The following is a 72,089-nucleotide window of genomic DNA, read 5'->3' as shown; positions in this document are numbered from 1 at the left end:
CGTTGGATCAAAATTGAAACGAAGAAAGACTTGAAATCAAAAACTTGGAAGACTTCAAAAAAAAATTGTAAGATTAGTTATAATGTTTGGATATTTTGGTGAAATATTTATATTTTTATAATTTACTAAAATTAAATTTTTTTGTTAGTTAAATTGATAAATATTTAGTAAATTTATTTTTGTATATGTTGGAATTAAAAATTAATTTTTTAGATATTGTTAAAAAAATAATAAAATTATGTTAGTAAATGTTTAATATTATTGTGATGTTAAAATTGATGTTATATTTTTTGTGAATGTTTATTTTATATATGTAGAATATATATACAAAATATTAATTTTTTTGTCATATAGAATGATGTAAAATGTAGTAGTATGTTTGTATGTTTTAATAATAATTTTATTTATTTATTTATATAAATAAGTATAATTGTAATTGTTTATTGATATTGTATTTTTTTTTTTTTTACAAATGTAGGATGAGTGAGATTATTGTTATTGTATATTGGAATGAAAAATTTGTTGTTGGAAATGAAGGTGTGACATTTGAAGGTAACAAAAAAATGATATAGATAAGAAGAGGGATAAGTTTTATGAATTTTAAAAAAAGGATTCATGACAAGTTGAATCTTAGTAATAATCATTTCATATCTAGAATAATTTCTCGTTTTATGGTTGATTCAAGCGTTAAACAATACACTGCATTGAATATATGTGATGATGAAGATATTGATTGTATGATTAGTACGTATCAACAACAAAATATTACAATTATTATTAAATTATATGTGGATATTGCATTTGGTGAGAGTTTAAGAGTTGGCTCAAATATGTTGGACTTAAGCTTATCAATGTCACCGCCTAATCTTATGGACATGGTCAATATAAATGATACATAAGGTATAAATTAAATTATTATTATGAATATTGATTTATTTTTATCGACAAAACATATTAAATAAGTGTATGTATTTTGAAGGATATGCAAATTTATACAATTATGAAGATGAAGATGAAGATGAGGATGAGGATGAAGATGAAGAAGTCAGTAGTGATGGTGATGATGATGTTGATGAATGATATATTCCGTTAGACAGCTCATCAGATACAGACGTGAATGATGATTTTGATTCAAACTTAAATTTACGACAAGAAAATATCGGAAGTATTGTTAGTTAAACAGTATATTGATAAAATTATATAATTTTATAATAATGAATAATGGATGTTTGTTTATATACAAGTGTAGGTGAAATACTTTTATAGAATACAAGTTCATACTACAATTATATTAATTGGGAACACCCAGACCAAGAAATTGAAGCTGAAGAAATTAGTGAAGATATTTCATGGGTTATTGGAGATCCCTTACATGTAGGTTTATTATTTGAGTCCAAAGATGAAGTTAAAAATGCCTTAAAACAGCATGCAATGAAAATACATCAGAGTTATTTTGTTGTTGAATCAAAACTAATAAAATTGCATGTGAGGTGTTTAAATCATAACAATGGTTGTCCATGGAGAATAAGAGCATCATTGCTTAAAAAATCAACAAAATGGAAAATAATAAGGTGTAGGGGTAAACTTACATGTCTCAACCCGACAATATCTCAAGACCATACCAAACTGGATTCAGATTTGATTTGTTCATGCATCATTGGTAAGTTTTTATTATATTTATGAAAGTTTCCATAACATCATATATCATGAAGCCTTATGAGATATAAAGTTACTTACCTATTATATTGTGTTTTGTATATGTATGGTTAATCTTGAACCATCATTGCCTATAAGTCTAATTCAAGAAAGGATGACAACTCAATTTGGATAAAAAAATTTATACAAAATTAGAGTTTTTGAACGATTGTTTTGGTGTTTTAAAAAAATCAATGCAAGGAAGCATTCAACTTTTGCAAACTGATTATTCACGTGGATGAAACTTTTTTGTATGGTAAGTATCATCACACATTGTTGATTGCAATAACACAAGATAGGAATAATTGTGTACTACCACTAGCATTTGCTATAGTTGAAGGAGAGACTCTGTCAACGTGGGAATGATTTTTGGCAATGATCTATGTGCACGTAACAACAAAGACAGGAATATGTTTAATATCTAATAGGCATCAAAGCATCATAAGTGTTGTTTCAAACCCACATATCAAATAGCAACCTCCTAATGCATATCATGTTTATTGCATTCGTCATATTGTGAGCAATTTCAATCATAGATTCAAGAACATTGAATTGAAAAAACAGCTAACAAAATTAGGTAACATAATTTAACCATACCAATTGTGTTCCTCTTTTCATATATTTAATTTATATGTTTTATAATGACTTCTTGTACATTGCAGCATATATATCTTCGAAGGTTGTATTCGAAGAAAACTTTAGAAGATTTCGCAATGAATAACCAGAAGTACAAAGGTGAATTAATAACATATCAAAGGAAAAATGGACATTGAGTCACGTGACCACGAATTTGTCAAAGGCAATTAACAAGGTGTTGAAGGGGGCAAGAAACTTACCTATAACCGCTCTGGTAAAATGCATTTATGGACAAATGGTTAAATATTTTGTGAAGCGTGGAGAGGATGCAATGAATGACCTCAATGCTGTTAAGAGGTTTTGTTCAAAACTGATGCTAAAAATGCAAAAAAAAAATTAATAGGAAGCTTCTTCACATCAAGTTAGACGATATGATATAGAAAGAATAAGATTTGAAGTTGAAGAAGCCTTTAATTCTATCACACAAAGGGGTGGTAACAAATGGACAGTTGTTTTGTGCAGAAGATATTGTGAATGTGGAAAATTTCAAGCATATTGATTTCTATGCTCACATGTGATTGCAGCTTGTGCATCGGTAAGTATTGTCTTTTGGCAATATGTTGATTTTGTTTACTGTGTGTAAAATGTCGTCAATGCCTACTCATCACAATGGTTTTCCTTGGGACATGAGAGTAATATTGTTACACGCTATAAGTGGAAGTTAGTTCCTGACGAGGCAAGAATCAGAGGTAAGGGAAGACCTAAATCAACTTGTATTAGAAATGAAATGGATTGGGTTGAGTCACAAAGTAGACAAAGATGTAGTAATTGTCATCAAATTGGTTACAATGTACGTCATTGTCATACTCATCCACCTAATGAGTAGTGTAGAAGATATTATGTATGAAGTCGTAATATGTTTTTTTTTTTTGCTAATTTGTTCACTATCTAAATTCTTCTTTCTTTGTTTATATGCAAAAATAGTTAATTAAGGTAAGGGCATTGTAATAATCACTAAAGTAGTAAATTACATATATGCAAGTACTTAAGGTTTAAAAGATATAAATATAAATATGTCTTATATTACATGTGCAAAATGTACAAGTAATAAATCAAGTTCTATCCTCGTCCCGCTCGTGGTGTTGATGTGGGGTCAATATGCACTCTCTAGGCTGATCTCTCACTCCACGATGTGGGTTACAACGCACCTCTGGAGGTGGAACATCTAACACTGCTTCAAAGTCAGCATTTAAATCTATTCCATGACTATATGAGGTATCATATGAGGTTCCACTGACAAAATCTGTTGCAGGTGATGAAGGTGGGGTCATGAATGGTGATGAACATGGGATATAACACTTTGTGCTAATGAATGGTGATTAAGGGATCTATGGCAGATTTTGGGTGGCCTGAGATGAGTGAAAATATGTAGGTGGCCTGACATGCTATGTGTGGAAAGGAAATTGCGACGAAACATAAAACTCTCCATCAGGACGCTTAGGTATGGGAGGAAGAGACCACTTTGTCGCTTGTACCTCTGTGCGTGTACGCTGTAATCCCCTACCTTCCTTACGATCCCTAGGTTGACCCACATCTATAACTAGATCCTCAGTATTGCCACTCTATATGGGAGGCTCGGATGAAGAAATAGGCTTCATAATGCGGTCCAGATCATTCTTCAAAACTATCATTGGCTGACACAAATCTCGCATCTCATCAAAGGTGAATGAATCATGGCCATCAGTCATCAAGTAGTGAGCTCTCTCAAGACCATCACCCTATAATATCAATAAAAAAATATCTCGAAAACAGAATCCTGTGTTTATGTACGCTTTATTATACTTACAAGTAGTGATGAGACAGCTGTGTCCCTTGTTATCCAACGTCTAGTGTGAGCTCTATATCATCGCATATACTCAGAGTTGGAACTTAGTAAACCAATCTGGGGGTCATTTGTCATGACCCAATCTCTCCTTCTCTCCCAAATGTCTAAGACATCCTTAAGCTTCTCTTGCCAATTCTCTGATGTCTTCCCTCTCAGTGTCAAGTCATGTAGTGCATCTGGCTGGTATGGGCCATGAGGTATGTGTTGAACCATGCCAAATTTATGCATGACTCGATCTGGTTGGTGCCACTCACACCTGAAAACATATAAGAGGCACTACAACTCTCCACAAATCCATTCCCTCACGACATATAGGCGACAACGAATGAATCAACTCAACAGAATATAGTTGCCAAATTATCTACAAATATGACAAAAATTTCATATGCCAAAGCCAATCAATGGTTACCTCTTCACAACTAAGAATGTCAAATTTATATCTATAATACGAAACGTCTCTCCTCTCCTTTCTATTCCTTTGGTTTGCCAACCACCCGCATAATTTTACATATAATGTTAATATTAAAGGTATGTTAATTAAAATTGAACAAATAAATGTTTACAATTACTTGGTAGCATATGAAAGATGGCTTCTGCACAAGGGGGTTACAAGGAGCTAAAATCAGAAACCTATCCCATGCCCAAACAAGTAATGCAACTAATCCACCTAAACCATGTCGATCAATGTTGGTGGCCATGCACAACTCTCTATACAAAACTTTCAATACTGCAGACCCCCAACTATATTAACCAGTGACAGCAAAATCTTCTAGTAGAGGTAAGTACCTGACTAAGACTCTGCTGCTTGCTAGAGTGGTCGCTCAACATAAAACTTCCAATCAACCGTAACATGTAGGCCCTAGCAAATCGGGTGATATGTAAAGGACTCTGTGCATGCATCGCAACATGGGTAAAATGTTGGTCTAACCAACTCATATTCAAGAAGCTACCAACAAAAGCATCACGTTCTGGTCAAATCCCTAAGCTCTCCTCAACCATGTCAGCATAATTACCTCTAATAGGTGTCATACAGGGTTTTTATAGTTCTCTTCTAAATAGTAGTTGTGAGTTTAATTTTTGTGTGTGTGGTAATTTATTTTATGTGTATTTTCTATAAGACTACATATTATAAAATGTGCAATAAAACGAGTATGATAATTAACATATTTTAATGCTTGAGTTGTGAAATTGTTGCATAAAAAGTTATTCTATTAAATTATACTAATTATTCAAGTTAACTGAAATAATTAATAACATGAGTGTATAATTAATTATTACACATGATTGTAATAAGATGAGAAAAATATTCTAGCCATTTACTGTCAAAAAAACTAAACTAAAACTGAAGAAAACTCACATTTTATAGCTAAAATGGCATTTTTGTAAATAAGGATGTAACCAGAGGGCAAGCTAGTCCAGTTAGTGTTTAGTTGAGGGACATTTTTGTCCATAATTAGTTAGTTGTCCTATCTTATTTCAGCCAAGCTTTCTTCTTCTCATTAGAAACAAAATCTACGTGAAGAGGGGGAGGAAAAGCTTTTTTTGCACCAAAGTTCACTTGAAATCCAATTTGCTTCTCTTGTTTGTGTGGCTAAAATTGTTGGACAAGAATTCAAACTTCTCAAAGCCTTAAAGAAGGCTTCTCTTGTGGAGGTAAAACCTTAATTTGTTTAGCCCTAAAATTTAAGTTTTCTTGCAAGTTTGGCTGCCATATATGGCTCGAGGTGCTAGAATTTTTAAGTTTATTCTTTTTGTTAAATTTTCAGCTGAAAACTTTAAACTGAGTGGATAATTTGTGGGTAGTGAGGAATGGAATTTTGAGTTTAATTTATGTCTTGTATGAGTTAGAATTTGGTAGATTTTAGGGAGTGGTGGCTGTCCAAGGATTTTGAAATTTTTGAAATTAGAGTGTAGTTGCTGTCTCCAGCTTTGGCCCTCAAATTCGTGCAATTGTGTGGTGATTTAGACCTTTTAAATGACCGATTTATATTTCTGTATCTTCATGAAAGTTGTAGATTTTGATGTTATCTTTCCAATGGCTTTCGAACCACCTAAAAAGGAGTTGTCAAATATGAGATATGCCCGTTTTAGTGAGCAAAGGTCAAGCTGTCAGGACTAGGAAATTATGTTGCGGTTTTTGATATTTTAAGCTAGGAAGGTCTTTTTAGAATTTTATGTCTTCATAAGAATTGTAGTTCATTGTCTTAGCTTTCGTATGACATAAAATGGGAATTGAAAGAATTAGTATAGCTCTCTGAGTGTTAATATCTTTAACAGTTGTTGTGGGAAAATACTTATTTTTTATGGTTCTTAAAGTGTTAAATTCAAAATAGGTTTTATTTTCCTCCGTTTACTAGAAAATATCTCCTAAATAGGAAAAGAATTTTAGGGATAACTAAGGTTTACAATTTTAATGAGATTTTTTTAACGTTATAATTGTACATTTAGGTGACATAGGAGTAGAAAAAATTCACGAGAATAATTTTGGACAACAGCGACTTGGTGATTTTGACCCCATTGAAGTAATAAGGTAAGGAAAGCTTATATAAATTTCAATTCTATTTCATATGTAAATGATTTACTTATATGGATATTATGTAATGAAAATATTGAGATTATTTAATATGTGAATAAATCCTAAGATAGAATTCAAAGATATGTTATAAGTGGAATTCTCTCTTTTATGAATGATATCATAGCTGTTTTAAAATTAAATGTGTTGTGTGAGCTGAGAAAATGATAAATGTTGTGTACTCGTCACTTGGTTGTGAAATATAATTACTATACTGTCTATATTTATGAATATGGTTGTATCGTGTTGAAATGTTAAATTGAAATATCATATAGGTAAACCACAATTTTAGGTAATTAGGTGTGTGATGGTAGAGATCATACTGTGTTGAGCTATATCTGGATTCAGGTACTGGGGTTGGGTTTCACCCAAACCAGACGTTATTTGTAAGTCTTTTTGGTTGAACTGCTGGAACCAATTGGAACTGAGATGCTGAAATTAGACAGGCTGTTTAGGCTATATATATATATATATATATATATATATAATTTGATATTGGTTGGGATTGAATAGAATTCTCTGCTGTATTATGGTTTGAACTATGCTTTATTATATCAATCATTAGGTGGTTTTATTTACATAAGTTCACCCTTGCATTGTTGTTTATGTGGTGTGGGTGTGTACTACGATGATTGTACGAGATACATGAGTAGATTTAACAGGTAATACGGACGCTCCTTAGTTCGGAGATCCAACTATGCTTGGAGAAATGAAGTCATTATTTTGAAAACTTTGTAGCTTTAATGTTTTGTAGTCTAGTTTTGATTTAACCTAGACTATTTAGCTACAAATTCAATCTAGTTGTAAAGTATTTTGTTTTGTAATCTATTTCTGAGTACCTCTTTTTTTTATTAAATTTTGTTGAGTTTCATATTGAGTAAACTATGATGTAAATTGACGTATTGGATAAGCTGTTATATATGCTTGGTTTATTAGTTTTGTTAGAGTTGTTGAGTTGTATGTCAATGATTCTATGATTGGTAATACTAAATGAACTATGTCCTTTGAGAAAATTTTATCTGTATCAATACAAGCTACAAAAAAAAATAATAATAAAATTTTTGTCTCATAGTTGAGGGGACATATTGTCAATTTTTATCTTATTTTATTTTATTTTACTTTAAAAGGTCGTGACAATAGGTGCTATCACAGGTTTTCCATCAATCCGTAAACCTAACAAGATAGATATATCATGTAAAGTGATCGTACACTCACCTGGAGGCATGTGCAAAGTGTACGTCTCTGGCCTCCATATCTCTACTAATGCAGTGATCAACGGGAGGTCTAGTGGAAATTGACATATGTGAGCAATCCCAGTAAATTCTGCAAGCTCTAAATGTGGAAAGATTTCCTCTGGAACATCATCCAAACCAGCTGGTATAAATTGGCTCTTCCTAACCTTCAAAATAGGATAAACTCGACCATCCCAAATATGTTCAGATACATGAATCCTTTGTAAACGCAATAATGAAAGATACTCTGGTTTAGGATGAATGATTCTATTCTGTCTTGAAGATAAAGCCATCTAAAAAAAAATCATTTTTTTAGTACAATATTAATTATAATTTTCATATTTCATGTATAGAAATTACTATTAATTAAGTTATCAAAATAACATGGTAAAAATTTCAAATTTTAACATTAATTATACAAAAAAAAATTAATAACATACATCAACTATAATATAATAATATGTTCTTACATAATCACATTAGTCAAATACAAAATATAATTTTAACAATTTATTGAATTTTAATTATTCACATTCAATTTAAATATTAAGTAATAAAGTTTCTATTTATTCATAATTTAATATTTTTCAAATAATTATACTTTTTTAAAACCAATTTTTAAACCAATTTTTTGTCTTAAATATATGAATGACCTTTATCAATAAAATTTATTTCTAGCTTTTATTTTACCATAATTCATTATTTTAAGTTTACTAAATATTTTTTTCAACTAATAACATAATTCAAATATACTAAATTTTTTATTTTATTGAAAATTTTATTATATATTGAACATTTTTTATTCTAAACTAATTAGTATTAATATAAAAATTTAATTCAATATGTATATTTGTTATTTCATCATAAATTAAATTATATAATTAAATTTTTTTTTTCTAAACTAATTATTATCACTTAAAACATTTAAATTACTATCACTTAAAATATTTAAATTACATAAGTAAATTTGTTATTTAATCATAATTAATTAATACTAATTAAATTATTTATTTTTAAATTTTTTAATCTTAAATATTTACTACTCTAATTTGAATATAAATTAGTATATATTCAATTATTATACATTCAATTTTTTCCTTTTACATTCTTTTTATAATTATCTAAATCTGTTTTTCAATCATAAAAGAATTATCAATTTACATTTTTTATGTTAATTAATATTAAATACGAAATTTTCATTTTCATATTTATATATTTTCTAAATATCATTTGTTATATTATTAATCAACCAATCTTATACAACTATTTTTATTTTTCTATTCTAAATATTATTTAACATTTTATTATTATATTTAATTAATCTAATTTATTTTTATTTGATTTTAAATTTACACCTCAAATTACTATAATAATTTTACATGCAAACTTTTGTTTTTTTTATAAATTAAGATTAATTTTATATATCTATTAAATTACTAAAATAAATTTAAATTTATTTTTAATCTAAACATAATTATCATTATTTTTATAATCAATAAAATATGAATTATAAAAAAATTAAAATACATAAAATAAAAATTAAAATACCTGATACAGTTTTTTTCGGCAAAGCACACTTTTCTGGTGACGAAAGACCTCAGTGACAGTGGTAGTTTATGCAGTGTGTGGCATGTCTTTGGCGACCACCTCTACCTTTCTTCTCCACTGTGGATGACGACAAAACAAGTTGTCAGTTTTATCAATATTCTCAACCATCTAGTCTAAGAACAATGACAATCGGTAATGGAAGCAGACCAAATCACAGATCTGCAACGGATTAAGAACAAAACGACCATGCCCACTCAAAAATTGCTCAAATAAACAAGACAAACTATTGCTGTGTGAAGGAGAAAATGGCAATGACTTCCATTTTCGAACCAGAGAAGGGAGAGGGAGAAGAGGGTTTCACGCAGTGATCGTTCTCTCCATCAACACGTAGACCAATGATAGAATTTTGTCTCTGATTCATATGAAATAGTCTGAAATCACTATTTCATCTTAAATCAGAGACAAAAGTCTCTCATTGGTCCACGTGTCACTGAAGCGGCAAAAAAAAATTCAATTTTTTTCATGTGTCGTATTCTGTAGTATTTTGTCTCTCTTTCGAATTGAATTAATTAAAAAATAAAAAAATTATTTTTGTTTAATTTTTATACGAAACATGTACTGACGTGGCAAATATTAGTTATATTTTTATTTTATTTCATTAATAAGTAATTAAAAAAGCAATCATTAAGTCTCAGAGTTTTGTAATCAAATCATTCTTCTCAAATGATTGTGTAATAAAATTACCAAAATTACTTTTTTAAAATTTTATGTAAAACTCTGAACAATTTACATTAAATAATGACTAAAATAAAAAAAAAATAGACTAAAAGTAAATTTAGTAATTTTACAGGAACCAAAATCATATTTAACTTTCTCTCTCTTTAATACCTACCTCATTATGAATTTTGTTGAGAATGACAATTTTGACATGATTTAACATTAAATTATTTGTTAGTATCCTAATTTATACTGTTATACTAACATGTAACACAACGATAGTATAGATTAATATTTTAATTAATAAAATTTATTATTATATTATATAATTTTGTTAGCATCAATTATACTAATAGTTTAATTTTTATTAAAAATATATACTAATAAAGGATAATCTACAATTAAATTATCAATAAATGATAATTTTTTGTTCGAACTATTAATGAAAGCGTTTTTTTTATTTCCTTTTATCGTCAAAGGATTTTTTTTCCCAGTAGGAGAATTAATCATAAATGTTTTATTCAATAAATTAATCAACATTTTATTCTCTGATATCAATTCTCCAAAATCTTTTTTTTTACAAAAATAATTATAAATAATGTTTAAATATCTGCTCTCTAAACTAAGTGCACCAAAGCTAACTCGAATTACACATTTTGGTATATGATAATGCTCATTTAAAGTGAGAAAAAGTACATTGACTATCACTTTATTAGATTAAAAATATTTTTAACTTTTGTAAAATTATTGAAATTCATTTTTAATTTCTATAATTTTTTTATAGTATCTATTTGACTCAGTGGTTAGAGTATCGCTTTCATACCGAAAGCTCTGCTTTTGCCAGCATGACAGCACGGCGGAGTCAACTGAATGACCAAAGCATCGGTTGCTTCCAAAGTTGGCATCAGTCTCAGACGAGAAAGAAGAAAAAAGAGAATCCGATTTCCGACATTCAAGAGTAGTAAAGCATCAGAAGCAAAAGGATACCTATCGAAGCTCCCTTCTAGGAGAATGTTTTGCTCTTATGCCTCATGGCGACTCGGAACGAGGAGAGTACCCTCTTTCGGCTGTAGATCACTGAACTATGCACTTGCCTTTACTACCTACCCTGGCATTGTGACTACAGATATATAGCCAATAGAAGGAAGTATTCCCAAGCTGGAGAAGTGGGAGAGGAGAGAAATATCAGTGGATCCCCTATCTCCTTCTCGATCAGTTTTCATTAAACTTGACTAACAAAGGTTAATGTCATCGTAGAAGACTTGGGTTGAAGAGTTCGACGCCAAGCTAGACCCTACCTACACCAGGATACTTGCTTCTACTTCATCGTATCATCTGTAGTGGATTAAGTTGTAAATTTTGCTTTAAACTTCCCTTGCAAGTACTACCTATTATCATGCTTGTATCTCTTCCATTCTCTTAAAGTAGCTATGGCTTCAATAAAACAAACATGAATCAGTAAACTTGCAGCTTAATATTGAAGAGTTAAAGGACAAACCAAATAAATGACGAGATCTTGATTGCCGAAAGGGTGAAAGGGGGCATACTCTGGCTTGCCGAGATCAATCATATTTTTGCAGTAGACAACTGACTGCAAATTTTCATCATAGTCACTAACAGACATTTGAAATCTCATCATAATGCCTAAGAAAACTAGAAATGCATGCCAGCTGAACCTGAAGACTACCCACATACCCCATCTTTCTTTCCAGTTAAAGAGGCATTAAACACTGACAAGATAAGAATTTAACTACAGCAGTAGATTAGAAATTGCACAGCGGTAAATACACATGTAAAACGACTACTCTTATAAAAAAATAAAACTTACAAGAAAATAAAGTGATATACAGAAATCAAATAAATTTTAACCTCCCATTTAGCAGGGGCCGCGCGAACGCAGGCCCCCACTGCCACAAATTATGATGTAGGAACTCCTATTTGAGGAGACCTTAGAGAGGCACCCCTCCTATGTGCAATGGAGGTCACCACCCTAGGCCATGGGCCTTATTGATCACCCATTGACCCCATCCAGGTAAGTATGTTACAATGCACCTAGTCAGGTTTAATTTATATGCTAGCTTCTATCCACAATGTTAAGCTCTTTACGATGTGGGACTCATCCAAGCACGCTACATGTTTTCGCGTCATAATCCTTCAACACTCATTCTCGTTGTTTATCTCTTCTTTTATTTTGGTAATGCTCTACGTGTATCCACAAAATTCGATGCATATATAAGCGTACAGTTACAAACTTATTAACAGTTCTTAAAAAAAATAGAATTTCTTCTCCGTATAACAATACCAAATTGCCCCAACAAATGAGTGCAGATACTCCTCACAGAATTATGTTTTAGTGCAAAATCGAATGGAAAGAAGCATCCTGAAGCACAATTGCGAAGTTAAAATCTTTACATGACGTGGAATGTAAATAAACATGTGAGTAACGCCAATATAGGAATGTAAATTCTGCTCAATGGGATTTTGCCTCTGTTCAATTGCTTCTACATTATCATAAACGCGTTCTTGATGGCAGAACAGTTGTTGTGGCTTCGAAACACACTACAATTTGTACTGTAGTCTTTAGCCTGACATAATGAACACATCCTTTCAATGAGTGGTGCAGTTTAGAAATTAGATTTATACACAGAATAGAAAAATAGGAGGACGCTTTTATTTCTGATGCCATTTTGATATTCAACTTAAGTCACGTCCAAAGTTCTTAGATTTGCTTGCAGTGTAAAGTTTAAAATGTTTGGATTCCTGAGCATAAGGCATTAAATAAGTTAAAGGAAAACACACTTATGTATTGCGAACATCAAAATTATGAAGGTTGATTATTTAGTTCGCTCATAGTGGGACGACCTCTGTGTTAGCAATTTTTTGGTCATACATATATATTACATTATTTAAATGTGTTAAGGCCATTATTCCAAAATATTAAAGTGGTTTAATTAATATAAGTTTATGGCTAAGGACATATATGTTATGAAAGGTTAATTGTGTAAATACCATTAGTGATATTATAGTTTGATGAGGGGCCAAATTATAATTATCAATTTTGGGGTAACTTATGGCAGTTACCAATACAGGGTTATGATCTTCATTTGTAGAGCAAGTAACACACGTACAATTACAGTTCTTTTCTCTCTTCATCCCCGTCAGAAGAGAAATTCAAAAGAAAAAAAAAATCTAAGATACTCTACATTTGGAAGATCAAATACCCGTTGTCAATCTCATAACCTTCATTATTGTCAATGGCAAATTCAGGTACGCTTCCACATTCTATTTTCATCATAAATTAGAGTATGGGTTAACAATAAATTCTATAATTGTGCTGTAATTTTCATTTTATATAGATAATAACAAGTGATTAGGCATAATTATTGTTTGATAGAAAACTCCAACAATTGGTATTAGAGCAACCCATACTTAATTTATGTATGATTTTGGAAATTTTAATATTAGGGTTTCAAATTGAGATTTATTGATTTTTTATAATTCTGAGTTGTAATATATGGTGATAATTATTCATCAAATTGCTTTTATGGTTGGCGCATTTGGGTTTTTTGTTCGATATTTAATGTATCGATGTACGTATGATTTGTTGATTTCAATTGAATATGAATTTTCACAAAATCCCTTGCCTAGGAACGTTGCTCTGTCAAGGCAACGAGCTTGACTTTTCATTGGATAATATGACGTATAATTGAATTTTCATTGGATAATATGACATGATTAAATTAGACTTTTGCCAAACCTTTACGTCCTTCGCGCTAGGGTCAGGGGCTTGAATTTTCTATGCATATTGAATTCAAACTTAGGCCGTATTAAATATTTTTCTATGCATTTTATTTTAAGGCATATTTTTTAGCCTATTAAATTTGCATTACAATTTCACTGTTTGATTCTATATGAATATTGTATTAGTTTGTGATTCTATTGATCGCGATGCATGACATTAAGTCATTTCGTTATTGTATTTTATATTTTTTCTTTTTTTGAGGATTTGGTATATTAAGGATTTGGTTACGAATTCAACTTATTGATACTATGTCATGATTGCAAATTCAGTGCAAATTTTTTAGATTTGGTATATCAATATTCAAATTTTGGTTATTGTTTGTATATTTTATACAAAAGTTTAACATTTTAAATGAGCTAATTAAATCAAGAAATCACCAAAGTGACATCTTTTGTGTAGATTATTCATAAGAAATATTAAATGTTAGTGTGTATATTTATCCATGCGAGTATTAATTGGCCTAAAGGAAGATTAATATTTGGCCGGATTGCATGTACATCTGTGATGGTAAACATGTGATAATTATGAGGTTTTGCTTGTGAATGATAAATCAATCCAAAGAGAGGTTTATTGTTTAACATATTTTATTATCAATGTTTGATCATTACAACAAGAGTACCATTAGCAATTAATATTACTGTCCCAAGACTTGATATTGATGATGCACTAGGTATCTTGAGATGGGTTATGCCATTATTTGAACATATTGATGATTAGATTTTATTATTATGTGAGCATAATTGTATTGTTTGCTTTGTTCTTTTCAGTTGTTGCTTCTATATTTGCTAATCTGAATTCGGTTCCTGTTCTTAATGGTACAAATTTTAAGGACTGGAAAGAGAACATGGAAATTGTTCTTGGCTGCATGGATCTAGACCTTGCATTAAGGATTGAGAAACCCTCTTCTCTTATGGATTCTAGTACCTCTGAACAGAGGAAACTTCATGAAAAGTGGGATCATTCAAATCGCATGAGCCTTATGATCATTAAGCATGACATTCCTGAGGTCTTTAGGGGTACTGTTTCAAATGATATAACAAGTGCCAATGAATTCTTTGTTGAAATTGAAAAGCGCTTTGCAAAAAGCGATAAGGCGGAAACAAGTACTCTTCTTTAGAACTTGATCTCCATGAAGTATCAAAGCAAAGAAAATATAAGGGAATACATTATGGGAATGTCAAATATTGCTTCAAAATTAAGGGCACTAAAGCTTGAGCTGTCAGAAGACTTGCTTAATCATTTAGTGCTGATTTCTCTACCTTCACAGTTTAGTCAGTTTAAGATATCTTATAACTGTCAGAAGGAGAAATGGTCTCTTAATGAGCTCATTTCATACTGTATGCAAGAAGAGGAAAGAATGAAGCAAGAAAGGACTGAAAGTGTCCATTTTGTGAGCACCTCTAAAGACAAGGGCAAAAGAAAGATGACTCAAGACTTTAAGAATGAAGCTGTTAAGGGTCCAGCACAAAAGAAACAAAATCAGGGTGACAACTGTTTCTTTTGTAGTAAGTCTGGACATGTAAAGAAGAAATGTACCAAATATCATGCTTGGCGTGCAAGGAAAGGTATGTTTCTTACTTTGATCTGTTATGAGGTCAATTTAGCTTCAGTACCTAGAAACACTTGGTGGTTAGATTCAAGTGCCACTACTAACATCAGTGTTTCAATGCAGGGTTGCCTAAGCTATTGGAAGCCAATTGATTCTGAAAGATGGATATATGTTGGGGATGGCAAATCGGTGGAAGTGGAAGCTATAGGGCATTTTAGATTATTATTATTGTGTACTGGTTTTTATTTGGATTTGAAAGACACTTTTGTTGTACCGTCATTTAGACGAAATTTGGTTTCATTTTCTTATTTGGACAAATCAGGTTATTTCTGTTCATTTGAAAATCGTATGGTTAGGTTGTTTTTTAATTCAGATATTGTTGGAACTGGTTCACTTTTAGCTTATGATAATCTATATTTACTCGATATTGTAGCTTCTTATGGTGGATCATTTAATGCGAAATTGCGCGGTACTAAGATTAAAATTGACAATATTAACTCAGGAGCATTATGGCACAGGCGCCTAGATCACATCTCTAAAAATAGAGTTGAACGACTTGTGTCAAATGGGATCTTGGATTCCATTGACTTCACAGACTTTGATGTTTGTGTTGAATGCGTTAAAGGTAAACAGACCAAATCAAAGAAATTAGGTGCGTATAAAGCTACAGACGTCTTAGAGTTGATACATATAGACATTTGTGGGCCATTTCCTACACCTTCTTAGAATGGTCAGCAATATTTTATATCATTCATAGACGATTACTCTAGATATGCATACCTATTTCTTATACATGAAAAGTCACAATCTCTGGATGTATTCAAAACATTTAAAGCTGAAGTTGAGAATCAACTCAACAAAAGAATCAAAAGTGTCAGATCTGACCGTGGTGGTGAATACTATGGTAGATATGATGGTTTAGGTGAACAACGTCTAGGGCCTTTTGCCAAGTACCTAGAGTAATGTGGAATCGTCCCACAGTACACTATGTCAGGGTCACCTAGCATGAATGGTGTGGCTGAAAGACGAAACAGGACTCTTAAGGATATGGTAAGGAGCATGATCTGTCATTCTACCTTGCCAGAGTCACTCTGGGGGGAGACACTAAAGACTGCAGCTTACATTCTAAATAGAGTGCCAACAAAGGCAGCTGACAAAACGCCTTATGAGCTTTGGACTGGGCAAAAGCCTAGTCTAAAACATTTTCATGTGTGGGGATGTCTAGCTGAGGCAAGGCCTTATAGGCCGAATGGAAAGAAATTGCACTTCCGAACAATGAGCAGCTACTTTATTGGTTATTCTGAAAGATCCAAGGGCTATAAATTTTATGATCCTACACTAAAGACAATTTTTGAGACAGGAACTAGCACGTTCTTTGAGGATATTGAGTTTGGGGGAAGAATAAAGTTAGGGACTTTGTCTTAGAGGAAGAATCAGTAACAATTCCAGAACCAATTCAAACAGTTGCTTTTGATAAAGCAAGTTCGGAACCTCCACAAGACATTGTTATTGAACCCCTTACTTAAAATGATTTGGTTGTTCATGAAGAACAAACTCAAGATCCTCAAGAACCTGTGCATCATGAGCCAATACCTTTGCAGAGATCCACTAGAGATAGAAGAAGTGCTATTCCGGATGATTACATAATATTTCTTCAAGAACATGAGGAAAATAATGGTATGATGGAAGATGATCCAGTCAACTTTCGTCAAGCCATGCAGGATTCCAATTCAGAAAAGTGGATTAAAGCAATGAATGAGGAGTATAAGTCCATGCAAGATAATAAAGTTTGGGAACTTGTCCCATTACCAGAAGGTGTGAAACCTATTGGTTGCAAATGGATATTTAAGACCAAACAGGATTCCAAAGGTAATGTGGAAAGGTATAAGGCTCGTCTTGTGGCGAAGGGCTATACCCAAAAGGAAGATATTAACTTTAAAGAGACTTTCTCTCCAGTTTCATCGAAAGACTCTTTTACGACAATCATGGCTCTTGTTGCACCTTATGATTTAGAGCTCAATCAAATGGATGTCAAGACAACGTTTCTCAATGACAACATTGATGAGATAATTTATATGGTGCAACCAGAAAACTTTGTGTCAGGAGACCCAAAAAATATGGTTTGCAAACTGACAAAATCCATTTATGGACTAAAACAGGCATCTCATCAATGGTACCATAAATTTCATCAAGTTATTCTCTCATTCGGTTTCAAGATGAACCTTGTTGATGATTGTGTGTATCAAAAGTTCAGTGGGAGCAAGTATATTTTCTTGGTCTTATATGTTGATGACATTCTGCTTGCCACTAATGATATAGGCATGTTGTATGAAACCAAGAGATTTCTGTCTGGAAACTTTGAAATGAAAGATCTTGGTGACGCTTCCTTTGTATTAGGAATTCAAATACACCGAAGATCGATCTCGGGGTAGTCTTGGATTATCACAAAGGAACTATATCGAAAAAGTACTTCAAAGATTTGGCATGCAGGAATGTAAAGCAAGGGATACCCCTGTTGCTAAGGGAGACAAGTTCAGTCTCAAACAATACCCAAAAGGAAATTTGAAAATTCAGGAAATGCAAAAGATTCCCTATGCATCAGCTGTAGGAAGTTTGATGGATGCCCAAGTATGTACGCGTCCAGATATAGCATACATAGTTGGAGTATTAGGCATATATTTAAGCAATCCAGGAATGGATCATTGGAAAGCAGCCAAAAGGGTTATCAGGTATTTGAAGAGAACAAAGGATTATATGCTCACATACAAGAGGTCAGACCAGTTGGAGAACACTGGGTATTCTGACTCAAATTTTGCAGGATGCCAAGATAGTTTGAGATCCACTTCAAGTTACATTTTCATTTTGGCTGGTGGTGCGGTTTCTTGGCGCAGTGCCAAGCAAACCCTTACTGCTTCATCCACTATGGCAGCAAAATTTGTAACATGCTATGAGGCATCAAATCATGGAATATGGCTGAGAAATTTTGCCATAAGGCTACAAATTGTGGAAGGAATTGAAAGACCACTTAAGTTATATTGTGACAACAAATCAGTTGTATTGTATTCTAACAATAATAGGAGCTCGTAAAACACATTGACATCAAGTTCGTAGTTGTTAAGGAAAGGGTACAGAGTGGACAGATTTTCATAAAACACTTAAGGACAAACTCTATGACAGCAGATCCTCTTACTAAGGGACTTCCACCCAAGGTCTTTCATGAGCATGTTGCTCATATGGGTGTTTTATAGTTTGAGGAATCTATGGTTTAGTGGGAGTTAGTCACATTTATGTATTTTATGTTCTATGGTTGATTTTATGTATGCATACATTGAATTTTGGATATATTTAGTTATAGATATATATATATGGTTTGTTATTCAGTTATTACACTTTGTAAATTAAGGTTATTAAATGATCTCATTGAGGTAAACTAGGACCAGTTGAAAATAAACGTGTACAGGCCACCTTCACGTAATTTTCATGCTACACATTTCATGATGAGTTTATGTCATTTGGTTCTGTCAGCATTAGTGATCATTGATGAGTTTAAATTGTGATTGATACAATGGAAACTGTTTTGGTTCTATGTGTTGATATAATCAATGGACGAGATTTTTAGAATATGCTCAAGGTACGTAATGGCAATTTTTGAGCTCATAAAGTCTAACACATTTATAAGGACTGTAAGGATATATATGTGACCAGTGGGAGATTGTTAGCAATTTTTTGGTCATACATATATATTACATTATTTAAATGTGTTAGGGCCATTAGTTTATTAGCCAAAATATTAAAGTGGTCTAATTAATATAAGTTTATGGCTAAGGGCATATATGTCATGAAAGGTTAATTGTGTAGATACCATTAGTGATATTATAATTTGATGAAGGGCCAAATTATAATTATCAATTTTGGGGTAACTGATGGCAGTTGCAAATACAGGGGTTATGGTCCCCATTTGTAGAGCAAGTAACACACGTACAATTACAGTTCTTTTCTCTCTTCATCTCCATCAGAAGAGAAACCCAAAAGAAAAAAAAAATCTAAGGTGCTCTATATTTGGAAGATCAAATACCCGTTGTCAATCTCATAACCTTTATTCTTGCCAATGGCGAATTCAGATACGCTTCTGCATTTTATTTTCATCATAAATTAGGGTATGGGTTAACAATAAATTCTATAATTGTGCTGTAATTTTCATTCTATATAGATAATAACAAGTGATTAGGCACAATTATTGTTTGATAGAAATCCCCAACACTCTATTCTAAAATATCATCATGCATGATTGAGTTGTCTGTCTTATGAAGGTTCGATGCATTCGTTTGAGGAAAGTGAACAATGATGTAAATTTGTGTACTTGTGAAGTTTATATTCTATAGGACTCAAAATAAACGAAAAACTTTTATGATGATAGTACCCATCTTTTATCTTCTTTGAATGATAGTACCATGTCGAGAATTTTTAGCCCTTAAACTAGTAGCATTTTGATCTAGGCATTGTATAGTATATTGTCCTACTTTTTCCTTTTAATATAATCATACCTTCTAACTTTTTTTTCTAAAGAAAATTTCTCCGTTTAGAAAACAACATCCTTAATCAAGACATACAACCATGACTAATATCTTTTGTTTTACTTGGGTTTTTTGCCTTTTTGGGTTATTCTGAAAACAAATTATCAAAATAGGGTTGCATGCAAACAAATTCTCGATTTGGGTGGACTGGTGACGTGGCAACAAAATTGTCCAGAACAAGGATGACACACGTGATAACGTGGCTAACTGTGAGAGTGTCATCCTATTAGTAGTTAACACTCATGAGATATCGACACGTGTCGCTCCAAGAACTTGTGTCGTCCATATTTAGGACGATTTTAGTAACGTTTACAACAGAGACGACTTCAGTGTCATTCAACTAAACCTGATTTTAATGTGACTGGTGGATAAAAATTTTGATATATTTTTTTGTCCAAATTTAAATGTGTGTAAATACGAAACCTTCACATAATAACTGTGGAGCTGGAGAATGAATAGCAAGTGTGGAGCTGGACAAGAAATAACAACCAAAGCAATAAGTTTAGATTTTAAGCATTATAAATATATAATTTTTTTATTGGCTATTAAGAATTTTTATTTTGAATAATAATATTTATTTTATATTTGGATAATATTTTAAGTGTTAATGTTGTAATTTAATTTTTGTCTTATATTTGAAAATAAGACAGATAAAATATAATGTTAAAAATTAAATATTTGTAATTACAAATGAATTTTTAAATATAATTTTATTATATTATAAAATAATTTTTAAATAAGCTTGGCTTATTTTTAATGCAAGATGAATAACATTGTTATTATATTATATTAAAATGGTAGAATATATGAAGGAAATGTGAGTATAATTTTTGAAAAGAAGAAAAAGATGATTAAGATAGAACGTGAGATCACACGTGAGATGTTTAAAAGGAAGATCCACACAAAATTGAAATTGTCTAGTTGTCACGTAATTTGTAGATTAATTTTACGAATTTTAGTTGAGACAAATGGTCGATACCATACAACTCTGGATATATGTGACGATGAAGACATAAATTGCATGATAAGTGTGTGTCAATAATCACATCATATGAATGTAGTTGAGATATATGTAAATGTTGAGGTCGGTGAAACATCTTCTGTTGTGGCACGTCTGTCAGAAGTAAATTTATCACCCTCACTCAATCATGGAAGTCATGATGATAATGATTATACAACAAGAGAAGGTAATATGAAGTTGATAATTTTAAATTTCTAAAATTGATGCTGCAAATACTATTAATAATATAAGTTTACAATGTATAATCTACAGATGAAGATGATGAATATGAAGATAAAGAAGATATTTCATTAAATAATTTTTTTGATACTGAGATAGATGATAATTTTAATTCAATGATCAATATGGAGGGTATTGTAAGAGTTAGTTCAACGCAACAACAAGATAAATGTATGATTTTAGATAGTGATTTAAAAAATAGATTTTCATAACTTATATCTATAGTAATATATAAATTGTTAATGGGGTTAAATAACCAATTATAAACAATAACAATTATATTATATAATTTCTAATATAATTTATCTAAAATTTTATTTATTACAAAATACATAAATCAATTTATAAATTATTTAAAAATAAAAATAAATTTTGCACCTCCGCAGCTTCTAATATGGATTTGAACCCTCTTCTTCACGAGCTCCACCCACACACTCCCAAATTGTTCACGTGCACCACAATCTCAAATGTTACATACATGCAATTTCATATTTAAAAACTAAAATATATTCGAAATATTATTTCTTTTACCTTATAATAATTTTTCTTCAAAAATTTGAATACCCTGAGCCAACAATGTGCCCAATACACTATATTTTTTTCTGTCAACCTGAAACCTCTGCGAGATAGAGAAGAAGAAAGGAGAAATGGAAGAAAGGAAGCCCTGCGTCCAAAACGGTCAAAATTCTCTGCCACGTGGACCAATCATAAGAGTGTCGTCCCTGACCCAGCCGACACCCTTGAATTGGCACTAAACCAGCCGACACTGAAGTTGACTCTGAACCAGCCAACTCTTTACGATTTGCACATAAGACTTCTTTCCTTCCCACCCGTCGATGCATTTTGAATTATTTTAATTTTTTTTTCCATTTATTTGGTACAACATGTGTCCCACGTACATAGGGGACGATTTTTCTTTTTGGTGTTGTCTGACTTCCTGGACGATTCTTCTGCCACGTTGCCTCCTCATCCCTAAACTGGGAATTTGTTTGCATGCAACCCTATTTTGATAATTTGTTTTCAGAATAACCTCAAAAGAGCAAAAAAACTGTTTTACTTTATCTTTGAAATATATTTAATTTGGAAGTGTATCTTATTGATTACTACTATGTATTAGCTGACATTGTTATGAATTAGATGATATTTCCTTGTTTCTTAGTGTGTAAATTGTGCTTTTTTCCGAGGTTAAGTGATTTCAAAGTCTTTTGTTATTGGTCTCTCTATGACATACTGTTAATTGAATCATTTATGGGACCCAAGCAAGCAATTGGTGCAGGTACTCCTAAAAAAATTGTGATCTTGCGCTAAGTCGAATGAAAAAATGCATCCTGAACCACAGTTGCACTAACTCTGTAATCGTTGGATCGGAGATCAATTGTTGTTGCGGGGGACAACAGATAATCTGCTAACACCGATCCGGGAATGCAAATTCTGCTTACTCAATTCTGCCTCGGTTTCAATTGCTCCTACCTTCATAAAAAATGTGCTCTTGATGGCAGAACAATTATTGTCTTTGACACGCTACAATTGTATTGTCTCTAGCCTGAAGTAAGTTTCATGCAGATACTATATATAAATATGCATCTTTTCAATGAGTAGTGCAGTTTAGAATTTAGATCCATACACGGAATAGAAACATAGAATACTGCTGAAATAAGACGGAAATTTTATGGTATTCAACTTGTGTCACGATGGGGAAAGTACGAGTTTCCCAGTTAAACGTCACATTTCTTATCCCTAATAGCAGTCGCCCAAAGTGTTGGGATTTGGATGCTGTCTGAAATTTTAGGTGCTTGAATTCTTGAACAGAAAACATAAAACGACGTATTTGTTTTATTGAAACATTCAATCACTTTGCATCATTATACGGAAAAACGAAGTTAAGACTAGAAAACCATAGCCATGAATTGGAGCTCTCTCGACACCTATCAGTCTCCTCGTAATATACTCAATTTGATTGGCTCAGTCAACATCGTCTTCTCAAATATACAAAGTTCTCAAAAACAAAAATGCATGTGAATATCAAACATTACGCTAAAAAATCACATATAAAGGCAAGCACAATTCAACAAAACTAAGTCAGTTGGCGTCACTTTCATTCACAACGAGATTTTAGTGAAGTGTATCTTTTACCTTCAATTTACTCATTAACTGTGGTACTACCAAAAGCCGTCATCTCAGCATTGCCTTGTTCCAATTATTCACGTCCCTTAACGAACCTGTCAACATTGTCATTTTCAACCAAATTCAGAATGCAGCAGGTCTTGAGAAGAGAGAGGAAGGTTTTGCTTGGGTTGAAGTGCTTTCCGCACCATAGGCTACATCTACCAGGAAGCTTGCTTCATCCTGTCATCTCTGGTCAACGGGATTAAGAAACTTTTGTTTTTTCCTTCCCTTCCAAGTATTTCCTATTTTCTTGCTTGTACCTTTTCCATTCTCTTAAAGCAGCAAGGAGGACATGCATTAAAACTGGCAGAAAAAATGGCTGCCAACACAGCAGGAAAATAGACGTACGTGACAATGTGTTATAAAGGTCAAGTTTTGTATAAATTATTAGTATAGATGGCGGAGAAAAGAGTTCAAGGACAAACCGAATAGATAGCGAAACAATGCTCAAACGAATAATAGCTTATGGACATAATTGAAGGATGAAAAAAGGCATCCTCTGCCAGTGATCTTGATTGCCTTGATGATACTGACAACAAAAGAGATTAATCAAATTTTAGCAACAAACAACAGCTGCAAATCTTCATTGAAGTCACAACCAAGCTTTTGGAATTAACATAAAGTCTAGGAATAGCATACTGGCTGAAGCATCATATATTCCAACAGATGCATTACTTTGAGCAAATTTTGCAGCTTCCAGAGAAAACTTCACCTGCTCAGTCAGAGATTAAAAAATAATCAGGACAAAAGAAGGTAATCCACAGCATCTTTTAAGATCAGGACAGAAAATATAAAATTTCTCATGCAAAGTGATTATATACAACAAACAACATCAACCAAGCCTTATCTCACTAGGAAAGTGATTATATGCAACCAACAGAATTATATTAATACAGCTGACAATTAAAGTACTGTGTTTCTGACAAAAATCTGAAGTTAAAATATCATAGACAAATAGATCTTTGCCACAATATGCAAAAGGTTAAAGAAAAATGCATAATTTTTTGTTAAGATGTCCCACATTGGTTAGGAATAGAGCCAAAATACTCCTTATAAGGGTTAGGACAGTCCTCCTCTTATGAGCTAGCTTTTAAAAGTGAGTTAGGCCCAAGTTTTTTAGTGTTAGAAATATGCAAATAAGAAAATATGTAATTATAGTAATGCTGTAATTAGGAAGATGATATGTTGTATTTAAAGAAATAATATTCCTGTAATTACGGTAATTAGGTAACCATAATATCTCTATAATTAATCATTGTATTGCTCTTTTGTTTTATTTTCTCTTAACATGATATCAAAGCCTATTCAGTTTGAATGTTGGACTGCCCACAGATGTCCAATCCTGTTGGGTCCACTCATGCAGATGTCCGGTCTTGCAAATTTCGCGCACCAGATGTCTAGTCTTGAGCGTGAGGAGAGTGTGTTAAGATGTCCCACATTGGTTAGGAATAGAGCCAAAATACTCCTTATAAGGATTAGGGCAGTTCTCCTAAACTAGCTTTTGAGAGTGAGTTAGGCCCAAGTTTTTTAACATTTTTACCTATAATATCATCCAATATAAGTTTAATCACCAACGAGTCAAGAAGCATTTAGTCCAACAAATCACCTGTTTTCCAATCTCATCCATGATAATCATCCTTGGCAATGATTGTACCTGAATGTAATGGAAGTTTGACTAACTTTCATGAAACAATGGCTAGATGAAATTGACACAATTGAAGCAACTTAATTAACAAACATACCAATCTAGAAAGTGATCCAAGTGTTGTAGCACATGAAAGAAGATTAAAGCATATATGCTTTCGTGACAAAACATCCAACTCCCTACACATAATCCCCACAAGAATAATTTCAGGGGTTTAATACTTGCACAAGAAAAGAAAAAAAAACTACATAGCTTAGGCCTCTTAAACACATGCAAAACAGAAATGCAAGGAATTTCTATTTAAAGGATAATTGAATCATAAGATTAAGAGACAGAATGAAATATAGCTTCAAATATATCACATAAATGATGTACTATGCTCAATGTGATAATTTTATATTAGGAATTTTGACTAAACAACGACAAGTCTCAGAAACAAAATCATAAAGGAAAACTTAGGTGCAGTACCATAGGTACCGTTAATGTGGTTCTCTAATCAAAAAAGAAATTTCAGCTCGATAATAAGCATAATAAAATTTGACATTAAAGATGAACACACCTACATGAAAGGTTGACATGCATTAGTAAAGTAAGACTCACCAATAACACTTACGATATTGTAAAGTTTTGTCCAATCATAAATCATATGCCATGTGTCATAATTTTGAACAAAAACAAAGCATGAAATAGCCCAATAACACACAGAGTGAGTGATTGTGTGAAGCCTTTAGTTTAAAATAGAGTAGCACAAAAACCAAAGGTTACATAGAGTGAGTGACTATGCAAAGTTCTTACTTCATAAGAATGAAAATAGAGCAATAGAATAATCAAATAGAGGTGTCCAGTGCTCCTTTAATTCCTTTTCATTTAAGAATTTAATCTTACTAGATGTTTCAATTTCCTTATTAAAATTGGTGAAAGCATAGACAAAAGGAAATAATTAATAAATCACTGAATTGTGTGACTAATATCAGTGATAAGAAATCACACTGAATCAATCAAGTATCACAGTTCAAAGGCATTTGCAATTCATCACATGATGTTAGGTGCTAACTGCCAAATTGTATCAAATCATGCAATTCTAACAACTATGTACAAATACTTCAAAAAACATTATTGCTGGTTTCTTTCTTCTCCGTATGGCATAAAAACTATCTTTTAGAAAATATTTTCTTATTTTGATGAAACAATCTCAACAAAAATAATTTCCTAGTACATTGTTGCAACTAATTTAAGAAGGGGAGATTGCAGAACAATTCAAACATGATATAGGAAAAAGATTTTAGTTGAATATAGCTTCCACAAAAACAATTTCATGTAAGTATATTTTCCAGCTTTAAACATTTGGATAGAAAGTGAAGTGATGCATTTTGTAAGATCTATTGCTTGATTTGTTCATGTTCAATGAGAAAAAGGGAAAATCATTTTCCCATTCTTTACAATTACCAAGGATAAAATTTTCCTATGACTGTTACAGATATGGGAAAGTGTTCTGATTTTTTTTTCCTTTTGTATCAGATAAAGGGAAATGTTTTGGGTAAAAACTAAAAATATTATCCACACAAAACAGCAGAGAATACAGAAGATATCACCGATAAAACTATCTTCTGTAAAATGCAAAGGGACAGTCAATTGCTTACACGTAACAGTAGTATCCCACTTAGGCGTTATAAACCACAATTCTTTTCTTTCCCAAGTCCTTCCAAAATGAAACTTATTCATATTTCTTATTTTTATTTTTATTTATAGCCCATTGAGTCTTGGACTTAAGACAATACACAATCAATTACAAAAGTATTCAATTCAATAAGATTTTCCCTTTCAGCACAAATGCTCACCCAGAAACTTACAAAAATAAATGAAGTTGAAATAAAAAATACGTTAAGTTGAAATATAATGCTCATATACCACTTCTGTTATTGTATTAAACAAAAGTAGCCAGCATCATACTTTCCAAGTTATCTTAATAGACTACAACCAAGAAAATTACTTCATAAAACACGTTTAATTCTCAAGGGTAAAAGAGGAACTATCATTCTTACCACTCTGTGAAACCCTTTTCACTCCCTAGGAGAATGGATGTGCCAGACTCACCAACATAATAATTATCAGACTTCAAACCAAGGAGTTGCCGCAACTGCCCCATGAGAACTTCAAAAAGCTTCTGGAGATCCTGTTTCAGAATAGGCATTATTCAATGTTCAGCAAGAGTATTAATGACAATTTACAACTGTAGGATTACAAGTGCACGTTTAGATTAGCTTATTATGAAGAAATGGTTGCCAATTTTTGCTAGCTTCAGGAGTTTCTTTTTTCACATGATTATTTGCTAAAATTCAGTGATTGCCAAACATGCACTATGTATATATGCAAAAAAAAAATGACATTAAATTTATTTTATAAAAAGACAAAATTGTTTTTCAAAGCTACTCATTATGAAATGCCGCAGAATTTACTTTGAAATTAATCAAGGCTGAAAGTGCAAATGCAATACAAAGTTCCAAAGTACTGTGGTGTATAATAAATGTAAACAAGGAGAAGCAATTATTTTCAATGGTTAGCAAAAAGAGTGTGCCAATCAATTAGTAAAAAACAAACCTGGAGAGAAATCATATGTTTAACTGGATCCTTACTTTCCAAATCTTTTATACAGCTTTGGGGATTCCAGACAACAACACCTCCCCACATCTGCAATATTCAAGAATAGGAGCTTCATAATGTTAACACATTTGACAATATATAAGATTATAATGCAAAATGAATATGTCAGGAAATTTTGTAGGTGAGACGAATAACTGGAGATATAAAGCCATTAGTCTTAGAGATCTCTCCATTTGGAAGCTCCAGTTGAAGAGGACATTCCTTTGCAGATGGTATATACCTGACATAGTAGACAAAGAAGCTTAAAATATAAGCTATCTTACAGCATAACATCAACAAGTCAAAATCAGACACTTGAGAATATGTATATCAGTGAGAGAATGAGTCAGAGAAGTAATTTCATGTTTTCCCCATTTTAATCATAGTTATCAATCTCAGATAGCGGCCAACCCCAAAAATGCTGTGGTGCATGGAAAATCAAAAAGTAAACATATGTAGGATTAAGTTATAGTAATATACACCACAAGTTGCAATACTTTGGACCTTCCACCTGCTGCAACTGAAGTATCCAAGTGCCACTCATTTGAATTCACCTGTTTCAGATAGAACATTCATGTCATTAACATAGTATTATAGTATCGCAGATACAAGAAAAACTGAAAAATTTTGACAAGGGAAAAATAGACAGCAAGGCAGGTTTCCCATAAACAAGGATATAACTTGAACCAAATCTAGAAAGAATTCATATATAACTCAAAGATAAAGAAACTTCTGAATGACCAAAACATCATTATTTTATAAGCTAGACATCATGCAAATATGTCATGTGCTCTGGGTGGAAAGTTCCGTCATCTACCCAATTCAATAAGTTTGAGGGGTTACAAGTTAGAGCCAAATACAATGGTAACTCTATTCAAAATAAACTGTAAATCATGAATCAATGATAATTCAAAGACATAAATAGGACATACAAAGAAAGAAAGATCCTCGGTTGTAAATATGTGGCTGCCATGCTGATCATCCCAGTAAGGATATGAAGACTTTGGGGTGTGGTACAAAACCTGCCAATTAGGAGGAACGATAAATATTCAATCTGATGTATCCAATGAGTCTTGTAGCGGTTACATTTATGAGATTTCACCTGGCTTTCAACAGTGATGTTTGCAATAGGTTGTAAAACCTCAATCACAGGTCGCAGCAAAGTCTCATCAATTTCATGAAAATTCCTACAATAAGATCATCACAAAAACTTCAAAATGATACAATTCAAAAGATAACTAGACTTAACTGGAAAAGATGGATCTACATTATGTGTGTATGAAATTATGTACTAACTCTATTATGCAGAAACAAAACAACACTCCATGAGGACAACATTTGAGCAAAATTCCATTTCTAAATTAACAATTTATACCAATCATATATCCAATCTCGAGGGTCTGCATTGAGCAAACTGAAAGAAAGAACAATCTTCCCATCAGCACCAACAGGCATAAACTCGCTACGAACGGAACCCTCATCGTTCCCACCATTAACAAACACCTTAGCAAAGATCTCAGCCACACGCAACACTGCCTCCTCCTCCAAAACCCGCCCCAAAATCCACGCGTGCCGATACTTGCCCACCACACTCCTCACCTCCTCATCTCTATTCACCACCACAACACTATACGCATTCCCCCCTCCATACCCACTCACCACACTCTTAACTAATTCATCAACGTCTTCGTCATTACCCCTTAATTTCCCGCCAAAATCAACCGCGTTAACTTCACCCGTATCCACCACCACGGAGACGGAGTAATTGCCGCCGCAACCGCCACAATCGCCGCCATTACTTAGCTCCGACATCTTTCTCGTAATCGCTGCTCCGACCTTATCGTGAGAAACCTTAAAATCGAAACCGATGAAAATGGCTCGAAACTGGCATGGGAAGAGCAAGGGTTTCGATTCGATTTGAGAAGAGAAGGAATCAATTCGATCGAATGGGAGCGGGGCACGGTAGATTTCGATGGATTTCCACAGAAGAGGAAAACCTGCTAAGAGAATAATTAAATAAGATGACTGAAGACGAGAAGAGAGTGAACGTGTGAGTGAGTTAGGAAGGGACCTATGATGAATGAGACGAGCACTGTGACGCTTATGAGGAGCCGTTTAACTCCGGGTTTTGTATTTCGAGTCCTTTTAGTGTCGAATTCGGACAACTGAGTTTGGGTGTTTTCTTCTGCGGGTTTTGACGTTGACGGAGAATCGGAGATTTCCGCCATTGTTGATTGAGGTTTTGCGAATTCGAATTCGAAGTCGAAGGAACTTCAAGAGATGCACGAGGGCTCAAAGTTCAGTAGCAATATAAAAATTAACATAAAATTATGTTGACAACTTCTGTCAACTAGCCGTCTTAGCTCAGCCGGTAGAGCGCGTGGCTTTTAACCACGTGGTCGTGGGTTCGATTCCCACAGACGGCGTTTATTTTCTCTTTTATTTTTCTTCAATTGAAGTACTCTCTTGACAAGCAAGAAAATAATATAATTTAAGTCACAAGAAGCAATGTTTTAATGTATTTAAGCATAGTTCAAATTATCCATTTTAGGAAATAATTTCTAAATAATATTATTTTGGTAATTAATTTTAATAATACGTTATTTTATTAAACCAATCAACAAAAGCTGAGTCTATAAAATGCATGTAAAACTATCAGAAAATGTATAAAAAGAAAATATTTCTTCTAATTGTAAAAACTGTTATTTATAAAATCAAATATAGATAAAATAAAAATATCTAGAGTATATTTTATAATGTTATTTATAAAAAATCATAACCAAATCATTAAGTTTTTATTTTTAGAAATATTAATTGATTTTGTTATATTTTAAGAGAGTATATTTTTTTATATATTTTTATTGTCTCAAAATAAAAATAGAAATAAGTTAATACTTTATGGTAAATTTAAAATAAAAATTTGTTGATATTTTAGTTGCACCACTAGAAAGAAAAGTTGCTTAAATTATAAAAAATAATTTGACATAAAAGACCCATATAATAATTATTAAATAAATAATTAAATTTTCATTTATAAATTTAGTGATGAACATAGAAAAATATAATGGAGTAGAATAAAATAAAATAAAGCAAAAAAAGGTATCCCTCCATTATTTGAATCCTTTGTCAAATTGGAGAAAAAAAATAAAGAATAAGATAAAATGAAATTTATTCCATTTTGTCAATCTCTCATGGATAATTTAACAATTCAAACAATGAAATATAATAAAATGTTATCCCATTTTATTTTATTGCAGTATTTACTATCAATTCAAAAACGGTTTAAAAATCTGTAATGGATATTAGGATTAAAGATACCATAACACTTTATTTGATTTTATTTTAAAAAAATAAGAAGGATATTTTTTTCTGTGCATTTGAAATTATAATAAAAAACTACAGAAAAAATTTATATATATATATATATAACCTTTTTAATCTTTGCTATTTTTGGAAAGAAATTGTCTAACATTACAATTTTTTTTATTTATTTCATGTCGTCTTCTTTTTTTTATCTCACTCTTAAATCTAAAGAACCTTTCTATTACATCGTGAGCCAAAATTTGTTGGGTCAAACAGATTATATTTTAATAATTTAAAAATACTACTTATGTTACTATTTTTATTTTTATATCTTTCTTAGGAACATTAATTATTATATAAAAAAATTATTTTTGACATTTTTTTCTTTCTGTCTTATAATTTTTTTTTCCTAAGAGTGTGTGTTTGTGGCAGTGTGACCCTCCACATAAGTGCAATGGAAGTCACCAATCTCAGCTTTGAGCTTTCATGATTGTCCAATGACCTTATTCAAGTAAATATATTTTAACATTGCTAATTAAGTTTGATTTATATAGTCACTTTTGTTAATAATTTTCAAATGCTTACAATGTGGGATTCAATTAGGCACACTACTTTCCAAACTTTTATATCACAATGGTTAAACTCTTTTTTCTTTTTTGTTACTTTTCTCTTGTTTTTATTTGCACCACATATGTAAGTGATCTTATGATTTTATTCACAATTTAATGTTCGACATCATATTATAATTGTTTAAAAGAATTTAAAAAAATGCTTTTACGCATGAGTAATATCAATTGCTCCCACCCAAACAATGAATGCAAGTATTCTTGGCAAAATTATTCTTTTGCATAAATCAAATGAAAATTAAGATGCGATAAACAATTGAATGATATTATCAAGTTCTTCTACTTGAGGAGCTTATAGGAGCACCCCTCCAAAGTGCAATAAAGGTCATCATTCTAGGCTATGGACCTTTTTTTCTTTTCCTTTTATCATACTAAGTAATTTGTAACAATAAAAATAAGTTTGATTTATATATTTGCCATTTTTAATATCATTCAATTGTTGTTTATGAGATACAACTTAGTTATTTCTTCTCTTTTTTTTTCTTCATTATTAGACATTTTGTTAAAGGTAAACGCTAACCAATAATTTTAGAATATTGACAAAGAACCAATAATATATATATATATAGCAAAATCTTCACACACTAATATAAGTATAAGAATTACACTAATATGAGTATAAAAATTCTTATACTTGATTTGAGCCTTTCATTTAACTTACATCTAAAGGGTTATAATTTATTATTTCACTAGCTTAAAAAACTCATTGAATTTTTTAAATTTACACTAGTGTGAGAAGATATTTCTCCTATATATATTTAAAAGCATTGATGCATTTTTACTGTGATTTTTAATGTGATTTAATTAAAAAAATATTTTATTGATTTCACTGTTAAAGGTAAGCACTAACCTATAATTTTCATTAAGTTATAGGTGGCCTCACAGGAAAAATATGAGCTCTCTGAACTCATTCTCGCTTAAGTTGTAACGCCTCGAATTTTGTAAGGATATTATATATATATATATATATATATATATATATATATATATATATATTGCTTCATTCATGTGAATATATGTGTTTTGAATTATGTGGCCGGTTTGGTTTATTTGGAAATTTGGCTAAGTGTGTAATGTGTAACGCCCCGAATTTTGTGATATTAATTATGATTATTTATATAAATCTAAATATATATGTATGTGGGTATTTTGGATATGTGTTGTGGATGTGTGTATATATATGTGTATGCATGACTGGATAGGCTGAAAATAAGCTAAGTGCCTAAGTGCATGGTGTAATTATGGACTGTTTTCGTTATAGTGAGAGGGCCCTATGAAGAAGGACTAGAACTGTCGCCTTCTCGCTGTAGCGACAGTTTGGAGTGCAATTATGGGTACAGTCTCGCTGTAGCGAGATTCTGCAAAAACTAGGGTGCAGTTTCATCTGATATTTTCGCTACAGCGTGAGGGCGTGTCACTGCAGTGAGATCCCCTCGCTGTAGCGAGAATGTCGCGACCAGAAAAGGATTTAAAGGGAGTTAGGTTATCTCTCCCTCTCCCTTTGAAATCCCTTTGATTCTCTCATTCCCAAACCCTATTCCACTAATTAAATTACCTCTGAAGCCATTCGAGAGCTTAATTGAAGGTTGAATCCATATAAAGAACGCTTGGAGGTGAGTTTTAATAGTTATGGTTCCATTTCTTATTCTTTTTCTCTGTTTCTAGGTTTCCTTGGGTTCTCATGGAGTTCTTCCATGTGTTTTAGGCTGAAATCTGTGTGTCCATGTTCGAATCCAAGTGTGGGTCTTCAATCCAAGGTAAGGGGGGACTCTATCCTACTCTTTTGTGCATGAATTGTTGTTATTTTGTTGAATATTGTGTTGTGGCTGAGTTAGAGGGTAGGAATTTGCTGAGAAATGTAATGTGGGTCATGTGCCGTGATATGTGAACATTATGTATGTTGACCCGAAATTGATGGATGTGGATTGTATGTAAATATTGTGTGATAGAATGAGGACATGTACGCTGAGTGTTGTGAATGGGTATGGGCACTTGTGCCGTATATTTGAATGAATATTGTGAAAATGTGGGCCCAAGGGCCGTGTAATATGAACGATAATTGTGGGTTGTGTGTAGTGTGTAAGCATGATTACTGCATGTGTGAATGGAATATATGTGAATGGGCGTGTTAGCGCCGTTGTAATGTGTTGTGAATGGTTCAGCGAATACACTGGGGGTGTGGAAGATGAGGACGGCAGAAAACCTTGGGGAAGAGGGAGTGGTGGTGACACCAATTGCAAAATGGGTGCACCACGGGCTACACATTCTCTTCCTGACTAGACCTCTGACAACTACCTTTATTGAGCGACCTGTGACTGCCCACGTGGTATTCATGAGACGGGAGTAACCGGCGACAATTCATGGTGTAAATTTGTGATCATAGTACTGCAGTGAATGTGGCTGGCGTGCATATGTATGAGTTTATGAATTGTACTTATGGATGTGAAATGCTATTTGTGAATGTAATTGTTTAAAGTATTGGAGAAGTACTGGAGGTGGGACTCTATGTTGACTGTGTGTCTTTGGGTAGTGTAGAGTACTCACCCTTACATTCATTTTTCAGGTAATCAAGACGATCAGCACTGAACTCAATGAAGGGACGGATGGACTGCTATAGGACTTAGATTTTATTTTGAAAATGTTGTAATTGAACTAGTCCTGTAGCAGTTATTTGATATTAATTTATAACCCTTCACTTATTTCGAAATCTTTTATAAAAATTTAGCTATCCGATTTGTGAAATTGTTATTTAATTGAAATTTAAATTAAGGTGTTACAATTTAGTATCAGAGCAGTTCATCCAAACCAGACTAGGGTATTGGGCTGAAGCATCCAAGATAAGTGTTGATTGTTTTGTTTGCCTGAATTATAATGTATAAATTGACCTAATGTGCTAGAATGTGATTGCTGACTTGTTGTAGCTAGATTGAATATGTCTGGTGGAGGTAGAGGTAGAGGTAGAGGAGCTAGAGGCACCAATGACCTCATGGAACGCATGGCTCAGATTCTGGAAGCCATGGTGCACAATCAAGGCGGAGAGCCGGTTGAGTATAGAGGGTTATCTGCCTTCACTAGGCACGATCCTCCAAAGTTTGAGGGTGGATTCAACCCTGAAGGAGCTCAAAGGTGGGTGGCTAATGTGGAGAAGATCTTTAATGCAATGGGGTGCCGTGAGGAGAACAAAGTTGCCTATGCCACCTATTTGTTGTGTGGGGAGGCTGAGGACTGGTGGAGGTTTACTGGAGATGAGACTCTATGTTGACTATGTGTCTTTGGGTAGTGTAGTGTAGTGTACTCACCCTTACATTCATTTTTCAGGTAATCAAGACGATCAGCACCGAACTCAATGAAGGGACGGATTGACTGCTATAGAACTTAGATTTTATTTTGAAAATGTTGTAATTGAACTAGTCCTATAGCAGTTATTTGATATTAATTTGTAACCCTTCACTTATTTCAAAATCTTTTATAAAAATTTGGCTATCCGATTTACAAAATTATTATTTAATTGAAATTAAAATTAAGGTGTTACATAGTGCAGGGGTGTTCTTGCTGTAGAGAGAGGACCCTAGGAGTAGCAAGAGATCTCTCGTTGTAGCGAAAGAGCGACAGTGAGGGATGCATTTCTGGGTGCAATATCGTTGTAGCGAGGGTGTCTCGCTGTAGCGAGATTCTGCAAAAACTAGAATACAATTTCATCTGAGATTTTTGCTATAACGACAAGGGGCGTCGCTACAGCGAGAGTGTGTCGCTGTAGCGAGCGTATCATGATCAAAGGGGTATTTGAAGGGTTTAGGGTTCAAAAAATTCATTTTCCATCCCTCTCTTTGAAATCCTTTCGATTCTCTCTACTCTCAACCCGTTCTTACTGATTAAATTGCCTCCAAAGCCGTTTGAAAGCTATATTGAAGGTTGAAATTGAGTTTGGAACGCTTGGAGATAAGTTTTTAAGCTAGAGTTTAGGGTTTAGGGTTTTGGTTTCTCGTCCATCTCTCTTGTATTCTCGATTTCTCATGGGAATTTCCATGTTTTAGGGATGAAAATCCATGTGGGGAGCTATTCTATTGTGGATTTTGTGAAGGGTCTTCATTCCAAGATAAGGGTAACTTATAATAAAGGCTCTAAGTAAAATAGTCTTTGAGGAACATTAGGATTTTACTAAGTAAATGTTGTTAGGAGTAGTCGGGACATGTTATTTAATGTTTTTGGAATAAGGGATTATGTCAAACCTTAGGATAGATGACCTTATTATTATCACTGAGAAAATATGTATGTTAAGTTGCGCGATTGGACTGAGTCTGGGGTGTCTAACCTCCGGTGTATTGTATTGACTGTGTAATGTGTGAAATGGTTGGTGATTCTGTGATTGGATGAGTGTCATTGATGATTGAGGCATGTTGAGATTGATTGATGATAATTTGTGAAGTATGATATATTTATGCTATTTGATAATTGAGGTATGCCAAATGAGTGAAACCATGTTATCGATACGAGTGTTTGTCTATTATTAAATAAGAAAGGTTTTCTGTGTGATGTGCAATATAATCACGGTGCTACAGTAAACGTGGCTAAGTGTAGTGAGCGCATGTGTGAATAAATTAAATGAAATGCTGGAAAAAAGTGATCATAATACAGGAGTCAGACTGGATGAATGGATGTGATTGCAATACAGATATTGTGATACGACTTACAAGAGTACTCATGAGAAATGTATTGTAATACACCATGCTATGTGGATAAGGCTCGCGTATTATGACACGTGCCCTGTAAAAAGGGTGTGGAAAAGAATGAGAAATGTTGATGGTGAGGTTAGATAGTTACAGAGATACACTGGGGTATAGAGTCCGGAAAAGATTTGAAAAATCTTGAGAAAATGAGAGGGTGAGTGTTAAGTGTAAATAAGTGCACAATGATTTGCTGAAAATGAAAGCATTCACAGGCCACACACTTATTTCTTGACGAGACTCCTAACTATACCTTGCTAGAAGGAGCTGGGTCAGCACATGTGTATCCGTATTACTGCAGCTAACCAGCTACTATCTAAACTGTGAAGTCCTCAAGGGATCCTAGGGGCATTGAATATGAAAGTGTGATATGTATGAATTGGTATAGAAATTGTACAGTCATAATATATGTATTGTAACATATCAGTTGATGTTGTTATGATATATGTGTTGTAATACATCGACATGTGTGATTAGGACACATGTGTTGTGACATATTGATTGACGTGATATAATACATGTATTATGACATGCAGATTAGTAGAAAGATGCATGATTTGAAGTGGTGAACATGATTGATTGTTTGTCCTGTGTATGCTCCTTTATGATGGCAACTTGGATGATTTGAGTGTTATTACTAATTTAATCCATGTTAAGTAATATTCCTAGTACTGTATATACATGTGAGTATTTTGCTTATGTTAAACTAGAGATTTAGTGGGGCGGGACATACTCACCCTTACTAATATTTTCAGGTAATGAAAGTGAAGTGATAAAAGTGCTGGGTCTGTCTTAGGATCATAATCCAAGGGTATTGGAAGGAAGACTGCTCTATAGAGACTATAACCATTATTTTTATCTTAACTGTATTTCATTATGAGTAAATTTGGCAATATTTTAAATGTTGGATTTCAGAATTTATGATTCTTGGGTCAATTTCATTGTAATGAATATTTTAAAGATGTTCTTAGTGAAAATTCTAAATTCATATGGAGTTGAAAATGAACTAAATGATTTGCTAGAAGTAAAGCTAAGTTTTATTTAAATTATTTCAAAGTTTTATCCTTGGAAGCTTGACTGTTTTAGAATTTTATGAAACTTTCACAAAGAAGGAAATATAAAATTCTGTCTTGATTCTATTACTAAATCTATGAATAGAAATAAATTTATTTTCCATCCGCCATAAAAATTTGTTTTTTTGAATAAAGAAAATAAAGGTGTTACACAGGCGAATATGTCTCTCACTTAGGCTAAAATAGCGAAAAATTGAGTAGTTCCATTGTCTAGTTTTCTTGCCCAGACGAGTATAGAGCTGACTTAAGCCAGAATCTTCTTGCTCAAGCGAGATCATGCATATTTGGAAAGGTATTTAAGGGGTCTCAGCACCGAAACTTTCATTTTTCTTCCCAAAACAACCTTCCCTCTCATTTCTCTCTGTTCTCTCACCTTCCACTCCCAGAGTAAACTCTCCCGAACTCTGAAGTTCTTCCAGATCCAAGCTCGAACATTTCAAAAGGTGTTTACTTTGTAATACTTAGAGAGATCTTCATTGTTCGAACAAAACCTCCAATCGGAAGTGTTGTACCTCTCTTTTGGATCTCAAGGAGAATTTGATCTTAAAGACTCATTTCCAAGTAAGGGGAATAAATCTTGAACCTAACTTCTATTATGTGGTTTAGCTTAAAAACTTCAATACCCCTATTTTGAATAATAAAGCCCTCATATTTATTAAGATTTTCGTGTTAAAATGAGATTTTTGGAGTATGAAAATCGATGATCTATTTCTCAAAACACTTAGATAAGATTTTTATAGCAAAAATTATAAGTAACACAAGTTTTTAAGAAAGTTTATGATTTTCATATTGATATCTATGTATAATTATTGTTGGATTACGATAATATAGGATAAAAAGATGCTAAACACCAGGATAGACAATTTTATAAATAGACCGAAAGAGTGTGATCTCCAGCAATGTATCTGTGGTTTAGTTTAATGTATGTTAAACTGCGCAACTGTTTGAGCCCGAGAGTGTCCGACCTTCGGCATATTTTATTAATTTGTATGATGTAAAATAGGTGGATGATTTGTCTGTATTGAAATGGTGTAGTGTAATGAGTGAGTTTACATTTGATAATTGATGATTGTTGAAATTGGTGAATTCATGTTATTATGAAAAATATTTGATTGTCTTGAATGATAATGTTTTATTAGTGAAAGTTGATGAACAGAAGACTGATGTGAATAAGTGTGCATGTAAAATTAAAGGTGTTTATGTTATCAAAGTAAAAAGGGAAATGTTTAGAAATTGAATGTCATATGAAATGCTGAGAAAGTAAGCGTCATTAGAAATGCTAAGACATTGTATAGATAGTTACAAAGATACACTGGGGTATAGAGTCTGAAAAAGATTTGAGAAATTTTAGAGAAATAAGGGTGATTAATATTATTTGTCAAAGGGTGCACAATGATTTACTGAAAGTAAAAACATTCATAGAACAAACACTCATCTCCTGACGAGACTCTTGATTATACCTTTGTTGAAAGGGGTCAAGGGAACACACGTTGTATCTGTGTTGTTCAGGCTAACTTTCTACTATCTATACTTATGTAAGACCTCAAGGGATCCCAGAGGCCATGATTGTGAAGTTGTGAGATGTGTGCTTGTAATAGGTGAGTCATAATAGATTGATTAGTGTAATTATAATATAGATATTGTAATATATTGGCAGATATAATTATAATATATGAATTATAATGTATTAATTAATATGATTATAATGCACACATTATGACACAATGCTCAGTTTTAAAAGGCATGATATGATATGATGTTAGTGTATATTTGAAAGTACTAATGATATGATTGATAATATGTTTGATTTGCTATAATACTTGGTAAAATGATGTATGAATTAATATTATTTCAGTGTACATTATATTATTTAAAAATATAAACTATACGACTGTTTGTTGCTATGAATTTGTAAATGTAACCTTAGTACTAATTTACATTTCCTTTGTTATTTTAATTGATTTATAAAGAAAAGAATTAGTGTGACGGGAATATTCGCCCTTACAAAATATGTTTCCAAGAAATGCTAATTGAAGGAATTAAAGAAAGACTGACCCGTTCTAGGATCATATTTTCAGCGAAGTGGTGAAAGGACTGCTCTGTTAAGATTTAGAGAATTGTAATTTTTTTTTTCTATTTTAAGTTGATTAGGTTGTGTGATTATTTAAATGTTCAAGTTTAAAAATTATGATATTCGATTAATCTTGTTATAAATATTATTTTGATGTATTTATAATATAGGTAATCAGTTATTTTAAGACAACATCATATATATTTTAAACTTATAAGTATGTAACACGAATTAATAGATGGCTCAAAAGGAAATTTTTATTTCACTCCATAAATCCGATAAAATGTGTAACTATTTCTACAAAAGATCCGAAATGTAACTTTGATCTTTTCATTAATTCTTAAATCTATAATTTTTCAAGAGAAATATTTCTTTTATTTTCCTTTTCTCATTATAATCACTCTATAATTTGGAATACAAAATTAAGGATGTTACATTATAGTTGCTGACATCCATCATATGTCATATCACAATGTATATCATAATTCGAAATGTGCTTACTTTATTTTTCACAACATCATCTTCGCATCTTAACTATATCAATTTTAATACATGTATATTACATTTGAACTTGAAGAATTGCATAGACACAATTATATTAATATATATATATATATATATATATATCAGGCTCCGATACAAACTAAGGACGGATTGCGCACAACATTTTAGGAGCTTTTATAAATTTGAATTCTATTAGTTTTTTTAGTACTTATTATTCCTTCTATATTACAAGAATATAATAATGTTAGGAATGAAGTCTCTAATATCATTTGATTTGTCATATTTTTTACTAAAACAAAGAGGTTGTAAAACATTTTGTTTTTACAATTTCTCTTTTTGATAATTTTTATTGTATATGCATTTTAGATACACTTATTGTGGCTAATTTATTTGTTATCTTTTCATAATATTTAGTAAGAATTAATCTTTCTTGCCTACAATTGATATTTGCCCCGAGTCTATTAAAGTTATCATATTAAAATTTTCTTTTTCTATTATGATAGTAATTTCACACCATCATTTATGAGTTGTCATTAATATTAATAATTTCATTTTAAATATTTCTACTCCTTCTTCTTGTTTACCACTTTATTTTTTTAATAGGTTTGTTTTCCTTCTAGTTCTAATAATTTGAATTCTAAAACTTTGGTTTTGTTTTAATTCATTTATTTCTCTTTTTAAATTTTTTATTTTTTCTTGTAAATCTCTAATAGTTATACTTGTACTTGGTTGTTTGAATTTTTCATATACATCTTTCATTTCTATAGGTTCTATTTCTAAGGGCTTTTCTTTGATTAAATCACTTAATTTTTTTATGAATTCATTTCTTAATGAACCATCTTTTAATTCTTCAACTAATGTTATTAAGGCTTGTGTTTAGTCTCTAGATAATACATTTATCTAAGGACTTATACAATCTTTGTAATCACGTAATCCTGATCTTAAATAATAGTTATTATTTTCTTCTTCTGATTCTTGTGAAGTATTATCTAATTGATACATTTCATTTTCTATTATATTCTCCTCATATAAAATTCCATCTTCAAAGTTTATTAATATTGTAGTTAAAACTTATTTTAATTTTTCATTTTCTAAATAATTAATTTTCTTTTCTACTTTACATTGATTAGTTCGCTGTCCATACTTACCACACTTCTAACACGTTCCTTTAAATTTATTATTTTTTTGATAATTTTTATTTTCTTTAGGTTTATTAGTAGTCTGATTATTCTTATAATTCTTTTTATAATTTCTTTATCATAGGTAGAAGTATTTTGAGTTTTTATATTTTTTTAATTTATTTTTTATACCTTCACTAGAAGGCTTATACAGATTATATACCATATTATTCACAAAAAGTTCTTAATTCTTTCCTATCAATTAGATTTTTTCTTCTTATTTGATTTTACAATTTTGTATCATTAGAGACCCTTAACCCTCTATCAACTATCACATTATGTATTTGTCCAAATGTTAAAAGTTTATAATTTATTTTATAATATAGTCTATAATTTAAATAAAATAGATCATAGGTATTATCTACTATATTATCTATGATTTAATAAATATCTTAATTTCTTTTGCTGTGTTTTCATTATATATATATACACACACACACTTTAGCTTCTCCGTAAGAGTTGAACTTAATTGCTTTTATATCTCACCCGCGCCTTGTTTTATAAATTTGTGTTATTTGGGTTTCTGCTCCGACCGGATAAAGATTGCAGCTATCAGTAGGCATGAATAAAATTGAACGACAAGATGCACTCCAGAGCATAATTATAAAGTTGAAATTCATTAAACTTTCTTTTTCTAATTCTTGATAAGTATTTGTCCTGCTAATAATTCTTAATAACCAAAAAGGAAGGAAGAAAGAAACTAGATGGGACAATATTGTTAAGCAACTACTAATAATAAAATGGTGAACTAAATGATAGAGAATTGCAAACTCTATAAACTTGAGCAGAGAGCTATTTGGTCAATATTGCATTTTTTTTAAAAAAGGACTAAAATTTAACTTCCTTTTCTCAAAAAAAGAAAAAGCTGATTTTGAAAAAACTAGGGATGGAAAAAGATCTCACCCCAAAACTTTGTTTACCAAGGTATCTCAAATTTTCCTTAACTCTTGTGTCCGAGTGTTTGAGCCTGAAGATTTTGGTTGTCTTCCAAGAGTCTGTCATATTCAAGTAGTAGATCTGCAGCTTGCTTTTGGAGGGAAGCAACATGTGCTTCAGCAATCTCAACTTTCTGGTCCTTTTCTTCAGTTTCTAAGTTCATCTTTTTCAAACTTTCTGACAGGATTGAAAGTTCTTCCTTAAGTTGTTTTATCTCCTTGGAAGCTTTTTCATCCTTTTCTTTGAGCTGGACAGTTTCTTTTTTAAGGTTTTCCAATTCTTCTTTTGAAGCTCCCACGTTACTCCTTAAATTAACAAGTTTTTGAAGATAATGGTGGATACGATCAATAAGGAATCCAAGGAATAATGTAAAACCTGCAAGACCATATTAATTCATTTAAGATAGGATCATCTAGCTTAAGATATATGCTAATTCTAATGGGCTGTTTAAGGAAACATATTTGCTTTCATTTTCTGTTTTCACTAATAATTACAAAAATTGTCCCATTATTTTCACTTTCTTTCCTTTTAACAATTTTGTAATTATTAGTAAAAACCAAAAACAAAAAAGACTTAAACTAAACAGGCAATAGTCAAGAAAATGGACCTCCTCACAGCATCAATATGAACAAAATCTAGAAAAAAAAAAATAGATAAAAAGATTGGATAGGCATCATTGCTCATTATCCTTAATTACAAAATAAACTTGCTTATTAGAACACAAATGATCACGAAGTAAACTAAAACACCACATCCTCTACCAGATAATAATAAATAAAACGTCACCAAAGAAAATGCAGATACTTTCTTTCAATACATAATCCTATAATATTTGGTCTATAGTTTATACTTCAAATTCTACAAATTTCAAAACCTTTGCTGCCAATGGAGAAAAGCCCTAGTAGTATATAACTTATCCAAATTCTAAGATGAAGTATGACACAAGACCGAATAAATGCCTGATCAGAAGTTCTGAAATTTCTACAACAACTCTATAACTAAAAACACATATTAAAAGCCAATAGACGAAAACCCATGTAATAGTTTTTATTACCATGCACCCAGCACACATTAAAAAGCATTTATTATTATTGATTAAACAATCCTAACTTGTTTTGTCCTGCATGGATATTTCTCCAACATGATGATCATGAGATGAATAAGACTATTAAGTGGCATTTCATTATCATTCAACCAAAACCCATATTAGAGTATTCAACTCTTTATACTGACTTCTTCCACATTATGCTTGCTAACGAGGGGTGGACATTGGTTTGGTCAGGTTCAGGTTTTGAAATTCAAATACAGTTGTTTTCAGTCTTCTCGGGTGGATTAACTCAGTTAATTTGTACTCGGTTTTATGCGAACTTTTGCATTTTGCCGGTCATTCTGGGCAATTTCATAGAAGAGATTTCTACACCGTGAGACTAGAGGGAACAAAAATGTTAGAAGCAAAAAACTGAGAAAAGGGAGATGGGAAATAAAAAATAAGAAAGAAAACGAAAACCAGCTAAGAACAGTTGTAGTGTACACTCATTAGTGGCGATATTGGAGCAACCACCAGAAACGCAAGGATGGAGAAAGAAGATGTAGCAGTGCAAGGAATGAAGAAACCATTACATAATCACAAAGAGAAAGACACACAATCTCAGAAGAGAAATATGCACAGAGACACACAAAAAGATCGAGAGAGGGGACGACAAAGACACACCCATTGGAGGGAGAGTGGAGGAGGACAACTAAAGAGAAAAGACGACAATTGAGCATTGAAACATTTTCTCTCTCTCTCTCTTTCCTTAATTAAGAATAGATGTTTTTTGTATTTGATTTTATCAATTAAATGTTTTTACTATTACTACACCTTTGATCAATGCCTTGAACATGCAACCCATTGCTATCACTGCAGTACTAATGATGTAAGCAGCTACAAAATATTTGCATTACCAAGAAAGGTATTAAATAACTTTCACATCTCGACTCACTCTCCCAAACACTAAATATTTGCATTACCATGAATCTCAACTCTAAAGCACACTCTCCCATATCTGAGGCATAGATAGCACTTCGATCGGTTTGGATAATTTCAGATAAGAATATTACCACCCGAGACAACCCATACAAACCCAAACATTTAACCTATTTGAATCCGAAGCTTCAAACAGTCTTACTAGCACTTTTAGGCTGTCGGTTAGCTTGGTTTGGTCGAGCATTAAATTCTTGCTCGCCCCTATTGCTAACTAGTATCCTTTGGAGCAAATTTGTATTTTCTTAGACATAGCAACTGAAAGATTAAGTAATCACTATATACTATATAAAAATACTGGAATCATGATTATCACATTTTAGAAAGTCTAAGTTGACACGAGAGTAGGAGTCCAAGTATAGTTATCAATCTCAGACAGATAGCAGTGCCTAATGGCCAACACTAAAAATGCATAGCAAGATAGCGCATAATAACAGGATGGCTACTTTTAGAAATTTTATATACAAATTAAATACCTTATACGATGCACATATAAATGCTCAAGATTATTAAAATATTCAAAATTCACGATATATTCACCATTAAAAATAAAAAGTCATGGCAATCAAAACATGCCAGTTAACAAATATAAAAGTTAAAAAAAATACAAGACATTGGGTTGCAGTGTGGATGTTGCACAGGGATTAAAATCCTTTGTCCCCAATTCCTGTCTCCTTCCCTGTCCCTCCAATAAAATTTTGACATATCAATTAAAGTTCCACATCAGCTTTTCACTCAATTTGACATTTGTTAACTTATGTTTCTTCCGTTTTCCTATATTGCCTGATGTTCAATCAAATTGCTCTCTCCCATAAAGTTCATCTCTACATTCCAGTAACGTTGCACAACCAAATCCTAACCTCATGGTGTGTACTTGTTTCTGCTATTTGTTTTATTTACTCCAATCAATTGAATTTTTCGTTTGGGTTCTTGACAAATGGTTCAGTTTGAACGTTTGCATATCTTGGGGGTGTGCTAACAAAAGAAGCACCAACTCTGTGTTTCTTATGACCCTTATGAAATGATTTGGCAGTTTTGAGGCTGGACTGGGAGAATATGTGTGGTGGTAGGGTAGGGGCAGTTTTCTCATGGAGTTTTGTTAGGCTGATGCAAGGAGTACGTGTTGTCCTGAAAAATAATTAAACATGAAGTAACAGAGGTAACGTGTGACGTGGATAAGTTGAATGAGGTGTCAAATTTTAATTGGTTGGACAGGGTTTGGGATAGGAAAATGGGACAGCAGATTTTGATCCATTGCATAGTAGATAGAAGCAAGATAAACGGTGTCCAATTAGGAAATTTTAAATACTGAAAAGGTGGAGAGAAACATCAATATTGTCCCCTAAAAACACCCAAAACAATGCTTCTTTTCAAGAAAAAATGATCTTTTCTAAAAAATTTAACTCTATTCAATTTAAAATCGCTCTGCTATTCAATTTTTGTAGCGGCATGTGGCCGCTCCACTGTAGTACTGCTATAGCCCTTAATAACTAAGAGTGCAATATCAGCTGGGTTTGTGTTAGAAACTGGATCTAAACACCTTAGATTTCGAATAAATCTACTGTTTTATTCCTCAAATAAAGTTTTGCACCAATAAGCAGTAGTGTAGTAGATTCACAAGAAAGACTGAAACTGAAATGATAACACAGGTATTCGAGAGACCCTGCACTCTCCCTCTCTTGCTTCCACTAATTCCCTGTCTCTGCCTAGACAACAGCTGCAATGCAACCGCGGCCACAATGCAACAATAATTTTAAAACCTTGCTTTCAAGACATAGCATACGCAATATCAAGAATCCTTTTAGTTTAGCACTGACCGAAATGCTAAGCAGAAAAATGCATCTAACATAATCAACTTTAAAAACATACAACAAAGGGTACCCATCTTCAACTGAATTCTAGAGAATGGTCAAGCTAAAAGAAAAAATGCACGCAACACTTCTTAGCAACACCAGGAAAAAATCATTGTATCTAAGCATTTAAACGATAAACAATGATGCAAAAGACCATGATACAAGGAGCATGAACGCACCCATGAGTGAAGCTTCAAGCAAGTGAGTTCTCCACAGAACTTGATCCATTGGTGACATAGTTCCAAGCTTAGCACCTTTGTTCTGGATCTTAACAATGCTCATGAGGCTTGAAAGGAGAATCACAGACATGGTACCAGCAATAGTTTTTACCGTAGCTGGACCCTTTCCCATCTTCAGCTGATCCAAACTCTTTATCACAAGATCTCTCAATGGCCCTATCTTTACCAACAAAAGAAATGCCAGAACACCCTCAGCAAAAAGCACCAAGAACAACAACTGAATCATCCTTTTGCTTCCTAAAAATATTTTCCACTTCAATGTAATTGCGAAAAATTCTTTCTTTTGCCAAATGGGTTGTTGTTACTTTCAAGCAGACAAAGTTACCCTTAAACTTAAAAGAGGAACCCTGTTAAGTTCACACTCACACTCACACTCACACAGACCCTTTTATCATTTTGCTGAATATGAAAAAATTGCACAATGAACATGTGCAAACGTAAAACTAATGTGCAGCATAAAAAGCTTGAAACTTTACATGAATTAAATTGCAGGGATAAGCTCAAAATTTCACTTTGCAAGACTGTTAGTGGGTAAAGAAGAGATGGCTCAAGTAGAAAGAGAGAACTTGGGGTAGAAGAGGAGTTTATCAACCCTTTTGTTCTGGTAGACTTGTGCTGATGAAAAAAGTGTCGAGGGTTGTGAACTTGCTTGTCTCTCAACTCCGAAAATGGGTTTGGTATGGAAGGGAATTGAGAAAGACGTGACAATAAAATATATATATATATATATAAAATAAAAAAATAAAAAAATAGGTGACGAATTGAGTCAAGCAAACAAAAAGTACCGCCTGACTAGAAGTGATGTTTGCTGTTTGTGACAGACATGGCAAGTGACAAAGTCAATTTTTTTAAAATTATAAATTTATTTTCCATATTTTATAATTTATACGGAATTTAAATTTGATCTTTATATTAAAAATATAATTTAATTTTTATGCAAATAAAACAATTATTAATATTTATCATTTATAAACAAAGCATCTGTCGATAGTGTTAGATGAAAAAAATTATAAATAAATATAAATGAGAGGAATTAAATATATTTTAAACTATTCAAGGTTAATTACAATTTTGTTCTGTATACTTTAACATATGTGCATTTTTAAGTCTTCTGTCAATTTTATAATTAAAATTTTTATTATATTTTATAAAAATTTATTTTATATTTTATTTAATATTTTATATATTATTTATTTATTTATATAAATTAATAAAATGTCATATTTTTATCTGCATTAATTATTAGGTAAAATTTTAAGTTGACGAGCTTAAATGATTATTTAAAAAATAAGAGAAATTAAAAATAAATAGTTAAATTCGGTATATTATCAATGGACATAGGGCAAGAATATAATTAAGTTTATAATCAATTATATTTTGATTTTTTTATCTTACTATCAATATATTTGTAAATAATAAAAAGTAATTTAAAAATGTTTATTCGCATAAAGAATAAATTATAATTTTTTTCAGAGGCTAAACGAATAAAGATTAAATTTATAATTTAATTTTTTTCTTTTCTCTTTTATATTTTTTTATTTAAAAAAACTTAACAAAATAATTTACATATATAATTTTTTTTAATATTAAATGGGATTAAAAAGTCCAAAACAAACAATAAAGCTAATCCAAAGACTTGAAAGTATAAATATCAAAAGCATCTAAGTTCAAATAAGGATACAAAGAAATATAAGCATGATCTAAAAAGATACAAGACATACTATCCTTAAGATATATTCTAATTAGTTTATAAGTACATCAATCGCCTCAGTACAAATATTAGCAAATCTTAAAAATTGAATAGATTTCAAGATATTTCTAAAAGATTAGATAAAATTGAAAAAAAAAAGAATGAAAACAATTTTGAATACTAAAAAATAAATTAAGAGCATCATTATAATCATTTTTAATCTTAATAGTTTGTATACTCTAATTTAAAACTAATTTGACTCCTTTATATATACCTTATAACTCAACAACTAAAGGAGAACAAAAATTAGGCAAATTGAGAGTTTAGTAATAAATCAACCCTCCATAGGAGACAACACAACTTGAGTAAGAGGAAATTTTGTCAATTCAACTTGAGTTGGCTAGAATTGTGGAGAGTTTGTTTAATCAACATCTAATCCTTAACAAGTCTAGGAAGAACAATTGAATAACCTTTCAAACAAGATAAAATGTAATAATCATAAACAATTATTTTATAGACTAGAATCTTAGGCTAAAAAGAATATTGTTGAAGAGTTAAGGAGTTTCAATCCTTCCATAAATGTAAAATAAAATGCTTCCAAACATGGCTAGCATAAAAACATTCCTAAAGGAGCATAACAGATTCATAAGTCTCACCATATTTGGGAGAAATATTTGAATCAAACATACCTCTTATATTTCATCATTAGTTAACAACTAACCATGTTAAACTTTTCAAAGAAACAAATTAATTTTAGGGGACCAACATTTTCAAATCAAATTAAAATGAGCATTAATAAGAGATTAATTATTCATAAGTTTCGTAATTACATTATAGGCAGATTTAATGAGAAAAATATCATTATTAGACATATTGTAAAAAATAGAATCTTGTCCACCTGTTACAAAAAGGGGTTTAATTTTAGCAATATGATCACATATCTGCATAGGAAGAATACCTGATAATTTATCTTAATTCCAACAACCATTAGAAGCAAAGAGAGTCATCGGAATAACCTTGTCCAATTATCAAGATAGAAATTTAATAAGACCAACTTTTTATAAACTAGTTTTAGTCACTAAAATGTCATTTACAAAAAATAAATGAGAATTTTGGGCCCTTTAAGGCCAAAAGGGAAAGGCACTCCTTCTCTATTTAGAACTTTATTCTTAATTCAATAAGAGGTCTCAGGAAGAAAAAGGTCCCCTTATCTAATGCTTCTAGAAGGCTTAAAAGAGTTAATAAGACTATTTTGCCAATTTGAACTCATAAAAGCAAAAAATATACAATAATAAATAATTTTGACAATATCATAATTTAGACCTATCTTTTGAAGGATATTAATGATAAATTTCTGTCCAAGTTTATCATATACTGAAATTATTTTGTAATCTACTAACGATATATAATAAATTTCTGTCCTTATATCTATCTAAGTTATAATCCTTCTTATCAAGGATAGTTATGTTTAAAGTAGGATCATGAATGATATCTCTTTTAATTCTATCATTCTGTCAGACTTGGTAGGTTTAGCTTTAGTTACCTTATTTAATTTGTTCCTATTTATAGATTATATCATATTTTTCTTAACATCTTTATACATAATTTGAGAATTTGGAGCTTGAACCTTTTCGTTATCCACTATTTGACGACTTATTAATACTTTAGAAGCAAAATTATTTTTTCTGCAAAAGTTCATTTTCAAGATCATAAAGAATGTCAAACTTAGACCTCGATGAGATATTCTTCCTTTTACCACTATTATTAGAGATATACAAAGTTTTAGATGGATCTAACTTCTTTTTAGAAGCCTCTTAACCAACCTCCTTGAACCAAACATTTGTTATTCAAAGGCAAAAAGATTATCTTTACTATTAGATTGAACCCTTTCCCTAGTAAGAACAACCTAAGAGACAAACTCACAATCCATATTTGACATTGGTTACTTAAAATCTGAAATATGAACCTTATTAACCTTAATAATATTATTTTGATTCTATACAAATTTCTTGCCTATGCCTATACTTCATGTAGTCAAAACATATAAGATACAATTTTTTATATTCAATCCTAAGTTCATGACCTAAAACTTTAAAGTTTTGAAAAAAAAGGTAAGGAAAGTATTTAAAGATTACGAGAGAAGAAATGAAAGTTAATAACAAGCACCCAAATTGAGAGAACTTAAAAATGTGGGATAGGAAAGTTTTGGAAGATTTATAAACTCTTCCATCTTATCTAAAAATTCTTAAATAAAGATAATCATCACATAAATCTTCTCATTTCCCTCTTGTTCCTCGCTCCTTCTAAGCGAATAACTAACTCCCAAACAAATCCTGTAACGCCTTATATTTCTTTCCTCAATATATGATAAATTTTCATAAAAATTTATATGGTAAAGTAAATGTTCTTTCAAAAACTCTTTAATGAGAAAGAAACAATGAAATGATATAAGGTTCATATATTTAGAAAAACAAAGATTCTAAAATTTTCATCAGCAACAAAAAGAAATACTAGTTTTACAACTATTTCAAAAGAATGCTATAGAACTGAAAATATTCATTACATAACTCAAAATAACTAAGTCCTATAGTAGTTCTCATCCATCCATGCACTGTGAGCTTGGTACTATTCGTCCTGGTTTCTTGAAAAATGTTGTGTAAGAGTGAGTCTCTACCCTACCACTCATACATAACACATATTCATCACAAATCACATCTTATCACAATTAAAGAAAACATCATGACATTACATATCAAAATGTCATATAAAGCATATTCTCATATCAACACATATTATATTCCACAGATTCACGATTTCTTTTACTTTTATCCGCGCTTACCGCGTCCTGTGGCCACAGTTATCCCCTCTATTCCGAGGTCTTACACATCCATGTAAATAGTCGCCGGATGACCCAATGCAATACGGATACAACACATGCAATAGACAGCCCCTTAGCAAAGGTAATGCTCAGGAATCAAGTCGAGAAATGAGTGTGTGGCCATGTGGTGCTTTCGAACACAATATTCCGTGCACAATCCTGAATGTCACTCACCACCCTGCATTTCCCCAAGATATTCCATATCGTCTCCATCTTCCACTCCCCCAGTGTATCTCTGTAACTATTTATATCATATCCTTTTCCATTTTATACTTTTACAAGTACGTTCACATGTTCACATATGTCATTTCTCATGTTCACACATATTTTTCATTATATTTCTACATACTTTTCATCATATACATCAAACCATGGCATATTCACAATACACATCATTTTTACATGAAACATAATATATTCAAACATGAAACATCCATCTTGTTGTATATTTCATATCACAAAATTATAAAATCATATCAACCATCCTCAATATACCTTATCATGCCCTATTTGAACATAATATCACATTTTCACCATGTATTCATCATAAAATTACACAAACAGCTAATTATTCTCACTTTTCACCGATTATTTCTCATAAAACAAGGATTATTCCACATATAATCACATACATGACAAGATCCATGAGAATACAAGTAATAAACATAACAAAATGATAAAGTAGAGCCCCCCTTACCTCAAAATAGAGCTTTTACAAAGATTTAACCGATGATTTAACTCTAGAACGGAGTTTTTCCTAAGAACATCATGAACATCTATAAGAAGAAGAAGAAGAAGAAAAAGAGAAACAAACGGTAAATCTAACTTTAAACTTAGAGAAACTTACTTAAAATTCTTTAGAACGGACGTAGAATCAAAGATCTGAAGAGAAATCTAAGTTTAGGGGGTTTAGTATGGGAGAAATTGGTGAGATATAGCCTTAGAACCTTTGAGAACCTTGGATAGGAGTGAAGAAATGAAAATTTCATGTGAAACCCGCTATTTATAAAAAAAAATTTGAAGATGTCAGCGTCAATGTGATGTAAGCGATGATGTCAGCGTCAACGTGATGTAAGCGATGATGTCAACATGATGCAAGCGATGATGTCAGCGTGAGATCACCAATGACATAAGCGATGATGTCAGCATGAGGTCGCCAATGACATTAGCATGATGTCACGGATGACATTAGCGTGATGTCACTGTTGACATCAAGGGCTACTGTACATACACGGTTTCTTTTTGCTCACAAAGTACTACAGATTTTTCTCAATGATATACTACAGGCATGACACAAAGCACAGGATGTTACACATCCTATAGGAAAAGAATAATTTTTCCTTAAGTCTAATTAAACACATATCTTAACAAATTTGTCTATTCATGATAAAGAAGAAGGAATGTTTAGTTTTGGCATTTAACCTAAGTAAGTCCTTACTTGTCATAAGAATTTTTTATTATAAAATTCTAAGAGAAGATCAAGAATTTAGAACCAAATAGTAATTTTTCTAAGGTTCTAATTTTTTAGTTTAAACAACAATCTCCATGTTTGAACTAAAAGGCAATTGTAAAGAATCATCTAAATGCCCTAAGAAAACATATAAATGTAGTTTTTCACATTGTCAAATTTAACCTAAAAGCAATTATCATTCACATCTAAAAAATTTAAAGATTCTTGCCCCCTTCCCTCCAAATATTACTTATCTTCTAATTCATACTATTAAAGCTCACAATTTTACCAAAAAGCTTTATGATCAAGGTATATTTTTATGAAGAACACTGTTTTTCATAATCTTCCAAGAGATGTTTAATTGATGACATAATGATTGATCAATATTATTAATTTATTCATATTCATTAGCCTAAAAGGAATATTAAACTCCTCATGACCAATTAGATGATATCTTTATGCTCTAAAACAAGGTTTAGATCTTGAGATGTAAGAAATTTATCTTTATTTGACATATATTCATATTTATAATGGTTAAAAATACCTAGTTTATGTAATACTTTGTAGGAAGATCCTCTTGCATGACTAATGTTGAGTCATCCTCAGATACACCTTTTTCTTGCTTTGTGACAACAAGTTTTTTTTTTTTTTTTACTATTAATGTCTTCCCTGCTTCAAATCTTTCCATACTTCCTATCATCCTTGAGACTCATGCTTCTAGGACAGAAACCTACAGAGACCTACTGGTAAGCCACCATAAAAGAGTAGCAACACAACAAGGATGATAAATCTCAAAAATTGGGGTTTCTCAAGAGAATGGTAAAAGAAAGTTTTTTGGTGTTTTGTAATGCTTTAAAAAAAACTTTTTTATTTTGATTTCCTAATTTTTATTTCTTTCAATAAAATATAAAAACAATATTTATATGAAGATTCAAGATTTGTTGACACTAATTGTCAAATTTAAACACTTACAACACTTAATAACTTTTTATATAATGCAAAATTGATCTATCCAACCGCTGAATCATCTTATATTATCTTCTTAGTCATTTATGTCAAATTTGATATAATTTAGACATTTGTAGAAATATTATCTATGTATTTATATTTTAAATATATTATTGATTGAAATAATATCATGCAAAGAAGTACTTAATTCTATTATTTTTTCATAAATTTTTTTAAAGTTGATCTACTTACTGCAAATGTTTGAATCAACTATCAAATTGATTAGTCTCTCACTCTATAAAAAGGTGTTAAGTAGGATAAATATGCAAGTTTGTCATATATTGTCAACATATTTAACTCCTATATGCACTATGGGAAATACATCTTTAATTTATCAACAAAATTTTATTAAAACAATTACATGTTATTAAAACAATTATACCTACTCTCTTTTTAGTTAAATCTAAATAAAGTTTAATAAATATAATTAAATTTAAAAGAATATAAAAGAAAGATTAAAATATAATAAAATATATAAAAATTAAAATTATTTTTATATTTATATTAAGATAGAAGAATATCATTTTAATATGAAATAAATATTGTTTTATTATAATTAAATATATCAAACAAAAAAATTTGCATGCCTACTTTGATTATGCAAATTGATTATAGTAAAATATTGTTTAGGATAAAGTGTGATATTTTTTTCAGCAATGCAATTAGCATTCTTAGCCCCTCTCCATATCTACTATAGTGTAGCAAAAAATAAGAGAAAATTACTTTATGTAGAGTTATAATCGAGTTGTTGTTATTAAAAAAAATTGCAAATCCTTCTTTCCATATATTTACATGAACTCAATTTTTCTTAGCTATCAGACAGTCTTTGACATAGTGGAGAGTATCATCAGTGTAAGTGTGATATCTAAGCAAATGAGTAAAGACGTCAAGTTTCTATGATGCCTTCAATAATTTGTGGAAAGGGCATCACAACAAATAAGCCAAAATAATAAGACTTTAATTTTTTTCGTACAAGGAAAGCGTTAAATTCACTTCCAACTAATGTACTGGTATGAAGTTCTTCAACCAATAAGGTAGTTAAAACCATGTTTAGCTATATAGCTATTCTCCAAACTACTTGACCAAATAAAGTTGTTCTTAACATGACTATTAATTGATAAGTTAGATTGATGAATGGTTGAAGTAATTGATGTTGGTATCAAAGTGGTAATTTAAGAAAAATTCAACTCTTATTGGGTACAAACATCCTTAACTTGTAGCTCTATATCTAGAATGTTGACATAAGAAGTGTGGTCACATAATTTGTGCAATCTCGACCAATTATGATACCACTAGGAAACTTGTTCATTATCAAGTTGAAAAGTAAACTCATCCCTTATAATATTTTTAAACTTTTTATCGCTTGCCAAGAGTAAGACCTTCCATCTTTATTATGATCTAACAAATTATCTTTCTTTACACATTTTTCTACAAGAAGTTGGATCTAGAGTTTATCTTTTTTGTTCATTATATCACAAACTCTTTACCCAATAAAGTCACATCACATTAACTTCTCTAGTTGTTTTCAGACAAAGCTCACCATTTTGAATTCTACAAGTAACTTATTCTACGGGTAACTTATTTGAGTTCACCAGGTTAATTCCTTTTTATCATTAAACTGAACTAAAGCTTAAATAGATTCAAAATTCATTTATGCACTTGTAAATTTCTCTTAATTAAGCAAATTGAGTCAAGTGAAATTTTTTCTAAATGAAAAATGATGAAGCATTACATTTAAATGGGAAAAAAATGACATGCAAATATGCATGGATGGAATTTTCTTTATTTTATTAGAATACAAGATATTATTCTAACTAGAAAATGATTACTTGAGTAAGTAGTAAAACAAATCTCTCTTTTTATATCAAAATCTGTCATTCAAACTCAAAAGTTATGATTAGACATAAAAGTATCATGCTAAGAAGCATTTGAAAAGTTTTATCATTTTAGATTTTTAAGATTTATTTATATTTTGTTCACTTATATTATTATGTAATGATTATGAATGAATTTTAATTAATTAATCATCACCTATTTTTTTAATCTCTTAACATTAAATCTCAATCACTCTTAGATTCTTAATAAACATCGATAGTAAAAATCGATTGCAAGTTGTAAACATGCATTGTAACTCATATTTAACTATGACAAATAATAATGTGGATCAACTAGCAGGGAGTTGTTCAAATTTAACCTATGATTTTGAGTTTGAGTCTCAACAAATATAACTATATCAAAAGATATGGATACAAAGCTTCTAGAAGGAAGCTAATATCAATTATGCTATTTTGTCTTTTTTTGACAAAATCAACTTGTAATATATTTTTTTTTAGCTGATTCTTTTGAACACATGTCTTGCTTTTATTAGTTTATTATTTTGCAATATTCTTTTTCGGTTAGGCTTAGAATAGGTGTATTGCTTATATATATACAGTCTCTCTGCATTGGTTTCAGTCAGAGAGAGAGAAATATTCATTCTCAAATTATTCCCTTCCTTCTTTTCTCTTGATCATCTTTTTATTTTTTAATATCGTATCAGAGCTTTGGTTGCTACATTTATCCATGGTTGAAGTTAATGATCCCTCAAAAAACCTTAGTTCTCCTTACCATGTTAGTTGATCTGATAATTCTTCATTTCTCGTCATCCTAAATGTTCTTAAGGGACCAAACTATCATCATTGGTCATGTTCATTTTGAATAAGTCACATTTCAAAAAATAAGATATGTTTCATTGATGGAACCATAGAAGCTCCCACTCATACCCACTCATTGTTTCTAGCATGGCAAAAAGCTAATATGCTAGTTGTTTCTTGGATGTTCAAGGTTGTTTCTCCATCCATCGCACAGAGCATTATCTGTATGGACAATGTCTTTGACATATGGAATGATTTAAAGGATAAGTTCTCACAAGGAGACATGATTTGCATTTTTGATCTTTAGGAGATGATTTCTTCTTTCAAACAAGGTGATTTGAGTGTTAGAAACTATTTCGCTTAGCTTAAAATTCTTTGGGATGAGCTTAATCTTTTTTGTCCACTACCTACTTTCTCTTGTGCCTTTAAATGCACCTATAGTGCTCTTAGGAATGTTGCTAAATATAAAGGACAAGACTAGATTATTAAATTTCTAAGGGGGCTAAATGATAATTATGTGACTATTAGAACTCAAATTCTTATGATGGATCCCTTGCCATCATTGAATAGAGGTTTCACTCTTGTTATACAACAAGAGACATAGATTTTTGGTCATCAGTCCAAGGCATGGCAGTTACTAGCAGAGGAGGTTATAAAAACAACACTGTAAGTTATGGAAAAAGAAGCTATGGAAGAGAAAATACTTCTAAAGTCTATAGTCATTGTGGAAAATAGGACATACCATTGATACATGCTATAGAAAGCATGGCTTCCTACCTCATTTCAAGTTTAAAAATTAGAATAACGATCAAAGTTATGCTAATGCAATATTTTAGAATATAGATTCTAATGAGCATAATCATGAAGGTTCAAAGTCAGAATTACAATCTCAGCAAATTGGTTTTACTCCTGAGTAGTATCAAGCATTGTTAGCTCTTTTACAATAGTCTAAATCTAGTGGCAATGTTTCAAATCAAGTATCAGTTATTCCTTCCAACATGACACCACACATTGTTAATAAATTTTTTTCTCCCTATAGTTTTTGGATACTTGATAGTAGTGCCATTGACCATGTTTGTTCATCCTTGACTCATTTCACTTTATATCATCAAATTAATCCTATCTATGTCAAATTGCCAAATGGAAATCAAGTCATTGCCAATTATTCTGGAAGTATTTTTCTTAATCAAAAAATCATGTCATACATAATGTTCTATATATTCCTTGTTTCACTTTTAATCTTCTTTTAGTAGCAAAGTTAATTGATAATTTATCATGTGTGCTTACCTTTGACTTTGATGGCTGTCACATTCAGTACAACAACTCCTTGAAGATGATTGGTTTAGTTAAGATGCAAGATAGGCTTTATATACTTAGGGTTCCATCTCATCAGAAACTTTAAATTAAACTCACCAAATTTACACATACCATCAATATTGTCAATTTTACTGCTAGTGATTTGGAAACTCTTTGGCATTTTTCGGTTAGGACATGTTTCAAACAAATTATTGATGTTATCAAGAATAAATTTTCTTTTGTTAAATATAACAAATCATCTGTTTGTGATGTTTGTCATTATGTAAAGCAAAAGAGACTTTCTTTTCCTATTAGTACATCTAAATCTCAAAAATATTTTGATCCGATTCACTTGATTTGTGGGGACCATACTCAATACCATTAATTCATAGTCATAATTTTTTTTTATCGTAATTTATAATTATTCGAGGTACACATGGATTCTTTTAAAACAAAAGTTTGAAATTGTCAAGACTTTGAAAAATTTTGTTGTTTTTGTTCAAACACAATTTGAGGCAACAATAAAAATCATAAGAATTGATAATGGGACTGAATTTTTTGTGACTAGTTTCTTTGCCAACAAAGGGATAGTGCACCAAACTTCATATGTCAATACTCCACAACAAAACAGTATAGTTGAAAGGAAACATGGTCATTTATTAAATGTAGCAAGAGCTCTCATGATACCATCTCATTTACCCAAAATTTACTGATCATATTTTGTTATACATGTTGCCCACATTATAAACATGCTTCTCACACCTGTTTTAGATCATTTTTCTCCTTATGAAATGCTTTACAAAACTGAAGCAGATTTTAATCAATTAAAGGTGTTTGGATCATTATGCTATGCTAGCACTTTATCAATGAATAGAAAAAAATTTAATCCAAGGGCATCGAAATGTATTTTTCTTGGTTTTAAAAGGGGAACAAAAGGATATGTTTTGTTGAATATTCAATCCAAAGAAATTTTTGTGTCTAGGGATGTTGTTTTCTATGAACATATTTTTCCATATCAAAGGGTTCATTGTTCAAGATGCTGGCAATGAAACTGACAGTCCTAACATTCATGATCAAAGTTCTTTTATTGAAGATCAATCCATTTTGAGTTAGTCATCACAAGTCATTCCTACACCCTGTGATAATTTTGATAATAACAATGATAATGACCATGAATCTGACATTGAGGTTCTAGAAAAAAATATATACACAAATAGATCAAAACCTCAATGAAGACCATGACACAAAACAAAATTTTGAATCCATCAGCCAATCCGAATGAGTGCTAGAACAAAAAGACCACCTAAGTATCTAAAGGATTATCAGTGTAACCTTAATGTTTCCAATATATCTTCAAGAGTTAAATATCCTTTGAATTCTATGTTTTCTTATAATAAATTATCATCTGCTTACTCATCCTTTGTTATGCCTATTTCTTCACATGTTGAGGCAAACACTTATTCTAAAGCTGTAAAACATGATTGTCGGAGAAAGGCTATACAATGTGAGATATCTACTTTAGAGTCAAATCAAACATGAGAGACTGCCATTTTGCCTACGAACAAAGCTGCAATAAGTTGCAAATGGGTGCTCAAAATAAAATATAAGGTTAATGAGGCGTTGAAAGGTATAAGGCAAGGCTAGTAGCAAAGGGATACACTCAAACAGAAGGTATTGATTTACCTTGATACTTCATCTCTAGTGGCAAAGATGACAACTATAAAGGTGCTTCTTTCCCTAGCTTCTATCTATAACTGAAAATTAAAACATTTAGACATAAGCAATGCTTTTCTACATGAAGAGTAGAAAGAAGATGTACACATGGTTGCTCCTCCTGGATTGACTTCTATTCAACCAGGACGAGTTTGTAAATTAAAAAGGCTTTATATGGCCTTAAGCAAGATACCAAAGAGTGGTTTACCAAATTATCATCCTTTTTGCTTTCTGTTGGATATACACAATCTATGAATGATCATTCCTTATTCATTAATTCTTCTGAAGGATCTTTTAAAGCATTATTGGTGTATGTGGATGATATAATATTTGCAAGAAATGATAAGGAAGAGATTGATCGAATCAAACAAGCCTTAAATGAGACATTCAAGATCAAGGATCTTGGGGATTTAAGATATATTCTTGGTCTTGAAGTAGCAAGAAGCAAGAAAGGGATAAGGTGAATCAAAGGAAATATGCACTAGATTACTAACAGATGTAGGTCTTTTAGCATGCAATAAATTGTCTTCTACTAGAAATGAACCTTTCATAGATGTTCAAGCCTACAAAAGATTGATTGGAAGGCCTATGTATCTCACTAATACTCGACTTGACATAACCTTTTATGTGTAGTAACTCTCTCAATTTCTTGCTAAGCCTACAATAGTTCATTATACTGTAGCAATTAGAATTCTCAGAGATTACACCCTCATTTTAGTCCTTGAGAGAGTTTGAGTCCAACATTTTAATCTCTGAAAAATTTAAAATATCAAGTTAGTCCCTAACTTTTTTCTTCGTCATTCATTTTAGTCCTTAGACTTAGACTTCGTTAAGAAACAGTAATAGAGAGTTGACTTGTCACGTTAAGTGCCATGTCATATGTCCAGGTGGTAAGAAATGACATCGTTTGGGAAATGAACATGGCAAAATACTTTAATTGTTAAAAACGACATCGTTTTGTAGACTTTGGTTGAAGGGTTATTGCCTCCTGAGGAAGGAACTTCAGAACCACCATTGAACAGAGGATTCCCCACAACAAGTTTTAAGCCATTCTTAAACTCTGGCAAAGGAGGAGAAATATTATTGCTACTCAAATCCAACAATTTTAGAGACGCTAATTCAACCCACGCACCAAGAAACTCCAACAGTGCCATCACTTAAAAAGTGCAAGGAACCCCCATTTTGTTCTAACAAAATGCAGCACCGTTATGATATTAGGGCCTTATTACTAGAGTAAGAGTAACGAGGATCCATTTGTAGCAAAATCTCAGCTACTTTAATATGATGATTACGCACTGCTTCATGAAATGCAATGTTTCCATCGCAATCTTTGGCTTTAATATAGTTCTTGTCTGCTCCTATCCCATGCTTAATGTCAGGAAGAAAAGGCTTAGCATGTTCAATCAGTAACCTTGCAATGTTGTAGTATCCATACCTAAGCGATATGAAAGGGCATTTCTCCTTTAGCGTAAGGAAGTAGAATGATATGAGATCTAGGATTATATTTGTGAAGAACCCTAAGTGGATATGCCATAATCTAACTCAGAATATCACCCAAATTCGTGTTCACAAAATGATGCTATTTTTCGACAATTAAAGGTGTTTTGCCATGTTCATTTCCCAAATAACGTCATTTTTTGCCACTTGGACATCTGACATGATACTTAATATGATAAGTCAGCTCTCTATTACTATTTCTTAATGGAGTTTTCTTAATGGAGTCTAAGCCTAGGGACTAAAATGAATAACAAAGAAGGAAGTTGGGGACTAACGTGACATTTTAAAATTTTCAAGGACTAAAATGTTTGACTCAAACTCTCCTGAGGACTAAAGTGAAGGTTTAGTCAATTCTCAGATATATTAAAAGGAGCTCTAAGTCTTGTTTTTTTTTTTTCAACAGTTCTACTCATCTAAAAGCCTTCTTTGATAGTGATTGGGGCACTTGTAGTGATTCAAGACAATTAGTGACTGGTTTTAGTGTGTATCTTAGGAATTTTCTCATATCTTAGAAATCAAAGAAGCAAGGAACAATATCAAAGAGTTCTTGTGAAGTTGAAAATAGAGTAATGACCACTAATACATATGAGATTCAGTGGCTAACTTATCTTCTTCAAGATCTCAAAGTTTCTTTTGAGCAACCATCTCTTTTGTATTATGACAATGACTCAGCAAGATACATTATAGCAAATCCAGTGTTTCATGAGCATACAAACCACATAAAAATAAACTGTCATATTGTCAGGGAAAAATTGAAGAGTCTCATTCACTTGTTTCCCATTTCCACCCCAAAGTAGCTAACAAACATCTATACCAAAACCTTAGGTCGTCAAGCTTTCAAGAGTATTTGTTCCAAGCTGGGTCTCATCAATATTTGCTCACTAGTTTACGAGGAGGGGGGAGGGGTATTAAAGGATATGGATACAAGGCTTCTAAAAGGAAGCTAATACCAATTTTGTTATTTTGTCTTTTATGACAAAATTAAATTGTAATTTTTTTTTATTCTTAGCTAATTAAATTTCGTAAATTTTTGAAATAATAAAATTTTCATTTTTAATTCAAGTTTCATCAACCATTTCAAATAGAGAAAAAGGTTACAAATTATATCAAACAGATGTTACATAACTTATTCAAGTACAACAATTTTCTAAAATAATGTCCTAAGTTCTATAGCAGTTCCATCCACCCCTTCACTGAGTCCGGTGCTGATCGTCTTGATTACCTAAAAATGAATGTAAAGGTGAGTATTGTACACTATCCAAAAACACACAGTTAGCATAAAGTCTCACCTCCAGCACATTTCCAATACATTAAACAAATACAATGACAAGCAGCGTTTCACATCCATAAGTACAAGTCATAAACCCATGTACATCCATGCCAGCCACACTCACTGTGGCACTGTGATCACAGATTTACACCATGAATAGTCACCGGTTACCCCCACCTCACGGATACCACGTGGGCAGTCACGGGTCGCTCAATAAAATTAGTAGTTAGAGGTCTAGTTAGGAAGAGAGTGTGTGGCCCGTGGTGCACCCGTTCCACAGTCGGTGTCACCACCACTCCCTTTTCCCCAAGGTATTTCTACCGTCCTCATCTTCCACACTCCCAATGTATCACTGAACCATTCACAGCACATTACAACGGCGCTAACACGCATCATTCACATACGTTTCATTCACACACACAATATTCATGCTTACACACGGCACATAACCCATATTTTATCCACAATATACGACACATAGCCTTCATTTATTCACAATATCATTAAGTCACCAATCATTGGCATTCCATCATACACAATTTCCCCCACGGGGCCTAACTATTCTAGCATACATCACATTGCACACTAATTTCCATCAAACACACGATTTCCACTCCCTATCTCAGCCACATTGCATTAATTAACAAAACACACAAGAATTACAACACATTTGAGATAGGTAGAGTCCCCCCTTACCTCGGATTGAAGACTCACACTCGGATTTGACCACGGACGTGCTCTCTACACAGATTGCGGCCTAAAATACATGGAAGAACTCTATGAGAACCCAAGGAAACCCAGAAATAGAGAAAAGGGGATGAGAAACGGAACCCTAACTATTAAAACTCACCTCAAAGTGTTCCCCACACAGATTCAACCTTCAATCAAGCTCTCGAACGGCTTTAGAGGCAATTAATCGGTGGAATAAGGCTTTGGGTATGAGAGGATCCAAGGGATTTCGAAGGGAGAGGGAGATATAACCCTCCTCGAGCCCTAACTCCTTTTAAATCCTTTTTTGGTCGCGACACTCTCGCTCCTTGCTGCAGCGTGAGGGAGTGTCGCTGCAGCAAAAATATCAGACGAAACTATACTCTGGTTTCTGCAAAATCTCACTACAGCGAGACTGCACCCAGAAATGCACTCAAAAATGTCACTCTGTCGCTACAGCGAGACGTCTCTCGCTACAGCGAGAAGACGACAGTTCTGGTCCTTCCTTCCAGGTCCTCTCGCTACAGCGAGAACAGCCCAGAATTACTCCTAGCACTTAGCCTATTTCAACCCTATCCAGTCATGCATACACATAATACACATATCCATATACTTAATATACATAAACATCATTATCAAATAAGTCAACACACACATATATATGCATTTAGATTTATATAAATACAATAATTAATATTACAAAAATTCAGGGCATTACATAAAGTAGAATTGTCTTATGCGGATGATATTTGTGATTTAGGAAAAAAAATTATGATAAAAAATGATGAAGAGTTATAGAGTCATTTAAAGAAAGATGAGAAAAGTAATATTTGTAATCCATCTCAATAAAATATGTAATAAAAAATTATTATTGTATAGAAATTGTAAAAAGTTGAAGAATTAAAAAAAAACTTTAGATCCTGTAAATTTTGTAAACTTTTTCATTTGTTCTTCTTTTAATTTATTTTTTAAATAAGACCCTCATAATATTTTTTCATTCTCATTATTCTCTTTTAGGAAGTTATTAATTTTCTTTGTTATCTGCCTATGTAACATATAATTTGACTTTTATAATATGACATCGAATTTATGTGGGTACTAGATAATAATGTGACAATATTTTTTATTTAATCTAAGATTGTTGACTCATATGATTTCATATAGTTATATAAAAAATTTGCTAAGTCAATTTTAGCTCAATACTTAAAATAACACAAGGAATCATTTAATAAAGGAAAGCTAAGTATGATAATGGACTCTAAACCGACAATATAAATAAGATACAATAGGTAGAGGACCCTTAACTGATAATATTAAAAAAAGTATTGTTCACGTCTATTGTAGTCTATAAAAAGAAAAACAAAGTATAAAATAAGTTTGATTGTTGACAAAAAAAAATGTAGAATTAAAAAATATTCTTTTTTAATAAATATAAAAATACCATTTTAGTTATTTTACATGCTAAATACATTTTTGGCAAAGAAATAAAAATAATGTTAAACTAAATCGCTTTTGTCAATATGGAGTTGTTGTTCTGGTCAAGACTTTTCATAAAAGAGTACTTTAAATGTCTCTGATTTTCATTAGAATATATAACACTATAAAAAGGAGACATCCATCATGTTGAATGTAGATGTTATCAACAAGTCTTCGTTCTATAATCATTAGAAAATTCTTTTGCTATGACTAGGTTTTCTTGGAAATTTTTAGGCTTTAATATAATATTTAAAATTGAATATATAGAGGCTTGTACAATAATATCGAAGAGTGAAACAATTTTAATTGTAAAAGTATTTGATAGTGAAATTATTGAAAGTTGTTAAGGATTATATGTAACTCTTGAATTATGCGGTGAGCCAATATAACTTTTAATAATATTCATTCTTTTAAAACTTTATATTTATTTATTTTCACAACAAAGTGATCCTTGAATTGAAACTTTAATTTTTTAAACAATGCCTTTACTTTGTTGATGATATCATGTATTACTTAAAACTAATAATTATTGAATAAAATTTAGAAAGAAAAAAAATTCGATTCAACTCTCTTTTCTCGTAATTTTTTTTCATTTTCACATTCATCCGTTATATAAAAAAAATTATTGTTATAACTTAAAATTTTATTAAAATTGTAAAAGATATAATATTGTTAATAATATAAGTTTTTTTATATCCCAATAAAATTATGTAATGCAACTAAGACATTAAAGATAAATAACGAAGGAAGTTCATAAATCACTAACAATAGAGTCGAATAAAAATGTAAAATAATTTCTGAAAAATTAAATTTTAAAAAATATAATGTGTGAGAAAAAAACATGTGTGATGTATTTAAATAAAAATACTAAATAAAATAAAATATTATTTATTTAATATAATTTTTATTTACAAATTTGTATATTTTAATTATGTATATTTTTTAACAAAAGAATTAATTTAATAATTAAAAAATCAAATATGAAAATTAAAATTAAAAGAATTAAAACTACAAATAACTTAAGTATTTTTATGTAAATTTTTTATAACTCAATTTTTTTCCTTTATCGTTACATTGTTTATTTTATTTTACTTTTCTTTCCATCACTTAATCAAATAAAATATTTTAAATACTATTATTTTATTTTATTTTATTTTGGTAAAAGACCTTCCTACTACTTATTGCTACTTTAATATATGAATTATATTTTCTACTTATCCATTCTTTTGTTTGTGACTTTGGTATTTGAAAAATAATATGCTTTTTAATGATGATAAATGTAGTATTTATTATGTTTTTAATTTTATTAATTAGTTTAAAAATAATTATTTTTTGTTAATTTTAAACAAGTTAGCTATCAAATCTACTTATTTAGAGTTTAGAATTTAAAGTTTAGATAAGTATCAAATTTATTTATTTTTGGGAGATGTCCTAACATTTATAATTTTTTGAATACTATAAAATTAATATGATCGGTAGTTGTAAGAAGAATGAAAAATAAGACAGTGACTAATAAAGTTTATTATTATTTTTTTCTGATAATAAGTTTATTCTTTATGTTGAATTGAAAATAATTTTTTAGAGTTTTCACTTGAATATATTAAAAAAATTTATTAGATAATTTTTGAATTTGATTATTTAAAAATAATGAAACTTATTTTAAAAAAATAAAGATTAATTTAACTTAAAAATGTGTTATATTCAATAAAATATTTATATACAAAACTTCTCTCGTATGTTATTCGTCAAGTTAATTATTTTACATTTTTGTTCTAATTTTTTTCACTATTATCCTTTTTTTAATTTTTAGTTCTAGATAATACAAAATTGTAGTTTGTTTTTTTTTTCTCTGTGGAAAAAAAAATACTTTTTCTAACTACAAAAAAATTAAAATGAGTGCTCTCAGGAAGTGTAGGTGGTACATTAATTTTATGATATTTTTTGGAAAAAGAAAAATCTGAAGGCCATACTGCACAGGGAGAAGGACTTTGAAGCAGAAGAAACATAGAATTTACAGAGAGAATGGTCAAACATTACCGGTGGCGCCGGTGAGTAGTTGATAAACCTCTCTCTAACCTTCTTTCTATTCCTTTCTCTCTCTTGCTTAGTCTTCGAGTTCTGCGGAGCTTGTTGGTTTCTCTCACCTTTCACCTTTACGGCCTCTGATCCAAACAAAAATCTCAACTTTCTTCAGCAATTCAGCTCTACGATTTCTGGGCAGTGCCTTTGTGATATGGAGGTGACTTCTCTTGCTTTTTTCTCTCTCCTCTTTGTCACTTCTTTTGGTCCTTGATTTGTGTGTCTCTTGCTGCTGAGAAGATTTGAGGCAAAGGGTAGGGAATCAGAGTATCAATCTCTTGCATTATGATGTAAATGTAATCTTTTATGTTAATTTTTTTTAATTTTCTCTTCATCTTCTGAGGCTCTGATACAGTTGACCAAAATTTGATTCGTTTTTAGGTTTGCATATAAATCAACTACTAGTAACTCGTTTTCCTGCTTATTGGGACCGTGGGGCAATTCATTTAGAATACTGGGATATATGATTTTCTTAGTTTGTGGTCGAATGTGGAAACTAGTCTCATAAATAAGTCTCCTTTAAAACTTTAACTAAGCTTGGTGGAAAGGATTTCTTTTGTTTTCATGGATTTTTGACCTGTCAATAAAATGATATCCAAGGTCTATTTGTATTACTATTAGCATTATTGGAGAAATAGTAATTCTTCAATATAAATTATGGTTGAGTTATCATAGACAAAATAAAAGCGGTATAAAGTATGCTCTTCTGCTGTTCCTATGTTTGAGGAAAACCTTCTACGAGCTGTAAATTGTTTGCATTCGAAGTAGCATAGCTCGGTGATGCACATGCAATTAATAATAAAAACTTCACAGCATCCAACTGCTAAAGATAACGCTGCTATTTTAGATTTGTAGTATGCTATTGGGCAGATGACCTATTATCATGTTGGATTTGATCTTTGAATATTTTAGGGATCCAAATTTGTTTTAAAAAAAGGCTATAATAACCGATATTTCTCATTATTTGCTTTAGTGGTGTTATACATATAACAAAGGAAAACATTGTGCCCCCAATTGGTGGCTTTTTCCACTTTCCATCACAGTTTGCTTTAATAAAGTATTATTGTGATATGCTTTACGCAGATTAATTTAGCTACATTTAACTCCTATGCATGCAATGCAACTCTGGATAAATCTACTTTCAGCTGTTTAATATGTATTTGGCCTTCTAAAGGAAAAAGGAGAATATAATTCTTTATTTAAAACAAAGAGGTGCCTTTGAGCTTTTCATTCCCAAGAAGATTACTACGATTTTTTCACTTTTTCAAACAGTTATGATCTTATGTAAGATCAGCCGGTAACAATCAGAAATCTCTTAGAGATGCAAACTGTATTCGATGGAATAGGAAATCATCCTTCTTTAGCAGTTCTATCATTTTATATGAAAGTGAAATAGATCCTTGTATACTATAATAGTATATACTGTTGGGTCCACAATTTTTTAACACATCATTTGATAGAGTAAATCACCAAATAAGAAAAAATAACAAGTAGTATCTGTAATGTATCAATCTCACTTGAATGGAAAAGTTTAATAGTGACTGAATACAGAAACAAATGGGGAAGGTGAAACAGAAAAACATGAGATTATCCAACGAATTTTCTTGTGGTTGTTTAAGTGTGTAATTGGCTATTAACAAAGCCAAAGCTTTTGAGTGTATTGATTTTCTAATAGGAAAATTATTTCTTAAGTATTCATATTTGTCATAACAACCATATTTCAACTAGGAATTTATTTTAATTGCCAACATCTCTTGCCCAAGCCTTAGGCCAAATTCTTACTACAATTCTTCCCCACTTTTGTTTCCTTTTTTCTCTTTTAACCAAATTCCCAGAATGCATACCCCTTATGGGCCCCCATTGTCTTGCCTACTCAGCATGTGGCACCTTGTCACCTCTCCTAGAATATACCTTGCAAGCTGTGTCGTCTCTGTTTACCCACTGGTCTAGTAACACCACCTTATTTCCTGAGTCAGTACACACTGGTCTCATTATCATTTCTCTATTGAAATAACCTTTTATCATGTTGAATCTCCTGAAGTGGTCAAATTCATTCCTAATTGCAATGAAAGCAAAAGGAGCAACATGTTTTCTTTCCTTTCTCTGTTATTTCTCCATTGATAATTCTGATCTGATACTGGAATGATGTTTATTAACATTCAAAACTTGTATCAATTACTTAATAGCATCTTTTCAATTTGTTGATTTGACAGCAACGTTCTCATGTTCCAAAGTTTGGAAATTGGGAGAGTGGAGAGAATGTTCCTTATACAGCTTATTTTGACAAAGCCCGGAAAGGTCGACCTGGTTCAAAGATGATTAATCCAAATGATCCTGAGGAAAATTCAGATCTAGTTTCTTCTGCTGACATACCCCTTTCAAAACCCGGAGTTGATTCAGAGGATCCATCTGCAAAGGGATCAGGGAGATCAACACATGAGTTACAAAAGAGTAGGGAGGATAGTGATCCCAAACAGTTTATTGACTCTCCGGCTCGTCATGACAATGCAAGCAACAGGAGTGGGAGTGATTATGCCCATCGGCATGGAGTAGCTTCTGCTGACAACCGTAGAAGACCTTCAAGACAAAGTACTGGGTCTGAATACAGCATTGACCGCTCACCCCTTCATCGCCAGGCAAAAGCCCCTGGCAGAGATAGTCCTTCTTGGGAAGGAAAGAATTCATATGACAGCAGCCATGGAACACCAGGAAGGTCCCGATTAAGACCACTTAACCGAGGGGATGAAACTGTTAGTTTCCTTTTCTACTGTCCTGTTTTATTACCTTGTGTAGCGTGAAATAATAAAATCATATGAATATATATTGCCTCAATGATTAATCAGTGTGCAAATTTCTAAGGTTTCTGATTATAGCATTCTGATTTGGCAGCCTGATAAAGGTGCTGCTGTTCCGAAATTTGGTGAGTGGGATGAGAGTAACCCTGCATCAGCTGATGGCTATACTCACATTTTCAACAAAGTGCGTGAGGAGAAACAGGTTGGGACCGGACATGTGCCAGGCACACCAAATGGGAGACAATATGTTGTTGGGAACCAACCTGCCAATGACAAAGCTCAGGTATTCCTTCTACACCTGTTTAATATTTAGTCAGTAGATATGTAACTTCGGAGTTTTCATCATACTGATGTTTCATTGACTGTGTTTTTATTCTTGCTTCTCCAGAGTTGCTGTTTCTGCTGGGGGAAAAAATGATTTATTTGCAGTGTGAATTATATTCTGAATAGAAAAGAAGACAAGAATAGTGTTGTGAATGGTCATGACCTTTGTGTAGCAGATGTAAATATTCAAGGCTCTCTCTTCCCAGAAACATCGTTGACACACGTTTGTCTTAAATTTGTACCTTTTTTTTTTTATCCCTTTTCGTATCTTTATTTTGGTCAAGGGAGATGCTTTGCATGCAGGATTGTGATTTGTCCTTTCTATCATCTTTTTAATCATTTGTTATGTAACTGCCACGCTTTATTATTCGATTTATCTGTATTTAGCTGGGATATGCAAGATTTGTTATATAATTCTTTTATAATGAATTAATGGGTTGTGATTGGGTCTTATTCAATGTTGTCATGATCCGGATTTTACATAGGACCATGTGGGGGTAAAAGATTGTAAATCATGACATTATAAGATAGATCATCAGATCTTATTAAACATGTAAAATTAAACTTTTATATATATATATATATATATATATATATATATATATAAATATTATAAAAGCAAAAAAAATAATAGAGATAAATAAATTAACATCTAAATCACATAATTTAATTAAACATTAACTTAAAAGATATAGATTTAAGATTCAATATAATAAGTAATTAGTCAAACTTAATTTGGTATAATATATTTTGTTAGCTCCAATCAAGATAATTATTATCTTTAAAATAATAATTTTTATCAATAGCATCCACATTGGCCTCCTCATCATCACAGTAGGAGAAGGTTCAAATCATTCATAGGTATGCTTGTATTATCAACAATTCTACTTGCATCTCTAACTTAAATCAAGTTCTCATCTGAATTTATATTGGGTTTTAGTTCATTCTCCTCCTCCACAACCCAATCATCTTTAATGTCAAAGTTAAGCTTTTTTCTCCTCTTAATACTCTTGCCCAATTTTGATTTGGCTATGACAAATACAACATCATTTGTCGTCTTTTGTTTTAAATGATTTATTTTCTTGGTGTGAACCTAAATAATAAAAAAATTAATTAATAGTTAGTTTAACACAATAAATAAAGTAGTTTCCTTGTTAATTTTAAGAAATAACTTACCATTTCAAAAGCACTCCAATTACGATCACAATTGAATTAGTTACATGTTAAGTTCAATACATGAACCACTAATTTTTGCAATTCTCAATGTTGTCCACCATAAGATTTCCACCATTATGCCAGAGTTTTGACATTCAATCTAGTAATTACTACTTATGTACCAAAAAAACTCTTTCTTAACTTTGAAATATTTCACTTGACCATTAATCTTATTCACTTCACCCATGTCTTCTGCCATTCTTTCTAAATACTCTTATAATTCACACTTAACTTTAAAATCTGAAGTATAATGCAAAATTGAGTTAAGGTAATAACTTGTAAAGGTCTATGCAATTGGTTGTTCCAGCTCTAATCAATTATCTTCTATAGTAGCATGAAACAAGAGATTAGAGAATGAAAAAAAAAAAAGACTTTTCAAATCAAAGCTATAAATTATCAAATAGATTATAAAATTGAAGTCTTATATACCTTTTTTTAACACCATTGAAGTTCTTCTGAATCTTCTCCTTATCTTGATCCATTTTCTCATAAATGAAACTCATGATTGACTTGTCTTATGAATCCACCATACATAATATTCTAATTAAAGGATAAACAATCGATATCTTTCCAAAACTCTTTATTTATAACTAGATTTTCAACAACTATTTCATCCTTAGTTTTTGCAAATTTACTATTTTTCTATTCTTTGGATGTAAACATTCTCAAAATGGTCCTTTATTATCATTCAAGCATCCTAAAGTCAAGTAGGATGTAGCAAAATGTGTAGTTGAAGTTCTAATCAAATTTGTACCTTGAGTAAAGCAATGCAATAAAAATATAAGACCGGTCCTAGAATACATGTAAGTTGTGATCTTTTTATCGCTTGCAATAGTTTCTTTATGCAATGGTATCTTATTCTCAAAATCCTCCAACATAAGATCAATGCAACGTGCAACACAAAGTGTCTAATAAAGCCTTTTTCTCTTTTCCATCAACATTTCTCTTACTGCCTTATAATTTGTAGCATTGTCCATCACAATTTATACTACGTTTGTTTCTCTAACTTCTTCAACAACCTTATTTATCATCTTGAAAATTTTGTCCATTATTTTTCATATGTCAGTTGCATCAATGGACTTGAAAAACATAGTTCGTGCTAGATTATTTACCAAAAAATTAAATATAGTCCTCCTCCTTTTGTCAATCCATCCATCAGTCATTGTGGTACATCCATTTTTTTTTCCAACAAGCCTAGTATTCTTCCAAAATCATATTTGTCTCCTTAATTTTTTGTTTCAAATATTTTACCTGAATCTCATGGTAAGATGACGACTTAAATCTAATACCATGTCAAGCAATTTTGTAACACTTCTTTTTAAATTCTTCACTCTTCACATCAATGAAAGATATTGCATTATTATAGTAAACATGCATTTTCTCTCAAATTTTGCTTAAAATTGAATTGATTGTAGCTTAGGTGGTCACTTTTTCTTTCTTGAGAAAGGTTGTTGAGAGTCTGAACATCACCCTTGGTTTTTTCTTTTTTCTTTTTAAATTGATTTTTTTATGCATTTTTCTTGCAATCTTAACAACAATGTCCCACATTTGCTTTCGAACATCATTATTGATGTTCATGCAAGCTCCAAAATTTTGCTTTGTTCTTACTAAATGAATGATCTTATGGTATATTCATTCTTACAATAATTAGATTTAATTCTTTTGGCACATAAAAAATAAAAACAC

The 72,089-nt window shown here is 31.5% G+C and overlaps 3 protein-coding genes and 2 non-coding genes across 7 annotated transcripts; 2 read left to right on the top strand and 3 right to left on the bottom strand.

Moving 5' to 3' along the window:
- Window positions 1-12,104: 12,104 nt before the first annotated feature.
- On the bottom strand, window positions 12,105-12,265 carry LOC113864096. The gene has a single exon (XR_003504700.1). It is a non-coding gene; the product is annotated as a U1 spliceosomal RNA (small nuclear RNA).
- An 11,025-nt stretch (window positions 12,266-23,290) lies between these two features.
- Window positions 23,291-30,127, bottom strand: LOC113861977 (GPI transamidase component PIG-S). Of its 3 annotated transcripts, XR_003504395.1 has the most exons (14): window positions 29,913-30,127; window positions 29,217-29,838; window positions 28,944-29,028; window positions 28,774-28,863; window positions 28,322-28,395; window positions 27,998-28,082; window positions 27,800-27,889; window positions 27,244-27,374; window positions 25,299-25,380; window positions 25,163-25,210; window positions 24,196-24,268; window positions 23,982-24,085; window positions 23,703-23,875; window positions 23,291-23,609 (listed from the first exon to the last, which is right to left on the bottom strand). XR_003504395.1 is itself a non-coding variant. In XM_027495109.1 (13 exons), the coding sequence occupies exons 1-13, from the start codon at window positions 30,067-30,069 to the stop codon at window positions 23,759-23,761; spliced, it is 1,758 nt and encodes a 585-aa protein (XP_027350910.1). In that variant the 5' UTR covers window positions 30,070-30,127; the 3' UTR covers window positions 23,292-23,758. The 3 variants fall into 3 exon arrangements, 2 of the variants coding, with proteins under 2 accessions (XP_027350910.1, XP_027350911.1); XM_027495109.1 differs by having other exon boundaries at window positions 23,292-23,875; XM_027495110.1 differs by having other exon boundaries at window positions 23,508-23,859; window positions 29,913-30,114.
- A 67-nt stretch (window positions 30,128-30,194) lies between these two features.
- Window positions 30,195-30,267, top strand: TRNAK-UUU. The gene has a single exon. It is a non-coding gene; the product is annotated as a tRNA-Lys (tRNA).
- An 11,993-nt stretch (window positions 30,268-42,260) lies between these two features.
- On the bottom strand, window positions 42,261-46,597 carry LOC113863770. Its single transcript, XM_027497468.1, has 2 exons — window positions 46,312-46,597; window positions 42,261-42,631 (listed from the first exon to the last, which is right to left on the bottom strand). The coding sequence occupies exons 1-2, from the start codon at window positions 46,595-46,597 to the stop codon at window positions 42,261-42,263; spliced, it is 657 nt and encodes a 218-aa protein (XP_027353269.1).
- A 19,472-nt stretch (window positions 46,598-66,069) lies between these two features.
- LOC113863039 (RPM1-interacting protein 4-like) lies at window positions 66,070-69,638 on the top strand. The gene is made up of 4 exons (XM_027496419.1): window positions 66,070-66,229; window positions 68,283-68,819; window positions 68,959-69,147; window positions 69,253-69,638. Exons 1-4 carry the CDS (start codon window positions 66,224-66,226, stop codon window positions 69,280-69,282), a joined length of 762 nt encoding a protein of 253 aa, XP_027352220.1. The 5' UTR covers window positions 66,070-66,223; the 3' UTR covers window positions 69,283-69,638.
- Window positions 69,639-72,089: the final 2,451 nt, after the last annotated feature.

The sequence above is a fragment of the Abrus precatorius genome, unplaced genomic scaffold, assembly GCF_003935025.1.
Source record: "Abrus precatorius isolate BTA unplaced genomic scaffold, Abrus_2018 Scaffold3, whole genome shotgun sequence".
Classification (NCBI taxonomy): domain Eukaryota; kingdom Viridiplantae; phylum Streptophyta; class Magnoliopsida; order Fabales; family Fabaceae; genus Abrus; species Abrus precatorius.
This window is presented reverse-complemented; position numbering and strand designations above follow the sequence as displayed.

Coding starts and splice junctions, on each gene's coding strand:
- LOC113863770 (XM_027497468.1), bottom strand. CDS start 46,597: ATGATTCAGTTGTTGTTCTTGGTGCTTTTTGCTGAGGGTGTTCTGGCA. Junction 42,632..46,311: donor GCTTGAAGCTTCACTCATGG/GTGCGTTCATGC, acceptor ATGGTCTTGCAG/GTTTTACATTATTCCTTGGA.
- LOC113863039 (XM_027496419.1), top strand. Junction 68,820..68,958: donor TTAACCGAGGGGATGAAACT/GTTAGTTTCCTT, acceptor CTGATTTGGCAG/CCTGATAAAGGTGCTGCTGT. Junction 69,148..69,252: donor CTGCCAATGACAAAGCTCAG/GTATTCCTTCTA, acceptor TTGCTTCTCCAG/AGTTGCTGTTTCTGCTGGGG.
- LOC113861977 (XM_027495109.1), bottom strand. CDS start 30,069: ATGGCGGAAATCTCCGATTCTCCGTCAACGTCAAAACCCGCAGAAGAA. Junction 25,381..27,243: donor GAAAAGGGTTTCACAGAGTG/GTAAGAATGATA, acceptor GATTATGTGTAG/GGAGTTGGATGTTTTGTCAC. Junction 23,876..23,981: donor ATTGTTTCGCTATCTATTCG/GTTTGTCCTTGA, acceptor CTGTGTTGGCAG/CCATTTTTTCTGCCAGTTTT.